At 44.7% G+C, this 72089-nt stretch overlaps 2 protein-coding genes across 3 annotated transcripts; one reads left to right on the top strand and one right to left on the bottom strand.

Moving 5' to 3' along the window:
• The first annotated feature begins 35721 nt into the window (after positions 1 to 35721).
• On the top strand, positions 35722 to 38328 carry LOC127295425 (uncharacterized). 2 transcript variants are annotated; one of them, XM_051325374.2, is made up of 12 exons: positions 35722 to 35877; positions 35956 to 36055; positions 36143 to 36251; positions 36397 to 36485; positions 36709 to 36765; positions 36869 to 36977; positions 37070 to 37171; positions 37268 to 37332; positions 37461 to 37567; positions 37666 to 37730; positions 37805 to 37859; positions 37946 to 38328. In XM_051325374.2, the coding sequence occupies exons 1-12, from the start codon at positions 35817 to 35819 to the stop codon at positions 38104 to 38106; spliced, it is 1080 nt and encodes a 359-aa protein (XP_051181334.1). In that variant the 5' UTR covers positions 35722 to 35816; the 3' UTR covers positions 38107 to 38328. The 2 variants fall into 2 exon arrangements, with proteins under 2 accessions (XP_051181334.1, XP_051181335.1); XM_051325375.2 differs by lacking the exon at positions 37070 to 37171.
• Positions 38329 to 56100: 17772 nt separating this feature from the next.
• On the bottom strand, positions 56101 to 68392 carry LOC127295426 (sister-chromatid cohesion protein 3). The gene is made up of 23 exons (XM_071818963.1): positions 68374 to 68392; positions 64274 to 64369; positions 63976 to 64150; positions 63070 to 63182; positions 62885 to 62977; positions 62543 to 62706; positions 62222 to 62458; positions 61884 to 62028; positions 61610 to 61788; positions 60875 to 61017; positions 60648 to 60775; positions 60373 to 60546; positions 59489 to 59650; positions 59208 to 59408; positions 58992 to 59129; positions 58691 to 58891; positions 58431 to 58575; positions 58186 to 58292; positions 57888 to 58028; positions 57067 to 57332; positions 56866 to 56990; positions 56495 to 56767; positions 56101 to 56395 (listed from the first exon to the last, which is right to left on the bottom strand). Exons 2-23 carry the CDS (start codon positions 64304 to 64306, stop codon positions 56382 to 56384), a joined length of 3357 nt encoding a protein of 1118 aa, XP_071675064.1. The 5' UTR covers positions 64307 to 64369; positions 68374 to 68392; the 3' UTR covers positions 56101 to 56381.
• Positions 68393 to 72089: the final 3697 nt, after the last annotated feature.

Raw genomic sequence — 72089 nt, 5'->3', positions numbered from 1 at the left:
GGAGGAGGTCCCACAGCGAGTCCAGACTCAGGGCTTCCCCCTGAGTTAGACCGCGACGGAACACAAAATCCCATCCCTCCAGTGCCACTTCGGCCACCAGGCTAGAAGGGTTAGCACAGATGGCGAAGAGGTCCGGAAAGACAAGGTTAAGGGGGCGATCGCCTAGCCATGTGTCGAGCCAGAACATGGTCCCTCTACCATCGCCTATGGAGAGGGAGAGCCTGGTTCTAATCTCGTGCTTGATGTCCTGGAGGGCTCTCCAAAACTGAGATCCCTCCCGACGGTCACAGGCAAGGAGTGGCCGACCCCGAAGGTATTTAGCCTTAATCAGCTTCAGCCACAAGCCCCCATCGTCCGACAAGATCCTCCAAACCCATTTCAGCATGAGGGCCACATTCATGTGGCGCGAGGATATGATCCCTATGCCCCCAAGGTCCTTGGGGGCGCACACATCGGCCCATCTGACCATGTGATACTTCTGGCGTCCTGTCCTGTCCTGCCAAAAGAAGCGGGATAGCTCCTTGTCGAAGGCAGCATGTACCCCTTCGGAAAGGATGTACAGCCCCATGATGTACATGGGAAGGCTAGACAGACAGGAGTCAATGAGGATCGACTTGCTACCTTTGGAGGTGAACCTCCCACACCAAGGCTCCGCCTTCGCTCTAACTCGCCCCAACAAGGGGGCGAGGTCCCTAATAAGGATCCTAGAGTCCCTAACCGGAACTCCCAGGTAATTCATAGGGAAAGATGACAGCCTGCAGTTGAGGTTGTCAGCTATCCGCTGCTGAACTTCCGGGGGGTACCCCAAGACCACCACCTCGCTTTTGTCAAAATTAATTTTGAGGCCCGACATGGCCTCAAAGCAGAGGAGAAGGAATTTGGTGTTCCGGATGCCCAAGTCCGAGCCCTCAAACATAATCATGGTATCATCCGCATACTGGAGGTGAGTCACCCCTCCGCCAGGGATAAGGTGGCCCACCACACCAGTAATATGGCCCGAGGTCCTAGCCCTCTCCAGGATCTCGGCCAGGGAAACCACCGCAGCGTTGAAGAGGATAGGGGACAGGGGGTCACCCTGACGCACTCCACACGCCGGCCTAAAATAGGGACCCACTTCCCCATTTATGTTAATGGCCGTGCTGCCAGACATCACGATCTGCATCACCCAACCAATCATCCGGTCGTCCACGCCCCTCCTCTGAAGAACCTGTCGGAGGAAGGACCAGTCCAAGCGGTCGTAGGCTTTCTGGAAGTCCAGTTTTAAGAAGACACCCCTCTGATGTCGACTCCTGACCTCGTGCACGATCTCATGTAGTGCAAGAATGCCATCGTGGATGTGGCGACCCTTGAGGAAGGCAAATTGATATTGGTGCGTAATCCGCTCCATAATCGGAGCCAACCTCATCGCACACACCTTGGAGAACAACCGTTGAACCACGTTGATGGCCGTAATAGGCCTGAACTGGCGAATATCCGTGGCCCCCACTATCTTGGGGATCAAGGTAATAACGCCGTAATTCAGGCGCCCCATATCAAGCGTCCCTACATAGAACTCCTGAAACATAGGCAGGATAGTCTCCTGGAGCTTCGCCCAGAATTTCTGGAAGAAGACAACCGGGAGTCCATCCGGACCAGGGGCCGAGTTAGCCTTCATGCCCTCGAGAGCGCTCCGGACTTCCGTTGAGAGGAACGGAAGGGTGAGAGCGGCATTCTCTTCGTCAGAGACCCAGGCCCTAGCTGGCCATAGGTCTGCCGCGAGGGCTACCCCAGTCCTGGGGCCAACCGCAAATAGACCTTTATAAAAGGTATAAATATGGGTGGTGATCTCTCCGGCCTCCTCCAGAAGGCGATCACCATCCCAAAGACAGGGGATGGAACACTTCCGTCGACGACCATTCTCGCATGGAAGTACGCAGTGTTCGCATCCCCTTTAAGAAGCCAATTCTGGCGGCTCCGCTGCCGCCAGAACGTCTCCTCCCCGCGGTAGATCTCCATAAGCGAGTGTTCAAGGGCATATCGCTGAAGCCACTCCTCAGCGACTAGCCCCACCTCGTCCGCGATGCGGTCTAACTCCTGAACCTGGCGGAGGAGAAGGTCCTTTTTCAGCCGTACCTCCGCCCCGAGGTTAGCCCCCCAGCCTCTCATGAACTGGCAGGCAATCTTCGTGCAGTGGTGCCACACATCAACTGCATTGAAGACCCTCGGAGGGGAGTCCGCTGCGCGCTCCCACTTGTGTCCAATCGCCTCCACAAACCCTGGTTGACCGAGCCAAAAGTTTTCAAAGTGGAAGCGGTTAAGCCTCGGGGGGGCATCCCCCCCGGAGCAAAGTAGGAGTGGGGAGTGGTCAGACCCAATCCTAGTAGCCGCCCTAAGCGAGCACAGTGGGAACGCCATTTCCCACTCAACCGACACAAACACCCGATCCAGCACACTCTGGATCGGGTCAATGCGGTTGTTACTCCAAGTGAACCGGGCGCCCACGCGCGTGATCTCTCTAAGGGCGAGATCCGCAAGGCAGTCATTGAACATCCGCATCCTAGGGGTGTCCACCCGGCTCGAGCTCTTGTCCTCCGGGGAGCGAATGAGATTAAAATCGCCGGCCACCACCACAGGGGTGGTACACCGGTCAATCTTAGCTCGCAGCTCCGCCAGGAAGGCCGGCGACCTCGAGTGGTCCGCCGGGCCATAGACGATAATAACCTCCCAGCTAAGGTTAGATCGTTTATGGATGACGGCCATACTGACAAAGAACTCGCCGTGTTCCATGTCCTCAACCTCGAAGGTATCCTCCTTGACACCTAGGAGGATGCCCCCCGAGTGCCCCGTCGCAGGCCGCCAATGCCAGGCGAACTTGTGTCTACTAAGGCCCCCCAGCTCGTGGAGGAGGAAGGACTCCTTGATCGTATCTTGAAGCCCCACAATATCCACATTCTCACGCCGAATGTACTCCTTCAGTTGTTGTTTGCGCCCCGGGGCCTTGAATCCCCTGATGTTCCAAATGAGTGAGAAGAAAGGGCTACTCATTGGATCACATCAGAATGGGGGGTTCCCCTACTGGGAACCGATCGAGCCCTACTACGTGTCGAGGGTCCGGACGGTGGTCTAGGAGGTCTCCCTCGCAGTCCCCCAACCTGGGGTGCCGCGTCAGAGCGCTCTGCCGGGATAGACCCATCGGAGTGCTCTGGACCAGACCCAGGTGCCAGCTGCACAGGGTCGGTCAGGGTCGCGGCGGTCGCCCTCTCGCGTTCCAACTGAGCGCGAGAAGCGGCGAGCACACCATCATAGACCTCCTTGGCCTGAAGCGCCGCCAGCTGTTCAGCCCGTGGGCCGCGTTCTCCCCTGAAAATCACACCGCAGTCCGACGCCACCTGACCCAGGTGGTCAAGCGACGCCGTAGCAAGAACAGAGAACCGAGAACCCGAGGGGGGAGATGGGGCAGAGGGTGGGGGGCGAGGAGTGGGATGGGTACCTGAGTCGAGGTTGCGGGCCGCCGCCCGCCTCTCCGCCTGCGCAGCAACAGTCGGCTCCATCGCCTCGGCCCCGAAGCGGGAACGAGCGAGCCTAGCGCTGTGACGGGACGGCTGGGTGGACTGGCGCTGACGCCGCGGAGCCCTCGCCTTGGCTCCAGCCACGGGAGTGTCGGGGAAGACCGAGGCAGGCTCCAGGGCGGTAGGGCCCGGGGTCGCAGGGCCCATGGGCGAGGTGGGAGTAGAGCCCGTGGAGCGCGTGTAGCAGACCAGGCCCGGCGACCTCGGCGACTGTGGGGGGCACACCTCCAACCCCACGCTCGCAGACGACGACTCCAGTGGGAAGTTGGAGCCATACTCCATGATGTGCAGCCCGCCGGACGCCACAGTGACAGCAGGGGTGGCGCGCGGGAAGGACGTCCCCAGTTTGGCCGGCGCGCTCCAGTGAGCCAACGCCGACCCCAGCAGTGCAGTCTGCGCCCCCGGCCTGGCGTCCAGGACTGCCGGAGACCCTGCCCCCACGCCAGCGTTAGGAGGCTGACGTGGAGAGGGGGCCACACCGTCGCCTCCCAAGTCATCCTCAGAGTCTCCATCGGAGGAAGCGTCGTCATCGTCAGCGTCATCGTCGTGGTGGGACTGAGAAGGGTCGAGGGGAGGAGACCGGGACCCCGCCTGGGCCTCGCCCCCCTCCACCTCAACCGTCAAGGCCCAGCCAACCTTCCCAAAGAAGACGTGGGGAAGAGTGCAGGCGAGCCTCGCGGGGTCTGGGCATAGAATTAGCATGCGCACCGGCCCGTCGCCTGGGAGAGAGAGAGGATCCACAGTGACAAGCTTGCCTATGGTTTGAGAAATGAGCTCCAGGATATGCTCACTCCTAGCCTCCTCAGGAATGCCGTGGATCCGGACCCAAACCTCCGCCAAAGTAGCCACAGTAACAGGATCCACACAGGACGGCCTGACTGAGACGCCGATGTTGTTGGCCGGGAGGATAGTCGAGTTGCTCCAGGACAAGGCACGGAGGAGCTCAGCCGAAGGAAACGCCACTGCAAACTCAGTAGGCAAGATCTCCCTCACGTTCCTGATGTCTACGTTCCCCCTCCTTTCCTGTAGACAGTGTTGGGCCTCCAAGAGCAGAGGTTTGTAGAACAGCAGCAAGTTTTCCCTTAAGTGGATACCCAAGGTTTATCGAACTCAGGGAGGAAGAGGTCAAAGATATCCCTCTCATGCAACCCTGCAACCACAAAGCAAGAAGTCTCTTGTGTCCCCAACACACCTAATAGGTGCACTAGTTCGGCGAAGAGATAGTGAAATACAGGTGGTATGAATATATATGAGCAGTAGCAACGGTGCCAGAAAATAGCTTGATGGTGTGTAGTTGATGGTGGTGGTATTGCAGCAGTAGTAACACAGTAAAACAGTAAACAAGCAGTAGTAACGCAGCAGTAGTAAACAAGTAGCGATAGCAGTATTTAAGAACAAGGCCTAAGGATTACACTTTCACTAGTGGACACTCTCAACATTGATCACATAACAGAATAGATAAATGCATACTCTACACTTTTGTTGGATGATGAACGCATTGCGTAGGATTACACGAACCCTCAATGCCGGAGTTAACAAGCTCCACAATTTGTTCATATTTAGTAACCTTATAGTGTAAGATAGATCAAAAGACTAAACCAAGTACTAACATAGCATGCACACTATCGCCTTCATGCATATGTAGGAGGAATAGATCACATCAATACCATCATAGTAATAATTAACTCCACAATCTACAAGAGATCATGATCATAGCCTACGACAAGAACCACACGGTGCACACACTAGTCACCTTTACACACGTGCAGGAGGAATAGAACTACTTTAATAACATCACTAGAGTAGCACATAGATAAATTGTGGTACAAAACTCATATGAATCTCAATCATGTAAAGCAGCTCATGAGATTATTGTATTGAGGTACATGGGAGAGAGATGAACCACATAGCTACAGCGAAGCCCTCAGCCTCAGGGGTGAATTACTCCCTCCTCATCATGGGGGCAGCGATGGCGGTGAAGATGGCGGTGAAGACGGCGGTGGAGATGGCTCCGGGGGCAATTCCCCGTCCGGCAGGGTGCCGGAACAGAGAGTTCTGTCCCCCCGAATTGGAGTTTCGCGATGGCGGCGGCGCCCCTGGAGTCTTTCTGGAGGTTCGTCAAGGGGTGTCGAGGTTTTAGGTCACGACGGCTTAAATAGGCGAAGAATCGGAGTCGGAGGGGCACAGGCTGGCCACACCATAGGGGGGCGCGCCCCCCCCTTGGGCCGCGCCACCCTAGGGTGTGGGGCCCCCCTGGCACTCCTCCGACTCTCCTTCGGTGTTCTGGAGCCTTCCGGGAAAAATAGGAGGTTTGGCGTTGATTTCGTCCAATTCCGAGAATATTGCCCGAACAGCCTTTCTGGAACCAAAAACAGCAGAAAACAGCAACTGGCCTCTCGGCATCTCGTCAATAGGTTAGTTCCGGAAAACGCATAAAAATGATATAAAGTGTGAACAAAACATGTTGGTATTGTCATAAAGCAAGCATGGAACATCGGAAATTATAGATACGTTGGAGACGTATCAGCATCCCCAAGCTTAGTTCCTACTCGTCCTCGAGTAGGTAAACGATAAAAGATAATTTCTGAGGTGACATGCTACCAACATAATCTTAATCATACCATTGTAAAGCATATGAGATGAATGCAGCGATTCGAAACAATGTAAATGCAATGAGTAAACAATTGAATCATATAGCAAAGACTTTTCATGAATAGTACTTTCGAGACAAGCATCAACAAGTCTTGCATAAGAATTACTCATAAAGCAATAAATTCTTAGTAAAGGTATTGAAGCAACACAATGGAAGATTAAGTTTCAGCGGTTGCTTTCAACTTGTAACATGTATATCTCATAGATAGTTGTCAATGCAGAGCAATATAACAAATGCAATAAGCAAGTATGTAAGAATCAATGCACAGTTCACACAAATGTTTGCTTCTTGAGGTGGAGAGAAATAGGTGAACTGACTCAACAATAAAAGTAAAAGAATGGTCCTTCAAAGAGGAAAGCATCGATTGCTATATTTGTGCTAGAGCTTTGGTTTTGAAAACATATAGAGAGCATAAAAAGTAAAGTTTTGAGAGGTGTTTGTTGTTGTCAACGAATGGTAATGGGTACACTAACTACCTCGCCAACCGGACTTCCAAGAGCGGCTCCCATGAAATATTTTATTTTTGGGTGGCACTCCTTCCAACCTTTCTTTCACAAACCATGGCTAACCGAATCCTCGGGTGCCTGCCAACAATCTCATACCATGAAGGAGTGCCTTTTTATTTTAGTTTTATTATGATGACACTCCTCCCAACCTTTGCTTACACAAGCCATGGCTAACCGAATCCTTCGGGTGCCGTCCAACAATCACATACCATGGAGGAGTGTCTATTTTTGTTAATTAATTTGGGACTGGGAATCCCATTGCCAGCTCTTTTTGCAAAATTATTGGATAAGCGGATGTGCCACTAGTCCATATGAGAGTCCGTCAAAAGTAAATGACAAGGTTGAAAGCTAAACACCACATACTTCCTCATGAGCTATAAAACATTGACACAAATCAGAGGTGATAAATTTTGAATTGTTTAAAGGTAGCACTCAAGCAATTTACTTTGGAATGGCAGGAAATACCACATAGTAGGTAGGTATGGTGGACACAAATGGCATAGTGTTGTTTGGCTCAGGATTTGGATGCATGAGAAGTATTCCCTCTCGATACAAGGTTTAGGCTAGCAAGGTTGTTTGAAGCAAACACAAGCACGAACTAGTACAGCAAAACTCACATAAAAGACATATTACAAGCATTATAAAACTATACATCGTCTTCCTTGTTGTTCAAACATCTTACTAGAAAATATCTAGACTCTAGAGAAACCACTCATGCAAACCAAATTTTAACAAGCTCTATGTATTTCTTCACTAATAAGTGTAAGGTATATGATGCAAGAGCTTAAACATGAGCACAACAATTGCCAAGTATCACATTACCCAAGACATTATAGCAATTACTCCATGTAGCATTTTCCAATTCCAACCATATAACAATTTAACGAAGAGGAAACTTCGCCATGAATATCATGAGCTAAGAACACATGTGTTCATATGCAACAGCGGAGCGTGTCTCTCTCCCACACAAGCATGATGTAATCCAATTTATTCAAACAAAAACAAAAACAAAAGCACACAGACGCTCCAAGTAAAGCACATAAGATGTGACCGAATAAAAATATAGTTTCAAGAGAAGGAACCTGATAATTTGTCGATGAAGAAGGGGATGCCTTGGGCATCCCCAAGCTTAGACGCTTGAGTCTTCTTGATATATGCAGGGGTGAACCACCGGGGCATCCCCAAGCTTAGAGCTTTCACTCTTCTTGATCATAGTATATCATCCTCCTCTCTTGACCCTTGAAAACTTCCTTCACACCAAACTTCTCATAAACTTCATTAGAGGGGTTAGTACATAATCAAAAACTCACATGTTCAGAGGTGACACAATCATTCTTAACACTTCTGAACATTGCTCAAAGCTACTGGAGTTTAATGGAACAAAGAAATCCATCCCACATAGCAAAAGAGGCAATGCGAAATAAAAGGCAGAATCTGTCAAAACAGAACAGTCCGTAAAGACGAATTTCTAATAAATACTTCCGTTGCTCAGATCAGAAAACTCAAAACTAATGAAAGTTGCGTACATATCTGAGGAACACGCACGTAAATTGGCATATTTTTCTGATTTTTCTACAGAGAGAAAATCCCAGATTCGTGACAGATAGAAATCTGTTTCTGTGCAGAAATCCAAATCTAGTATCAACCTTCGATTAGAGGCTTCACTTGGCACAACAAAACACAAAACTAAGATAAGGAGAGGTTGCTACAGTATTAAACAACTTCCAAGACACAAATATAAAACAAAGTACTGTAGCAAAATAACACATGGGTTATCTCCCAAGAAGTTCTTTCTTTATAGCCATTAAGATGGGCTCAGCAGTTTTAATAATCCATTCGCGGGAAATAGTATTTGAAGCAAAAGAGAGCTTCAAGAGGCAAATTCAAAACAAATTTAAGTCTAACATGCTTCCTATGAAGAGGAATCTTGTACACAAATGAATTCATGAAGAACAAAGTGACAAGCATAAGAGGATAAAACACGAGTAACTTCAAGATTCTCAACATAAAGAGGGGAAACTTAATATCATTAAGATGCATATAACCATATTTCCCTCTCTCATAATAACTTTCAGTAGCATCATTGATGAAATCCACAATATACCCATCACTTAAAACATTCTTATCATGGTTCATATGCATAGAAGTATCATTAAATTTGGCATAAGAAGAGTTATTCTCATTAATAGTAATTGGAGCAGGATTATTATCAAGAATTTGAACATGGTAAACAAGTTGCCTATTAAGGGAATTGTTTTTGGTAATCCAATCATGACTATGACAAGTTTCATAAGGATAATTAGAACCTACATCATAGCATTCTTTATAATAATCATTAGAGATCGGAGGCATAGTGTCATCATAAGAAATAGAATCAATTTCCCAGAGATTTGTAATATCAAAAGTGGTGTGCTCATTCAAATCATGATTGCTAATGTATGTAAAGGGCATAGGAAGATCATCATATTCAGATTCATTATCACAATAATCATTAGGAGCAACATACTTACGGTTACCTATTGTTATCTCATATACGCGGGGATATGATGTTACCTCTTTCTTTTTATTCCCCTTCTTCTTCTTCTTCTTCTTCGTTCCCTTCTTCTTCTTCTCTTCCTTCTCCTCGTTCCCTCCTTTAGGTGGAAGAGGCTTGAAGGGTGGCTTGTCCGCATAACCTGATTTACTTTCAGAAACAATAGAAGAAACTTGGGGGAATCCCTCCTTTTCATTAATTAGTTGAAAACACACAGCAGTCCTATCATATTTTGGCAAGGTGTCATCTTCTAAAATATTTTGTATGTAAGTATTTGTATGGCTATTATCAATGCAATAAGAAAAACACCCATGCAGGACATCATCAATATCAAGATCACTCATATGTAACAAAGAGATTTTTCTCGACAATTCTTCACACCCCAAAAATAAAGTAAGTTCATCATGCTGATTAGGAGTAATTTCATCATCACAATACAAATTTGCAGCACTCATTGGGTTCAATATATCACCTGGAGGAGCATTGAAAATTAAAATGACCCACTTCATGGCAAACTTCACAAATAAAAGGATAGAGGGCACAAACTTTTTTACCAAGATCATCTAGAGCCCTAAACCACTTTCTAGTTTTTTCATTAGCATGATGGATACAATATTCATCTTTGATTTGATTAATTCCACAAGGTCTATGTATTCCACAAAAATTAACATGCTTATAGGAAATAGCATTCTTAGGAGTTTGAGCATGCTTATTGCAATAATTAACAACAATTTCATTCTTCATGCAAGCCTCTTTAAAAGGTTCATGATACTTATCAAAATTATTTTTAGGTAATTCAAAATGAGAAGCAAAGGCTTTATAAAGATTCGCAAAGAACCCGAGAGTCAAGACCATAAGTAGCACTCATATTTCGAAATTTATCGGTATCCATAAAAGCTTCAATGCATTCATAATCATAATTTATACCTGACTCTTTACCTTCATTGTTCTCCCATCCTTCAGCGTTGTCCTCAATCCGATCGAGGAGGTCCCACCTAGCTTCAACCTCCTTGCTTGTGAAAGATCCTTCCGAACACGCGTCCAGATAGTCCTTGTGTTGTCCTGAAAGTCTCGCATAAAAATTGTTAACAATAACATTACGGGGGAGCTCATGAATGGGACATTTGAGCATTAGTGATTTCAATCTCCCCCACGCTTGAGAAATACTCTCTCCATCACGAGGATAAAAGTTATAAATATAATTCCTATCAATATGCACTTCATGCGGAGGATAAAATTTAGAATAAAAGAGAGATGCAATTTCCTCCCAACCAAGAGAATGCCTATTCTCCAACAATTTATACCAATGCGCTGCTTTACTGCACAATGAAACAGAGAATAGCTTCTTCCTCACTTCATCCATAGAGATACCCTGCACACTTGAATAACCCACATAATTCGTGCAAAAACATTAGAATGATCTCTAGGATGGACAGTTCCATCCCCTTTATAGTGGTTGTCCATAACACGTTCAATAATTTTCATGGGTATTTTATACGGAATACTTTCAGCAGGTGGATTTAAAATATCAGAAGCATTATTAGAGTTATCGCATATGGGAGATAAAGCATTATCAGAACAAATTTTCTCCCCAAAAGATGGGAAGCTAAAAAGACCACAAAAACTAGCTTCCCCAAGCTTAGACTTCTTCATAGCATTAGCAGTAATTGCATTCATACTAATAACATCGCTACTAGCATGCAAATAAGGTTCCATAGGTTTTTTAATTTTCGCATCAAACAATTCTAAATCAGGAAAAAGATTAAAAAGCTCACTAATTTTTTTGTTGTTTTCCATTATGCCTAACTAGTGTAAACAAGAAACAAAAAGTTGCAATTGCAGGATCTAAAGGAAATAGCTTCGAGCACAAACACAATGGCGCCGTAAAAGTACTTTACCTGAACCGGAGTATGAGTGCCTTTTACCTTTCCTCCCCGGCAACGGCGCCAGAAAAGTGCTTGATGTCTACGTTCCCCCTCCTTTCCTGTAGACAGTGTTGGGCCTCCAAGAGCAGAGGTTTGTAGAACAGCAGCAAGTTTTCCCTTAAGTGGATACCCAAGGTTTATCGAACTCAGGGAGGAAGAGGTCAAAGATATCCCTCTCATGCAACCCTGCAACCACAAAGCAAGAAGTCTCTTGTGTCCCCAACACACCTAATAGGTGCACTAGTTCGGCGAAGAGATAGTGAAATACAGGTGGTATGAATATATATGAGCAGTAGCAACGGTGCCAGAAAATAGCTTGATGGTGTGTAGTTGATGGTGGTGGTATTGCAGCAGTAGTAACACAGTAAAACAGTAAACAAGCAGTAGTAACGCAGCAGTAGTAAACAAGTAGCGATAGCAGTATTTAAGAACAAGGCCTAAGGATTACACTTTCACTAGTGGACACTCTCAACATTGATCACATAACAGAATAGATAAATGCATACTCTACACTTTTGTTGGATGATGAACGCATTGCGTAGGATTACACGAACCCTCAATGCCGGAGTTAACAAGCTCCACAATTTGTTCATATTTAGTAACCTTATAGTGTAAGATAGATCAAAAGACTAAACCAAGTACTAACATAGCATGCACACTATCGCCTTCATGCATATGTAGGAGGAATAGATCACATCAATACCATCATAGTAATGATTAACTCCACAATCTACAAGAGATCATGATCATAGCCTACGACAAGTGTAACATCCCAAGTTTCAATAAAATGAACCAGAGAGAGATTTCAAGAATCCAAAAATCAGGGTTAACAAAAACTTTTTCTCACCATATAGGTTTATGCATATTAGATCACCCTCTTAATTATTTTGAGTGTGCAATTGCCATGATGCTTGTTTGTGTGTTATTATCATCCTAAAACCTTAGCCATGACCACTTGATCACCCCTAGCCAAATAAAATGGAAATATAAAAGAATTTCCAAAAATCCATTTTACTCTCACATAAGGCCTATGCCATTTTTGCAAATACTTAACCTAGCCCACTTTGGCTTGCACCATTGTGTGTAAATGGTTACTAAACACTTTTAAACACTTTTGGAAGTGAAGAAACTCAACTCAAACCAAAATCAAACTCAAATTCCAAGTCACATGAAATATGGTCACTTGTGCCATTTTTAGTCTGATGCTCACTTTGAGCCCCTGACTTTTGAGTTTTCACTTCTACCCTGGACCTTTTCTTTACACCTCATCCAAGACAACATCAAGCACTACAACCTTGCCCAAAACCACCACCCCAAATTCTTCACCAATTTCAAATGGCAAGCAAGCAAAGTTGGAACTTTCTCACAGATTTAAGATCATATGCAAAATGTGATTTTGCATATCAAAACCATTTTGACCACCACCACCACCAAAATGCTCCTTTTCATTTATGTTTTCAACCCACCAAAAAGAATTTCAAAATTCGAAAATATTTTTCTTGCGGGCATTTACACAAACACTTGGCAGGCAGGGTAAAAATCTGAGCCCATACTTCATTTTATACTTGGACTTGGTCCAACTTTGACCTCTCTGCAGCCCTGGAGCTTCATCTCACATCCCAGCATCAGTGTCACCACTTGCCATCGCCTCCACTTGCCCAAAGTGACAAGGGCATGACCATGCCGTGGCATGGCATGGCCATCCCATGCCCTATCTCTCACCTCTCACCTCCGACTCGCTCCACCATGTCCTGGACGTCCTCCGTACTCCCCTGAGCCAGCTCGTGCACTTCCTTGACCAAACCAACGTCTACACACGCCGGCATCGACGTGGCCAGACTCGCCCAGGCGTGCACACGCACGCGCCAGAGCGCGCATGGCGCCAGCCCTGGACGCCCGTAGCGTGGACGAAGCCCCACGTCCTCGCATCACCTCCGCCCTCCCTCTCAGCGCCAGTAGACGCGCGACGGCACACTGCACCACCTGGACATGGCCCCTGGCCCGCGGGAACGCCGCAGGTGACGAACGCGTCGACGTCCATCCGCCACTGCCCGCGAGCTCCCGTCAAGCTCCCCGCCGCTGTAGCGCCTCGTTTTCCTCACAATCAAGCACGTCAGCACCGCATGGACGTCGCCAACACTCCGCGCCCACGCCTTGGCTCTTCGCGCCCCGGACCGACGGCGACCATGGCGAACCTAGCCGGGCGCCACAACCTCCTCTCGCCGCTATAAAAGGAGCACTCCGCGCCCCAAACTAAGCACGCCAATCTCTTCCCCACCTCACCAGAGTTCTCCTCGCCGCCCCAATTTTATCCATTAGCCACCGCACCGCCGCAATTGCTAGCTCGTTGCCGCCGCCCGAAGCCGAAGCTCGCCGGAGAAGGAGGTCGCCCCAGGACGCGCCGCTGCTTCCAGGCGCCTTCCCATCATCGACAACGACGCGGCGCACCCCTCCGACGACCGCCGGAGCTCCGACGACGGCTCCGACCCCCTGCTGCCGCCGCGCTCGCCACTGCCTCTCGCCGTCGATGACGACAACCCTGGGCCGTTAGATCATCGCCTGATCCAACGCCTCTCTTTCCCCCGTACCGGTTCGGTAAGTAACCCCCGCTGACGTGTGGGTCCCGCCGTCAGACGGCCTGCTCGCGCTGGACGCGAAGTGGGCCGGCCCAACTCTTTTTCCCGCGCGAGCCCACCAATTCAAATTCGAATTTCCAGAGTATATGAAATTTACAATCTGATGCAAACTTTGATTTTCAATTGTGACAAATCTACTCAGCCAAATTTTACAAACTTTATATTTCTGGAAACCTTATGAAATTGTCTACACAATGCCACTGACTAGAACCCTAGATCTTTTGTAGAAATGAAATGACAAAATAAACAAGGCAGGGACTTTTCTGCCTTATAATAATTCTTAAAAATCAACCATAAATGCTTTTCAGTAAATTCCACCTCCAATAATTCACTTTTCACTTATACTAATTGTTTCTACAAGAATATGCCATGCTCACTTTGTATGATCATGGTTTAGTTGATTTAAATGCCATTATGGCTATTTTCTAGTCAAAGATATTGTCCAAAACTATTAATAAATTTTATGTGGGAGTTTCCCTCATTTAAATCTTGTCACCACCAATTCCAAGTAAAGTGGAGACTCTGGTTATTTAGGTCCCATAGGAATTGTTGGTGATATTAAATCTTTGTGATGTTAGAATTAAATGGTATGAGGTGCTCACCTCATTTAAATCTTTTTCTCCAAATGCTAAGTGTGAAGAGGTTGACTTGGGTCAACCTAGGTCACATATTATGCATAAGAGAAATTAAATCTTAATAAGATAATGAGAGGAAATTATTTTTCTGAATAATACAAAGTAACAATTAAGTTTAGTATGAGAGGAATTTATTTTTCTTAAGTAATAAGAAGAACCCATCCACCAACTTAATAGTAATATGTGATGCTAGTCTAGGTGTGTGAACCATGTTTGTGCAGAGTTTAGTAGATTAGTTTGGTGTGATGATTGTGTACCCCGTATTCGTATTTTAGACGCTAGTACCGAGGAGTACCAGGAGGAGGAGGAGGTCTACTTCCAGGAAGAAGAAGACCACTTTGACCAGTTTCCCAACCAAGGCAAGATAATACTCTTGCAAAGTGCAAAGCTCACCATGAGCAAGGCATTACCCCATTTACTTTATGCTTATGATCCTATTTCCCAGTTTTACTTTACAAGCTTTATTTACCTCTGTTTTATCAAAGTACTTTTGATTTATGTTTTACTAGGTTAGTACGGAGTTAGTACAAGAGTATCAAACTTAGCCTAGAAGCAAAGCAAATACTTAGCACCCCTCACACATAGTGGCTAGTGCTAAATTTAAAATGACTACTCTAGATGGGAACTTGTGTGATGAGTTGATGATGGTGAAAACCTTGGAATGATTAGTCATTTCCATTGAAAGTTTTTGAAGGTGAATATGACACTGAAGTTGACTTGGTGACTTGGGCTAAAAACTGATGATTGATTGGATGCGATACCATTCCAATTCTTGAGTACCCCCACAATACCTGATTATGGGTAGGGCTTAGCTGGAAATTTATGTGTCTTAGTATGGGTTCCCTCTGAACACACATCATAGGGGTTATGCTTGAGGCTGCCTCCGTTCTTTGAGAAATGATGTGAATTGAAGGTGAATTGTACGGCCAAGCCCTGTGCGCTCCCGGGTTAACGAGTTGGTTTTCACCGGGAGGCCAAGCTCATGGGGAGAGGTGCCTATACTAGGGTGTGTAAATGAAAGGTTAACGGTTGATGATCCGCGTACTGAGTTACGATTATTCAGGGTTTTACCCCTGACGGATGTAATCAAATGTTGTGGCACAAGTGTGCGACCTCTGCAGAGTGTAGAACTATTCGAATAGCCGCGTCCGCGGATATGGACAATTGGAAAGGCCATTCTGTTTCCATCATCAGAATTTATATCTTTGTGACTGGTGTTTTTGAACTTGAACTGGAAAGGTGACTTTGACTTTGAATCACAACTGAGTTGTGGGAATGACACTAATGTTCCCACTTGAGTTAGTTAGCACTTGAGGAGTTGTTTACAAAAGTGTTTATGAAATAAAATTGGCTTTATGCAAATAAACTTAGAGCTTAGAACACCTTTATGACAATGCTAGTACTTACTTTAGTATTAGTTTGCGAGTACTTAAAGTACTCACGGCTTTGTCCCTGGCTATTCAAATGGCCAGAATATGAAGCCGAGCAGCAGTACGAGGAGGACGATCAGCAGGACGTCTACCACAACTAGGAGCTTCTAACGTCAAGCGTTGGCCTGTGGACTAGAGAGTCCTTGTATCTTACGCTTCCGCTATGAACTTGTGTTTGTTCGTTGATCAATAGATCAACTATTTGTGTAATATGGATCATGTGATTCCAAGTTGTAAGACATTATGGTTTGTAATGAATGATGACTGTGATACTTAACTATTATGCCTCGCAACAACAATTTCCTGGGATTGCGATGTATGACATAATAGGCATCCGGACTTAAAAATCCGGGTGTTGACAAGTTGGTATCAGAGCCATTGTTTGACCTTAGGAGACCCTAGTTAGAAATGGACGTTCTGAAAAATTGAGTTTCAAAAAAAATGAAGTATTTCTAAAAATTTTAATCTTTGTCTTCTCCTTGAGCTCTTTGGAAAAACAAGAAGTCATGCTCTTCCTTAGAAATATAACTAAAATTTTGCCACACTTGTTCACTTCTCTAACTTAATCCTTTACTTCACTTTCAGATGGAGCCCGTGAACACGAAGTTTTACCAGCTTGGGAATGGGGGAAGCTTGATCTTCGAGCACGACCTCAACGCCCTGTCCGACCACCTTGGTCGCCCGCACCCGGAGTTCCACGGATCGCAGATCGCGAACCAGCCAGGAGGCGAGTTGCAGTGGATCATCACCGCTGACTTGAGGGGCAAGATGGAGCCTCCCACTTCTGAGAGGATCCTCTTCTCCTTCATGGAGAGCAACTGGCTGGACGGACTTGCTCGCGGCCTTCAGGAGGGACTCGCACGCTTGTGCGGGATGAGCGGGGAGGCACTCCAGCACCCTCGCTTTTCTCACCTTGCGAGGCGTAACTCCGCTGGAGAACCCATGGACATGACATCGCACCCGCAGCTGAAGCACCACGTGGAGCATCTCGACTTCATGCTGTACCACACTCAGCAGGATCTCGACCACTCCCGTGAGTACGCCAACCAGACTCACGCCCGCATCATCGAGCAAGGCGACTGCATCAAGATGCTCGCCAAGGACCGCAGGACTCTCCGCCAGCAGCGCGCGAAGAAGGATGCCACTATCGACCGCCTCCGCGCGAAGATCGCAGCACTTGAGGCCACTGTCAAGGCCCAAGAAGAGCAGATGAAGAAGATGGAGGAAGATGGAGAAGACATTCAGGGAGGAAGCAACTACCTGAGTGACGACGACGACTTCGAGGAGGATGAGAACACCGAGGGGGAAGACTACGACTTCCTGGATGACGAGGATGATGAACACACCCCCATCGATGTTGATGAGGAGGAGGAGTAGTTCACTTGTGCACTATCGTAGGTGTGAGTTGTATCCCGCCCCATGTATCGTAGCTTGGAGAAGAAGGGTTCTTAAAACCCTTAGTGTGCTAGCTTGTAATGTGTGTTGTTTGCTATGAATGAATGTATGTTTGTGTCATCATGAAAAGACTTCAAGTTTTAAACTTGTGAACTCAACCACAAAACAAGCCATAGAATTTTCCCTCTTTTCTCATGATCAATCTCAATACTCAGATGGCCCCTCCAACTCGCAACACGAACCAAGACGCTATGATGCAGATGTTGCAAGTTATGCTGGAAGATAGAGAAGCAGAAAGAGCTGAAAGGCAAGCCAACATTGCAGCACTCCAACAGCTTGTCAACAACAATCAAGGCCACCATGATCATCCAGGATCTAAGCTCAAGAACTTCCAGAATACCAACCCGCCAGTTTTCAGCAAGACTGAGGAACCACTTGATGCAGATGATTGGCTCCAAACTATGGAGAACAATCTAGAAGTAGCTGGAGTGGAAGAGAATGAGAAAGTGCTGTTTGCCACGCACTACTTAGCAGGACCAGCAAGAGCTTGGTGGACAAGCACCCGTGCCATGAACGCAGGACAGTTCATGACTTGGACTGATTTCAAGCTCAAGTTCAGCAAGTACCATGTGCCCCCGGGTCTGATAAAGAAGATGAGAGATGAGTTCCGTGAACTGAAGCAAGGCCGGATGTCCGTGGTGGAATACCGCGACAAGTTTCTCACACTGTCAAGGTACGCCCCGGATGAGACCGACACTACTGAGAAGAGGAAGGAAAGGTTCCTGAATGGACTGCATGATGAGATGCAGACTGTGTTGATCAACATCCCCTTTGCCGACCTCGAAGCCCTTGTGGACTCCGCCATCCAGATGGAAGGCAAACTGCACCAAGCCAGCGAGAACCGCAAGCGCCGCATGATGAATCAGAGTGGGCCCAGCAATGCCCCAAGGTACCGCCCCCCCTCAGGCGGCGGTTTCAGACCCAACAAGCCCAAGGCACAGAGGGCCCGTCCGGTTTATCAGAACCGGAGTGGAGGAAACCCCAGGCCAGGAGGCCATCACAACAACAGCAACTACAACACCAACAACAACTTCAACCGCGCTCCGCCAAGAGCCCCCAACAACAACAATAGCAACAACAACTCCAACACCGCACCAAGGACCGGGAGCAATGCAATCCCCGTCGCAAACAAGCAGGACAAGACCACCATCACTTGCTATGAGTGTGGTGTAGTGGGGCATTACTCCAATGAGTGTCCCAAGAGGCTCGCCAAGCTCGCAGGCAACCCCGCACCACCAGCTCAGCAGCAACGCCGTGTCTCCACCGGCAAGAAGTTCGCCCCCAACAACCCGAACAACCGCGGAGGTCGCCTCTACCACATGAATGCTGAGGAAGCCCAGGAAGCACCTGACGTGGTGCTGGGTATGTTCTCTGTTAACTCAATACCAGCAAGAGTGTTGTTTGATTCTGGAGCATCGCATTCGTTCGTTACAGAAGATTTTGTGTGCACTAGTAAGATTCAACCAATCAGCTTGAAACATGTCATGGTAGTTCAAATACCTGGGTCAACCACTAAAGCTAGAAAATTTTGCAAAGATGTACCCATCAGAATCCATGAAATAGACTTTTATGCAAACTTGATTGTTCTGGGAACAAAAGGATTGGAAGTAGTCCTGGGTATGGACTGGATGGCGAAACATCATGGATTGATAGACTGCGCCAAGAAGGCCATCACCATGACAAGTAGCACCGGAATAATAATAGAACACTTATCTGAAAAACTACCCAGAAAATTCACCTGCAATCAAAGTGTAGCAAAGCCAACTCTGGATCAAATCAGGGTCGTTTGTCGATACCCTGATGTGTTTCCGGATGATCTACCCGGTATGCTCCCCGGACCGGGATATCGAGTTTATCATCGAGTTAATCCACAGAACAGACCTATAGCCCAGAGAGCCTATAGCATGAACCCGAGAACTGATGGGAATCGAAGAAGCAACTGGATGATATGCTGTACAAAGGTCTGATTCGACCAAGTGCGTCGCCTTGGAGATCACCAGTTTTGTTTGTGGATAAAAAGGACGGTGCCACTCGCTTGGTTACGGATTATCGTAAGCTTAACGATGTCACCATCAAGAACAAATATCCCTTGCCAAAGATAGAAGACCTGTTTGACCAGCTGACCGGTGCCCAAGTTTTCTCAAAGATTGATCTGAGGACAGGTTACCATCAACTGAAGATCCGAGCAACAGATATTCCAAAGACTGCCTTTACCACCAGATATGGACTGTATGAGTACAATGTCATGTCCTTTGGACTGACCAATGCCCCCGCTTATTTCATGAACCTCATGAATAAGATCTTTATGGAATTCCTGGATAAGTTTGTCGTTGTCTTCATCGACGACATCCTTATCTACTCCAAATCAGAAGAAGAACATGAGCAACATTTGGAAGTGGTTCTAGAAACCCTTAGGCAACATCAGTTGTACGCCAAGTTTAGCAAATGTGAGTTTTGGTTAAGAGAAGTGGGATTCCTGGGACACATCTTGTCTGCAGGAGGAATTGCTGTAGATCCCGCAAAAATCAAAACTGTTGAGGAATGGAAGGCCCCAACCACCCAGACGGAAGTCCGAGCATTTCTAGGATTGGCGGGATATTACCGCCGATTCGTTGAAGGATTTTCAAGCATCGCGAGACCAATGACTCAACTGCTGAAGAAGGACCGGAAATTTGATTGGAATGACAAATGTGAAGAAAGTTTTCAGCTACTCAAGCTCAGATTAACCACAGCCCCAATATTGATCATGCCCGATGTCACCAAGCCATTTGATGTCTATTGTGATGCATCCAAGACTGGACTTGGATGTGTGTTGATGCAAGAAGGCAAAGTGATATCTTACCTATCAAGGCAACTGAAGCAACATGAACAGAATTATCCAACCCATGACTTGGAGTTAGCCGCCGTAGTGTTAGCCCTGAAGGTTTGGCGTCATTACCTCATGGGTAATCGATGCGAGATATATTCAGATCACAAGAGCCTGAAGTACATTTTCACCCAGAAGGAGCTGAACATGAGACAGCGCAGATGGATTGAATTAATCAAGGATTACGACATGGAAATTCACTACCACCCCGGCAAGGCCAATGTGGTAGCGGATGCCTTGAGCAGACTGCCGTGTCAGTTAAACTCCATGATCGCAATAGAGCAACCAAGCCTGTACCAAGAGTTTGAACAATTCAGACTAGAGCTAGTGAGCGAAGGATTCCTCGCCAGCATTGAACTCCAACCCACTTTGATGAGCCAGATAAAGGAAGCCCAGAAGGGAAATGCCAGCATTGACGGAATAAAGAGTCAAATGGCGGCAGGAAAGGCACCAGGATTCACCGTAGATGAAGAAGGAGTTCTTTGGTACAATGAACGCCTGTGTGTACCATCAGATTCAGAGTTGAAACAAGTCATTCTGAAAGAAGCTCATGATACCCTGTATTCCATTCACCCCGGAGGAACCAAGATGTACCAAGACCTGAAGGAACAATTCTGGTGGCACGGAATGAAGCGAGAGATAGGAAGCTACATCGCCAAGTGTGATATCTGTCAGCGAGTCAAAGCAGAACATCAACGACCCGCAGGACTGTTGCAACCTTTACAGATTCCGGAGTGGAAATGGGATTCTGTCGGTATGGACTTTATCACAGGATTGCCCAAATCTAGCCGAGGAAATGACTCCATTTGGGTAGTCATCGATAGGTTAACCAAGGTTGCACATTTCATCCCTGTCAAGACCACATACCAAGGCCCAAAGCTAGCTGAGTTATACATATCCAGAATAGTCAGCCTGCATGGAACCCCGAAGTCAATTGTGTCAGATAGAGGATCACAATTCACCTCAAGATTTTGGCAGAAAGTACATGAAGGACTAGGAACCCGTCTGAATTTCAGCACAGCATACCACCCACAGACTGACGGACAGACTGAGAGAGTCAACCAGATCCTAGAAGATATGTTGAGAGCCTGTGTGCTAGAGTACGGATCCAAATGGGAAGACTGCCTACCATATGCAGAATTCTCCTACAACAATAGCTATCAAGCCAGCTTACAGATGGCCCCCTTTGAAGCCCTGTACGGAAGGAAATGCCGTACCCCTCTGAACTGGTCGGAAGTCGGAGATAGTCAAGTCTTCGGCCCCGATGTTCTCCGCGAAGCCGAAGAGAAGGTGCACAAGATCCGCGAGTACCTCAAGACCGCCCAATCCAGACAGAAGAGCTACGCCGACAAGAGACGCCGAGAGATGACGTTCGAGATCGGAGATTTTGTGTATCTCAAAGTCTCACCCCTCAAAGGAATGCAGAGATTCCAACTCAAAGGAAAGCTAGCCCCCAGATATGTCGGACCTTTCAAGATTCTAGATCGCCGAGGAGAAGTCTCATATCAGTTGGAACTGCCAGAAGAGATGTCCGCCGTACACAATGTGTTTCACATCTCACTGCTTCGGAAGTGTCTAGAAGTACCTGAGAAGACCGAAGTATTCAAGAACATCGACCACAGAGCCATTGATATCAACAAGGACCTAACCTACCGCGAAGTGCCTATTCGCATCCTGGAAGAAGCATTCAGGACCACCCGCACCAGAAGTATCAAGTTCCTGAAGATACAATGGAGTAACCACACTGAAGAAGAAGCAACTTGGGAACGCGAGGAAGATATGAAGAAGGAATACCCAAATCTCTTTAGTACCTAGTTTTCTCTAGATCTCGGGACGAGATCTTTTGTAAGGGGGAAGGGTTTGTAACATCCCAAGTTTCAATAAAATGAACCAGAGAGAGATTTCAAGAATCCAAAAATCAGGGTTAACAAAAACTTTTTCTCACCATATAGGTTTATGCATATTAGATCACCCTCTTAATTATTTTGAGTGTGCAATTGCCATGATGCTTGTTTGTGTGTTATTATCATCCTAAAACCTTAGCCATGACCACTTGATCACCCCTAGCCAAATAAAATGGAAATATAAAAGAATTTCCAAAAATCCATTTTACTCTCACATAAGGCCTATGCCATTTTTGCAAATACTTAACCTAGCCCACTTTGGCTTGCACCATTGTGTGTAAATGGTTACTAAACACTTTTAAACACTTTTGGAAGTGAAGAAACTCAACTCAAACCAAAATCAAACTCAAATTCCAAGTCACATGAAATATGGTCACTTGTGCCATTTTTAGTCTGATGCTCACTTTGAGCCCCTGACTTTTGAGTTTTCACTTCTACCCTGGACCTTTTCTTTACACCTCATCCAAGACAACATCAAGCACTACAACCTTGCCCAAAACCACCACCCCAAATTCTTCACCAATTTCAAATGGCAAGCAAGCAAAGTTGGAACTTTCTCACAGATTTAAGATCATATGCAAAATGTGATTTTGCATATCAAAACCATTTTGACCACCACCACCACCAAAATGCTCCTTTTCATTTATGTTTTCAACCCACCAAAAAGAATTTCAAAATTCGAAAATATTTTTCTTGCGGGCATTTACACAAACACTTGGCAGGCAGGGTAAAAATCTGAGCCCATACTTCATTTTATACTTGGACTTGGTCCAACTTTGACCTCTCTGCAGCCCTGGAGCTTCATCTCACATCCCAGCATCAGTGTCACCACTTGCCATCGCCTCCACTTGCCCAAAGTGACAAGGGCATGACCATGCCGTGGCATGGCATGGCCATCCCATGCCCTATCTCTCACCTCTCACCTCCGACTCGCTCCACCATGTCCTGGACGTCCTCCGTACTCCCCTGAGCCAGCTCGTGCACTTCCTTGACCAAACCAACGTCTACACACGCCGGCATCGACGTGGCCAGACTCGCCCAGGCGTGCACACGCACGCGCCAGAGCGCGCATGGCGCCAGCCCTGGACGCCCAGAGCGTGACGAAGCCCCACGTCCTCGCATCACCTCCGCCCTCCCTCTCAGCGCCAGTAGACGCGCGACGGCACACTGCACCACCTGGACATGGCCCCTGGCCCGCGGGAACGCCGCAGGTGACGAACGCGTCGACGTCCATCCGCCACTGCCCGCGAGCTCCCGTCAAGCTCCCCGCCGCTGTAGCGCCTCGTTTTCCTCACAATCAAGCACGTCAGCACCGCATGGACGTCGCCAACACTCCGCGCCCACGCCTTGGCTCTTCGCGCCCCTGGACCGACGGCGACCATGGCGAACCTAGCCGGGCGCCACAACCTCCTCTCGCCGCTATAAAAGGAGCACTCCGCGCCCCAAACTAAGCACGCCAATCTCTTCCCCACCTCACCAGAGTTCTCCTCGCCGCCCCAATTTTATCCATTAGCCACCGCACCGCCGCAATTGCTAGCTCGTTGCCGCCGCCCGAAGCCGAAGCTCGCCGGAGAAGGAGGTCGCCCCAGGACGCGCCGCTGCTTCCAGGCGCCTTCCCATCATCGACAACGACGCGGCGCACCCCTCCGACGACCGCCGGAGCTCCGACGACGGCTCCGACCCCCTGCTGCCGCCGCGCTCGCCACTGCCTCTCGCCGTCGACGACGACAACCCTGGGCCGTTAGATCATCGCCTGATCCAACGCCTCTCTTTCCCCCGTACCGGTTCGGTAAGTAACCCCCGCTGACGTGTGGGTCCCGCCGTCAGACGGCCTGCTCGCGCTGGACGCGAAGTGGGCCGGCCCAACTCTTTTTCCCGCGCGAGCCCACCAATTCAAATTCGAATTTCCAGAGTATATGAAATTTACAATCTGATGCAAACTTTGATTTTCAATTGTGACAAATCTACTCAGCCAAATTTTACAAACTTTATATTTCTGGAAACCTTATGAAATTGTCTACACAATGCCACTGACTAGAACCCTAGATCTTTTGTAGAAATGAAATGACAAAATAAACAAGGCAGGGACTTTTCTGCCTTATAATAATTCTTAAAAATCAACCATAAATGCTTTTCAGTAAATTCCACCTCCAATAATTCACTTTTCACTTATACTAATTGTTTCTACAAGAATATGCCATGCTCACTTTGTATGATCATGGTTTAGTTGATTTAAATGCCATTATGGCTATTTTCTAGTCAAAGATATTGTCCAAAACTATTAATAAATTTTATGTGGGAGTTTCCCTCATTTAAATCTTGTCACCACCAATTCCAAGTAAAGTGGAGACTCTGGTTATTTAGGTCCCATAGGAATTGTTGGTGATATTAAATCTTTGTGATGTTAGAATTAAATGGTATGAGGTGCTCACCTCATTTAAATCTTTTTCTCCAAATGCTAAGTGTGAAGAGGTTGACTTGGGTCAACCTAGGTCACATATTATGCATAAGAGAAATTAAATCTTAATAAGATAATGAGAGGAAATTATTTTTCTGAATAATACAAAGTAACAATTAAGTTTAGTATGAGAGGAATTTATTTTTCTTAAGTAATAAGAAGAACCCATCCACCAACTTAATAGTAATATGTGATGCTAGTCTAGGTGTGTGAACCATGTTTGTGCAGAGTTTAGTAGATTAGTTTGGTGTGATGATTGTGTACCCCGTATTCGTATTTTAGACGCTAGTACCGAGGAGTACCAGGAGGAGGAGGAGGTCTACTTCCAGGAAGAAGAAGACCACTTTGACCAGTTTCCCAACCAAGGCAAGATAATACTCTTGCAAAGTGCAAAGCTCACCATGAGCAAGGCATTACCCCATTTACTTTATGCTTATGATCCTATTTCCCAGTTTTACTTTACAAGCTTTATTTACCTCTGTTTTATCAAAGTACTTTTGATTTATGTTTTACTAGGTTAGTACGGAGTTAGTACAAGAGTATCAAACTTAGCCTAGAAGCAAAGCAAATACTTAGCACCCCTCACACATAGTGGCTAGTGCTAAATTTAAAATGACTACTCTAGATGGGAACTTGTGTGATGAGTTGATGATGGTGAAAACCTTGGAATGATTAGTCATTTCCATTGAAAGTTTTTGAAGGTGAATATGACACTGAAGTTGACTTGGTGACTTGGGCTAAAAACTGATGATTGATTGGATGCGATACCATTCCAATTCTTGAGTACCCCCACAATACCTGATTATGGGTAGGGCTTAGCTGGAAATTTATGTGTCTTAGTATGGGTTCCCTCTGAACACACATCATAGGGGTTATGCTTGAGGCTGCCTCCGTTGCTGAGAAATGATGTGAATTGAAGGTGAATTGTACGGCCAAGCCCTGTGCAGTTCCCGGGTTAACAGTTGGTTTTCACCGGGAGGCCAAGCTCATGGGGAGAGGTGCCTATACTAGGGTGTGTAAATGAAAGGTTAACGGTTGATGATCCGCGTACTGAGTTACGATTATTCAGGGTTTTACCCCTGACGGATGTAATCAAATGTTGTGGCACAAGTGTGCGACCTCTGCAGAGTGTAGAACTATTCGAATAGCCGCGTCCGCGGATATGGACAATTGGAAAGGCCATTCTGTTTCCATCATCAGAATTTATATCTTTGTGACTGGTGTTTTTGAACTTGAACTGGAAAGGTGACTTTGACTTTGAATCACAACTGAGTTGTGGGAATGACACTAATGTTCCCACTTGAGTTAGTTAGCACTTGAGGAGTTGTTTACAAAAGTGTTTATGAAATAAAATTGGCTTTATGCAAATAAACTTAGAGCTTAGAACACCTTTATGACAATGCTAGTACTTACTTTAGTATTAGTTTGCGAGTACTTAAAGTACTCACGGCTTTGTCCCTGGCTATTCAAATGGCCAGAATATGAAGCCGAGCAGCAGTACGAGGAGGACGATCAGCAGGACGTCTACCACAACTAGGAGCTTCTAACGTCAAGCGTTGGCCTGTGGACTAGAGAGTCCTTGTATCTTACGCTTCCGCTATGAACTTGTGTTTGTTCGTTGATCAATAGATCAACTATTTGTGTAATATGGATCATGTGATTCCAAGTTGTAAGACATTATGGTTTGTAATGAATGATGACTGTGATACTTAACTATTATGCCTCGCAACAACAATTTCCTGGGATTGCGATGTATGACATAATAGGCATCCGGACTTAAAAATCCGGGTGTTGACAACAAGAACCACACGGTGCACACACTAGTCACCTTTACACACGTGCAGGAGGAATAGAACTACTTTAATAACATCACTAGAGTAGCACATAGATAAATTGTGATACAAAACTCATATGAATCTCAATCATGTAAAGCAGCTCATGAGATTATTGTATTGAGGTACATGGGAGAGAGATGAACCACATAGCTACAGCGAAGCCCTCAGCCTCAGGGGTGAATTACTCCCTCCTCATCATGGGGGCAGCGATGGCGGTGAAGATGGCGGTGAAGACGGCGGTGGAGATGGCTCCGGGGGCAATTCCCCGTCCGGCAGGGTGCCGGAACAGAGAGTTCTGTCCCCCGAATTGGAGTTTCGCGATGGCGGCGGCGCCCCTGGAGTCTTTCTGGAGTTTCGTCAATTGGTGTCGAGGTTTTAGGTCACGACGGCTTAAATAGGCGAAGAATCGGAGTCGGAGGGGCACAGGCTGGCCACTCCATCGGGGGGCGCGCCCCCCCGGGGCCCGCGCCACCCTAGGGTGTGGGGCCCCCCTGGCACTCCTCCGACTCTCCTTCGGTGTTCTGGAGCCTTCCGGGAAAAATAGGAGGTTTGGCGTTGATTTCGTCCAATTCCGAGAATATTGCCCGAACAGCCTTTCTGGAACCAAAAACAGCAGAAAACAGCAACTGGCCTCTCGGCATCTCGTCAATAGGTTAGTTCCGGAAAACGCATAAAAATGATATAAAGTGTGAACAAAACATGTTGGTATTGTCATAAAGCAAGCATGGAACATCGGAAATTATAGATACGTTGGAGACGTATCAGTTCCACACCCAAGTCGACTCCAGCTGAGTGAGCTCGGCGCGGATCGTGTCAACTGTCACCTCAATCTGAAGCGAAGGGTCCTGCTCCGGCAGCACGGTGATCACTGCCAGGTGTTGGGGGGTGCTAAGCTCCGCCCCCCCAAGGTCGATGTAGTAGAAGCCCCCATCGATCCCGTGTCCGAGGTACTCGATGACCTCCCGACGCCTGCGGCGGTCGAAGCGTTCCGTGCAGGCCGCAGCTTGATGGCCAGGGTCACCGCAGAAGAGGCACTGTTCCGGCCTCGTGCACGTGGACCGAAAGTGCCCCATCACCCCACAGTTGAAACAAATGTTGGATGTGGGGGACTTCTCCGCCGGCGCCGCCACCCCCAGCTGGGTATCAGCGCGGCCATCGTGCGATTGTCCCTGCGGAAGGACCATAGGCGGGTGCCCAAGCTGACCCCCACCCGCGGCCCCTCCCGCAGCGACGCCCGCAACGTTCTTCCTCTTCTTAGCCTTCTTCTTCTTCTTCGCAACTGTCGGTCCACCATGTTGCGCAGCTTGCGTCTCCGACGCCTCCCCCCGCTGCTCGTGACGAGGCGGTGTCCGGCCGTGGCCCTCCCGCCAGGAGGCATCGCGGCCATGATCCCTGCCCGGCCTCGGAGCGCGCAGCTCCAACTCGGCCCGCAGCGCGGCCTCTCTGCGCGACGCGGAAGGGGACGGGGCGCGTCGGCCCAGCCGAGCCGCCGCGGGCGGCATGGGCAGCGCCTCCCTGGTGACGCGCGGAGGAGACCCGCTCCCGGCCACCCTCAACCAGGCCCACCGCACGGCCATCCCGGCCGTGTCTGCGAGGCGACGGCGACCGCCGTCGGGGGAAGACCGGCGTGGAGGGGAGCGGCGCGGCGGAGAACGCCTCGCCGGGGGCCGGTGCGGCTCGGGAGCCGCGGGGGCGGCGGGCGCGGGGAGGCAGGGCGAACGCGGCGGTGGTGCTGTGGCGGGGATCTGCTCGAGGAAGGGCTCCTTGGCCGCTTGAGGACCATGTCGCGAAAGCTGGAGGTGAGCGGCGGCGGCGGCGGGTGGAGGCGGATGGCGCGGGCAGAGGCGGCGTGGCGACGGACCTGGTCGGGGCGAGCCGAATGGGCAAACCCTAAGTGGTTTGACCCCTTTCGGAGCCAGAACCACGAGGGCGCCGACGTGGGCCGCGCAGGCCCAACGCGAGGCTCAGCCTGGCGCCTCCAGGCCAACACAGGCCCAGGCCCATGCCTCCACCATCCATAGTGAACTGGGCGGCGCAGGAGCCGAGCGCGAGGCCTCCTTAAAGTCTTCGTCGCGAATACCCCAGTACCTAGAGCCACGATACGGAAAATCTTCCAGAGACGCCGCCGCCGCCAATCCCATCTCGGGGGATTCAGGAGATCGCCTCCGGCACCCTGCCGGAGAGGAGAATCATCTCCCGGAGGACTCTTCACCGCCATGGTCGCCTCCGGAGTGATGTGTGAGTAGTTCACCCCTGGACTATGGGTCCATAGCAGTAGCTAGATGGTCGTCTTCTCCTAATTGTGCTATCATTGTTGGATCTTGTGAGCTGCCTAACATGATCAAGATCATCTATTTGTAATGCTACATGTTGCGTTTGTTGGGATCCGATGAATATGGAATACTATGCTATGTTGATTATCAATCTATCTATGTGTTGTTTATGATCTTGCATGCTCTCCGTTGCTAGTAGAGGCTCTGGCCAAGTTGATACTTGTAACTCCAAGAGGGAGCATTTATGCTCGATAGTGGGTTCATGTCTCCATTAAATCTGGGGGAGTGACAGCAACCCCTAAGGTTGTGGATGTGCTGTTGCCACTAGGGATAAAACATCAATGCTATGTCTAAGGATGTATTTGTTGATTACATTACGCACCATACTTAATGCAATTGTCTGTTGTTTGCAACTTAATACTGGAGGGGGTTCGGATGATAACCTGAAGGTGGACTTTTTAGGCATAGATGCATGCTGGATAGCGGTCTATGTACTTTGTCGTCATGCCCAATTAAATTTCACAATACTCATCATAACATGTATGTGCATGGTCATGCCCTCTTTATTTGTCAATTGCCCAACTGTAATTTGTTCACCCAACATGCTATTTATCTTATGGGAGAGACACCACTAGTGAACTGTGGACCCCGGTCCATTCTTTTACATCGAATACAATCTACTGCAATACTCGTTCTACTGTTCTCTGCAAACATCATCATCCACACTATACATCTAATCCGTTGTTACAGCAAGCCGGTGAGATTGACAACCTCACTGTCACGTTGGGGCAAAGTAATTTGGTTGTGTTGTGCAGGTTCCATGTTGGCGCCGGAATCCCTGGTGTTGCGCCGCACTACACTCCGCCGCCATCAACCTTCGACGTGCTCCTTGGCTCCTACTGGTTCGATAAACCTTGGTTTCTTACTGAGGGGAAACTTACTGTTGTACGCATCACACCTTCCTCTTGGGGTTCCCAACGGACGTGTGTTGAACGGAAAGACATACGTCGACTACGCGCAGCATCTCCCACATCCAATCTCTTTACTTTGTTTATTGTCTTGCTTTACTTTATTTTATTTTCTATTTTGTTTGTTTTCTTTATATCAAAAACACAAAAAAAGTTACTTGCATTTACTTTATTAACCTTTTGTTTATTTCATCATGTTTCCCCCTAAGTTCACTTTGAAAGATATATCAGTAGGGCATGGGTCTATCATTGGAAGAGATAATATAGAAGAATTTTTCACTCATGTTAGTACAGTTAAAGATTTTGAAGATAGACACTTGGTAGAACTTGCTCCTACTTATGAAATTGCTACTGCCTCTTTAGTACACATGTTGGAAGCTAGATTTGTTAATCTTAACCCTATAATGCAACATATGTTTCTTACACTCTCTTATATGGAAGTAGGAGAAAAGAGAGATTTTGTTTTACAAACCCTTCTTAAAGAATTTGGTGATGTAGCTAGAGAAGCTAGAAAAGTCTTTATTCAACATAAGATGCTTGGCTTTTATTCCAATTTTGCAAATACCTTTGAAAAAATGGAAAAAGCTAGACTAAAGTACACTAATAAAGTCAATTGTGAGGGGGATATTAAAGTACCAATACCTTATAAACTCTTAGGAATGCATGAGGCACTAGAAAAGAATTTCGATTGGATTGTTCCTGAAAATTTGTTTGAGGAGGACAGTAAGCCTAAAAGTAATGAAAGAGGAGCCTCTGAAACTTACATAGATAAGATACAATGAATTGTTGAGAAAACTCCCAACTCCTATGTTGATGCTTCATCTCTTGATAATACTTGATTTACACTTTCTGCGCCTAGCTGAAAGGCGTTAAAAAAAGCGCTTATGGGAGACAACCATTATTTTACTTCTGCAATTTTTGTTTTATATTTGTGTCTTGGAAGTTGTTACTACAGTAGCAACCTCTCCTTATCTTTACTTTATTGCATTGTTGTGCCAAGTAAAGCCTTTGATAGTAAGGTTGATACTAGATTTGGATTTCTGCGCAGAAATAGATTTCTAGCTGTCACTAATTTTAGTAGGTCTCTCTGTAGGAAACTCAGAAAAATCTGCGAAAATTCATGAGTGATCCGCAGATATGTACGCAACTTTCATTCAATTTGAGCTTCTTCATCTGAGCATGTTAAGTGCATCGAAAAAAAATCGTCTTTACGGACTGTTCTGTTTTGACAGATTCTGCCTTTTATTTCGCATTGCCTCTTTTACTGTGTTGAGTGGATTTCTTTGCTCCATTAACTTTCAGTAGCTTTGGGTAATGTCCAGAAGTGTTAGAAATTATTGTGTACTCTCTGAACATGTGAATTTTTGATTATGCACTAACCCTCTAATGAGATTGTTTTGAGTTTGGTGTGGAGAAAGTTTTTCAAGAGTCAAGAGAGGATGATGATATAATACGATCAAGAAGAGTGAAAAGTCTAAGCTTGGGGATGCCCCCGTGGTTCATCCCTGCATATTTCAAGAAGACTCAAGCATCTAAGCTTGGGGATGCTCAAGGCATCCCCTTCTTCATCAACAACTTATCAGGTCACCTCTAGTGAAACTATATTTTTATTCCGTCACATCTTATGTGCTTTACTTGGAGCGTCTGTATGTTTTTATTTTTGTTTGTGTTTGAATAAATTCGGACCCTAGCATTCATTGTGTGGGAGAGAGACACGCTCCGCTTGTTCATATGAACACTGGTGTTCTTAGCTTTAATTTTAATGTTCATGGCGAAGGTTGAAAACTGCTTCGTTTATCGCTATTTGGTTGGAAACAGAAAATGCTTCATGTGGTAATTGGTATATGGTCTTGAATAATTTGATACTTGGCAATTGTTTGAGCTCTCAAACAGATCATGTTTAAGCTCTTACATCATGTAGTTTGAACCTATTAGTGGAGAATTGATGTAGAGCTTGTTGAAATTTGGTTTGCATGATTGGTCTCTCTAAAGTCTAGATATTTTCTGGTAAAAGTGTTTGAACAACAAGGAAGACAGTGTAGAGTCTTATAATGCTTGCAATATGTTCTTATGTAAGTTTTGTTGTACCGGTTCATACTTCTGTTTGCTTCAAACAACCTTGCTAGCCAAAGCCTTGTACTGAGAGGGAATGCTTCTCGTGCATCCAAAACCTTGAGCCAAAACTTATGCCATTTGTGTCCACCATAACTACCTACTATGTGGTATTTCTCTGCCATTCCAAAGTAAATTGCTTGCGTGCTACCTTTAAAATTTCATTCCTTGTCTTTGCAATATATAGCTCATGGGAAAGTAGCTTAAAAACTATTATGGTAAAGAATATGTCGCTTATGTATCTTATTTCCTATAAGTTGCTTGTTGAGCGGTAACCATGTTTCTGGGGACGCCATCAACTATTACACTTTTGTTGAATATCATGTGAGTTTCTATGCATGTTCGTCTTGTCTGAAGTAAGGGTGATTTGCCATGAGTTGAATGGTTTGAGTATGCATATTGTTAGAGAAGAACATTGGGCCGCCAACAAAAGCCATGTATCATGGTGGAAGTTTCAGCTTGGACATTAATCCTCAATCTCTTATGAGAATATTATGTGTTGTTGAATGCTTAAGCATTAAAGAGGAGTCCATTATCTGTTTTCTATGTTGTCCCGGTATGGATGTCCTCAAGTTGAGATTTATCAAAAACGGGAAATAAAATGCGATCTATCTCCTTGGACCTTTGTACAGGTGGCATGGAGGTACCCCTTTGTGACACTTGGTTGAAACATATGTAATGCAATGATAATCCATGGAAATCCGAGCTAATTAGGACAAGGTGCGAGCACTATTGGTATTCGATGCATGAGGCTTGCAACTTATAGGATGTCTTATGCATAACACATATGAATTATTACTACCGTTGACAAAATTGTTTCCACGTTTTCAAAATAAAAAGCTCTAGCACATAAGTAATCCCTGCTTCACTCTGCGAAGGGCCTTTCTTTTACTTTATGTTGAGTCAGTTTACCTACTTCTTTCCATCTTAGAACCAAACACTGGTGTCAACTGTGTGCATTGATTCCTACATACTTGCTTATTTGCACTCATCATATTACTTTGTGTTGACAATTATCCATGAAATATACATGTTGAAGTTGAAAGCAACTGCTGAAACTTATATCTTCCTTTGTGTTGCTTCAAAACCTTCTATTAAGAATTTATTGCTTTATGAGTTAACTCTTATGCAAGACTTATTGATGCTTGTCTTGAAATTACTATTCATGAAAAGTCTTTGCTATATGATTCAGTTGTTTAGTCATTATCTTTACCATTGCTTTGAATCACTTCATTCATCTCATATGCCTTACAATAGTATTGATCAAGATTATGATAGTAGCATGGCACTTCAGAAATTATCCTTGTTATCGTTTACCTACTCGAGGGCGAGTAGGAACTAAGCTTGGGGATGCTTGATACGTCTCAAACGTATATATAATTTCTTGTGTTCCATGCTAGTTTTATGATAATACTCACATGTTTTATATACACTTTATATCATTTTGATGCATTTTCCGGCACTAACCTATTAACAAGATGCCGAAGCGCCAGTTCCTGTTTTCTGCTGTTTTTGGTTTCAGAAATCCTACACAGGAAATATTCTCGGAATTGGACGAAACAAAAGCCCACGGTCTTATTTTCCACGGAGCCTTTCAGAAGTCCGAAGAGGAGACGAAGAGGGGCGTCGAGGCGGACAGACCCTAGGGGGGCGCGGCCCCACCCCTGGCCGTGCCGCCCTATGGGGTGGGCCCCTCGAGCGTCCCCCGACTCTGCCCCTTCGCATATATATTCTCTCCGTCGCGAAAACCCTAGTACCGAGAGCCACGATACGAGAAAAGTTCCAGAGACGCCGCCGCCGCCAATCCCATATCGGGGGATTCAGGAGATCGCCTCCGGCACCCTGCCGGAGAGGGGAATCATCACCGGAGGGCTCTATATCACCATGCCCGCCTCCGGACTGATGCGTGAGTAGTTCATCCTTGGACTATGGGTCCATAGCAGTAGCTAGATGGTTGTCTTCTCCTCTTGTGCTATCATGTTTAGATCTTGTGAGCTTCCTATCATGATCAAGATCATCTATTTGTAATGCTACATGTTGTGTTTGTTGGGATCCGATGAATATGGAATACTATGTCAAGTTGATTATTGATCTATCATATATGTGTTGTTTATGATCTTGCATGCTCTCCGTTGCTAGTAGAGGCTCTGGCCAAGTTGATACTTGTGACTCCAAGAGGGAGTATTTATGCTCGATAGTGGGTTCATGCCTCCATTGAATGCAGGACGATGTGAGAAAGTTCTAAGGTTATGGATGTGTTGTTGCCACTAGGGATAAAACAACGATGCTTTGTCTAAGGATATTTGTATTGTTTACATTACGCACAGTACTTAATGCAATTTTCTGTTGTTTGCAACTTAATACTGGAAGGGGTGCGGATGCTAACCCGAAGGTGGACTTTTTAGGCATAGATGCATGCTGGATAGCGATCTATGTAATTTGTCGTAATGCCCTAAGTAAATCTCATATTAGTCATCATGATATGTATGTGCAATTCTATGCCCTCTCTGTTTGTCAATTTTCCAACTGTAATTTGTTCACCCAACATGCTATTTATCTTATTGGAGAGACACCACTAGTGAACTGTAGACCCCGGTCCATTCTTTTACATCTGAAATACAATCTACTGCAATCATTGTTCTCTGTTGTTCTTTGCAAGCAAACATCATTCTCCACACCATACGTTTAATCCTTTTTTAGAGCAAGCCGGTGAGATTGACAACCTCACTGTTAAGTTGGGGCAAAGTATTTTGATTGTGTTGTGCAGGTTTCACGTTGGCGCCGGAATCCCTGGTGTTGCGCCGCACTACACTCCTTCACCAACAACCTTCACGTGACCTTCATCTCCTACTAGTTCGATAACCTTGGCTTCTTTCTGATGGAAAACTTGATGTTGTGCGCATCACACCTTCCTCTTGGAGTTCCCAACGGACGTGTGCATCACGCGCCATCAACCTTATAAAGGCTGGGAGCACGCGCGGGGCACGATGCAATTGATTGTAGTGCGGAAGTCCAACCGCCGCCTGCCATTGCGTGTCCAGAAGAGAAAACGGCGTCATTGATGGCGAAGGCTACGGTGCAGACGCGAAAGCGAATACCGCCTAAGGAGGCAGGAGAAACAACAATGTCTCGGAGAGACGCAACAACGCGCGGGCACTTAGCTAGTACTTATTACCTCTGCAGGGAAGTACATGGGCTTCCCACTAACCCGGCGGACGACGAGGTTTCTTGGGCCTTGGAACCATCAGGCATTTCCTAGGGGCGGTAACCGCATCGTTCAAGGACGTTTGGCGGACCAGAGTTCCACCAAAGATAAAGGTGTTCCTCTGGCAACTGATTCGGGGTCGGCTGCCCTCGGGGGACCAGCTTCTTATGCGACATGGTCCATCTAACGGGATGTGTGCGCTCTGCGGTGCTTGGGAGGACTGCAACCACATTTTCTTCACCTGCCTAACCGCGAGATTGATGTGGGCGGGGTGAGGGATGGGTCGGGGAGTTCATTGCACTTACCCAGGGCTTGAATAACCCCCTCTAGGCTAGCTTGATTCACGTTTGCGGTGCAATGCTAGACGCTATGGAACATTCGAAATAAGCTAGCAATAGAGGGAAAGCTGATCAGCAACCCGGCTGACGTTTTCTATCAAATATCTATACATATGCAGTGTTGGAGGGTTCTGGTCAGACAGAGCGACAGGAACTTGCTGGACTTGGCGGTGGGCGACGTCAGGAGGCTCTACGCGCGGACGCAGTCTGAGCAGGCATGAAGACAACACCTCGATCTTGATCATCTACGGCGGAGCTTTGGTGTTGTCCGGAGGTCCATGGTGTGTGTGCTAGGTCATGCCTTGAGGAGCTGGGAGCTTTGTATGAACTTGTATGTGAACCTATGTTGATATATGTGTGTGGGTGGAGTTGTATGGAACCTTGATTTCCATGTGTGGCTTTATATATAAAGCTGGACCGGAGGGCCTCTATTTAAAAAAAATTAAGATAAGAGCGCTTGCCATCATTTCTGAAGGCAAAGAGATAGGGGACAGCCAGCAACAGAGATTCTCGGCGAGAGAGAGAAGAGGGCGGCCATGGCGATGCCCACTTTTCATCTCGCCCCTGACCTGCCGCCCGTCTCACGCCTCTGCTTTGGTTCGCCCCCACATGCCACATCCATCATGTATCTCCTCCTTCGACCAATGGTTCTGTGCTGACTAGATTTCGTCGCAGGGACCATGACGATGGGGGAGCAGAGCGGGCCGCCGGAATCGCTCCGCCTCCTCGACGCCGCCTTCGACGCCGGCGTCAACTTCTTCGACTCCGCCGAGATGTGCGCCTCGTTCTTTTATCATCCCACGCCCCTCCCAGAAACACCTCAACCGCTCAAGTAAAACCCCATTGCGAAATTGCAAAGCAGGTACCCAGTGCCGCAGCGCAGGGAGACGCACGGGCGCAGCGAGGAGCTCGTCGGCCGTTGGCTGCGAGCCCGGAGGGTCCCCCGCGACAGCGTGGTGCTCGCCACCAAGGTCACCTTTTCGTCAACAGTCAATATGCCCCCTTGTAGAAAGTAACTAGCACGACCACTGAGATTTTTTCATTATGAAGCAAGAACACCACTGAACTGAATTTCAATTTATCGCTATGTTGAGATGCTGCATTGGTAGGTGACAGGTTGCTGGGCCATCTGGTCAGATGACGTGGATCCGTGGAGGGCCGGCGGCTCTTGATTCCCGGAACATCACTGAGGCAATCGATAGCAGGTTGGTCAGTTGGTATAAACTGTTTCTTGTTGCAAACTCTGTTGGATTGGCTTGCAGCATGCTTTTATCATTTTGTGCTAATTACAGCAGTTAGTCCTTTCTTCTGAATGATTATCTAACACAATGCAGGTTCTCGAGTATGTTTGCTTAGTTAAACAAGTGGTATTTTAGCTCATGCTGTCTGAATGCATCTTATGCTCTCATTTTGTCATCTTTGTTGCAGTTTGTGCAGGCTGGGTGTAGATTACATCGACCTTTACCAGATACATTGGCCTGACCGGTCTGTAAAATAACACCATTTTATACATGTAGTAGTAATGCCATGTTTCTTTCTTGTATCATGTGCACCTCGAGTCTGAAAACAAGGCATGCTGAACTTGCAGTTATGTTCCGATGTTTGGAGAGACAGATTACGACCCAAGCCGCCAGTACGCATATGTACCGATGGAAGAACAGCTAGAGGCTCTTGGAAAAGGCATAGATGCTGGCAAGGTACTATGCGGGGTTGTTGTTAGTGTGACATTTTTCCTATTCATCCGAGATGTTGTATTTTCTTCTTGGCAACTCATTCCTTGATGGTATAGATCAGATACATTGGCCTTAGCAATGAAACACCATATGGATTGATGAAGTTCCTTGAACTGAGTAGGGATTTCCAGTTGCGCTCAAAGATAATAACAGTTCAAGTAAAGCAGTCGATTCTTGTTATAATTATCTCGATCTATATTCTTCCAGATTTCCAGTACCAGATAACACTTCATACTTCTCCTACGCTTTCGCAGAACTCATACAACTTGATGTGTCGAAATTTTGATGCTGGATTGTCAGAATGCTGCCATCAGGAGAGGTATCTAGATTAGAGCCCTGTAATCTTCAGTTAGATACATTTCTGGGTGAAAACTATTGCGATCTCAGTCTGTAGTTCCTTTATACAAGCTGTCACTGAACTGCCTTTTTAAACCATCATATTTGCAGAATCAATTTGCTGGCCTACAGCCCAATGGCAATGGGTATACTTTCAGGGAAGTATCACTCACCCGATGATAACGGTCCGCCAGATGCACGAATGAATCTTTTCAAAGGTGCAAGCTGTACATTTTAAATGGGTTCATAGTCAGGTTCCGCAGTCCCTTCTATTTGATTCTGTCCCTGCATCATTGCTGTTTCTCCTGATTTATAGGGAGGTACTCTGAAGGTGAATCCCGATACAATCTTCAAAATCCCAAACTGGAATCAGCAGTGAAGGTGTGCTAATAATACATACATTGTGTGAAACCTCATCGTTAGTTCTTATACATAGTTGTTATAAATTGCTTCAGGAATACAAAAGAATTTCTGCGAAGTATGACATTTCTCCAGCAATGCTAGCTATTGGTATGTTACCTCTCTTTTTTTGTTCTACATAAATTTGCACTCTTACTGTGTAATCGATCCCATGCTTCTCATGTTCATACTTTCAGCATTTGTACTGAGACACCCCCTTGTTGGATCAGCTGTTTTTGGTGCAACTAAATTATGGCAGCTTGATGAAGTTCTCCAGTCAACGAAGATTCATCTTTGTGAGGAAATTGTTGTAGAGATCAATGATGTCCATGCAAGATTTCCCAATCCTTGCCCATAACTTTCTTAACATTGACCTTTATTGTTTCCTAATTGACATGTGCATATGATCAGTAGGGACTAGCAATTTTTCAGCGCTGAGTTAGTCATCTACTTGTCTGAGAGCTTCATTCTAGCCTTCATAATCTTGCCAAGAAGTATCAAAGCAATCTGAAATTAAATTGTTTACCCGCAACTCTTCAAGATTACTTATATATCTTCTTATAATCCATTTGTTTGCAAACTCCGAATGTCGAGTTCCAACATTTGTCTCATTTGAGGATATGAGTGTGAGCTCATTAGGTACAGGAATGCAATGCCAGTAGTTCTGATATGAAACAAGGCTCTAATTTTTCGTGGGAAAAGACATGCGACTGCATTTCAGTTTGGTCAGTTCATCTCAACCAAAATGCAACACTCTCTGATTTTCTCGCAGAGAATATGGCTATGCAAAGTAGTTCATACCGTTATGATGATCACATTTACATATCAGCTTCGTCAGCTGTTTCATCTGGAGAAAATGCAACCAGCATACATATGATTAGCATATCTCAATCTATGTAGTCATTGATCAATCGTGTCGTAATTCAGTCAAAATAATAAAGAAGAACTAAATCTTGTAAGCATACATAACCTAGTGGAAGGCAGGAAGCTAAGGTCAGAACAGAATTAGTATCCAGGAAACACAATTTTACAAAGCCAAAAGCATGGCCGGAAGTGACACCACTTGTTGGATCGTGTGAAAAGTTTGGATGATAAACAAAGAGGGGCCAAGGTAAGAGCTATAATCTAAAGCTTATCTTGTGTCAAGGAACATACATGTAAAATGGTGTAGTATTTGGTTTGGTTTGCTCTAACATCTCAAATACACTAGTCCAGTTTTTCTTCTGGGCTTTCATCTGCTTCTGATTGCACATTGCAGGAACCACAGTGAACTTATAAGAATATATAGAGAGAAGGCATACATAATAATAGGTAAAATCCAGTCATATGTATGATGTGCTCTAGTTCCTTCATTCCAGACTATAGTATCAATTCATCCTGATCCTAATGACCATCATGATTAACTGGTGTTCGATCTTGGTCATGCTATAAGTATGTTTGGTGATTCAGCGACGTGCTCATGCTTGAATCATGAGAAGCATTAACCAGTGTAGTAGATCATGCTTGTTCTATCTACAAATGACAACACAGCTCCGTAACAAAAATTGGTAACAACTTTTACGAAATGGAGTAATTAGGATAGAAATTTGCTTATGGGGTAATTAACGTCAAAATTATCGAACTAGGGGGTAAAAGCTGGAATTTTCAGTTAAGAAATACTAGTAGATGGAATAATTGTTGCAATCAGGGTTAGCAAAAAAATAGATACTACTAGATGGAATTATTGTTGCAATCAGGGTTAGCAAAAATATATATACTAGTAGATGGAATTATTGTTGGTGAATCAACAATACACCGATTCTTGAATCATGAGAGGCATTATTTAGTGTCGTAGGTCATGCTTATTGTGTTATCTACACACACCACCATGGCACCATAGCTCAAGAAATGGAGGAATAGTAGATCCAGGAGTACCATATATATGGAGAGGATAACAACAAATAGATTTGCAGTGTAAGATTTTTGTGGAGAAAAAAAAAAAAGAAACAGATTTGCTATTGGAATCAGTCATGTACTGACAATTTTACATATAGAGATAGTACATCATATAGACCTCCGCATCTCACCAGCGTAAAAGACAAGACATGACTCAGGTAACAAACATTGTTTGCGTAGCGCTGGCATGATGCTAACACTCTTCACGCATGTCATGTAGAATCTTGCGCTACTACGTGTATTTGAGTTGATCTCTCTTTGGTCTTAAGGATTTTCATTCGTACTTTATGAATTTGTTTCTTCAGAGCTCTATGAAAATTATGAGGTATGTAAGATTTGAACCTTAGGATTTTTCCTACTATCTGTGTTACATGTAATTCTGTAGGAAAATCTAGTTGAATCCAGCCTCATGGTATGTCATACAGCTAACCCTTCAAAAAAAGCATAAGCTTTTTTGTGGCGCACCCATGCAACATGTGTTACACATAATTATGTTGGCATAGGATTTAACATACCATGACATGTAATTGCTATGTTTTTACTATGCTTGCGTTTTTTAAATCTTGTGAACTAAAAAGGCCTAGATCTGATTGTACTAACCATTGTATATGTGGTTCTTTAGAAAACCAAACTATTTTGATCGTTAGAGTATTCCTTTTGGAGATGTAATTTTCTGGCATGCCTGAGATAGACTGGTTCCTATCGATGAAAGAAGTTCCGTCAGCAATATGGTTGATTTTCTTGTAGGTTAAGAGCTTTTTTAGATTCATCTACTTCCCAGGGCAGGAACCGAAGTGAACTTAGGACATCATACAGAGCATTAAAAAAACAGTGGTAGCTTGAATTAAAAAATAATAATCCTTCGGTGTGTTTCCAACCCAAGTTGTAGCAAATTAATATAGGTTTTGATTGCCTCAGTCAAATCTCATTTCCCTTGGACGGATAGAAGTGACACATGAGCGAGGACACACCGCTAATAAGTTTGTTGATGAACTGGTCAGCATCAATATCACCGAACGCATCACGGGCTCTATTTTTGTCTACAAATTGGGTCAACTAAAATCTGTGATTTGTTTCGGTTGACTCTAGTATCTCAGAAACAAACAAGAGTATGTTTCCACCAGAAAAGGACCTCCTTGGCTCCACTCATTGTGAGTGATGAAAATACTTGAAAATATCTATAGTAAGTATCGACTCCCTTACTGCCAAAGAACTCATCACGTCATCATTTTACTATGATCATTTGCGTCAGTAGTGCATGGTAGGTCACGCCATTGTTCCTCGTATCAGTTTGTTTTCTTCTGCCAAGAGGTTACAGCATGACACATCTCCTCATTGGACGCCTCTTTTCCACACTTTAGTATATGGCATCAATCAGTTGCCCTGTCTTTTGGTTATCAGGGAAGGCTTTGTGTGGATTGTGGCCATCCATCCCAAATCACTCACGAAAAGAGGGTGGATTTGGAATGCGAAACATCCCTAGTGCATTGAGAAGCCACGGTTGTGCGTTTTCTAGAGAGAAAAAAGAGCCGCATTTTCTGCAGAGTAACGTGTGGATGTTCACATATCTCAATCTGCCCGCATGCAGCGTCGCTGCAGTAACACTGGGACCATACACGACGGATGAGGCAGGAGCATATCATATAAGCACATGTCAGACCATTCTGAATCAGACATCATATGTTTTCTGTTATCCCATTTTCGAGAAAGGGCACTTTGTTAAAGAATCAAGATGATGCTTAGAACACCTTACCTCTGCAACAACATATCATCGAATAGACATTGAGGATGCAGATAACTAAAAACTATCGTGTCATGGTGCTACCATCAATCGTCAACTTCAACTTCCTACCCTAGTTGCCGGGTACGGCCACTGAAGGCCAGATAAAGGATTTTCAAATAGAGAGGAAGTTCAAACAAACTTCAAGCAATGTCTTCAACAAGGAGACAACATGCATGCGCCACCATTGTCAGATCCGATCCAGCCAATTAATTAAGTTATGAATTTTGGGATATTCACTTTGGCTCATAGGAGCATTTGCTCCTACTATGTGAATCTATATTTTGAAGTGTCAAAAAATTCTAAAGTAAAAAAATTCATGTACATCTACACATTTTATGTTCGTGCACAAGTTTTCAAAAGAAACTAAAAAAATGTGTGGCTCCTGTAAAAAAGATAAATTTTGATGCTATAACACGACTACATACAGGACATTTTTTTGTCTGTTTTGTACACGCCACATAAAATGTTTTTTCTCCATGAAAACTTGTGCACTAACAAAGAATGTCACGATGTACCCCAAAAAATTATGTCAAATTTTTTTGACATTTTTTAAATTATCTTTTAATTATTTTGTATAATGGGAGCATTTGCTCCTATGAGCCAAAACGCCACCTCCATGAATTTTTCACTACAGAGCTCGAGAACCAGCACTCATAGAGCACTACCAAACTGAAATCTCCCGATGTGGACAATCTGCCATACCTCTTTCCATTGACAAATTGCAACAACACACAATCCTCGGAGATGCTCAACAAACCCAAGAGAATCCTAATCCTAAGGTAGTACGCCTTTGCCGATCCCTCTGCCAATTCTTGAGTTGACGAAATCCAGCAAACTATGGAGACCTACTACATGCAATTTTATTAGCCATCATATGTCATGTGGCTCTTTGTAAAATAAAGCAAATTATGATTATTCGGCTATTCTTGGCAGGTTCGTCCGAAACTGTTCCTATCCATGAAAGAAGTTCCGTTAGGAATATGACGTACGTTAGCCCGCGCGTCTACCCCCGGTAGTGGCAATCCATCACAGAGCGGGATGCATATGGAATATGCATATCCATCCCTTCAGCAAGGACACGGACACCACGTCCAGAAAGTCGTCGTGTGAAGTCCAGAGACAACCCCATTCAACCAGTCGTCCTCGACAATGGGTGGTATGGCCTTGCTGATTTCCTTGGCTTGAAGGTGGGTGACTACGTGATGTTCAAGATCATCCTAAACGGGTTCAAGATGACAATGTACGACTGCATCAACTCCTGTGAGAGAGAGGTCTCCTGCAATGATCACCCCTAATTACCCAACAGTTCTAATTTAACCTTTTCTCGTCGGTCGGCCTTTTTTGAACTTTTGGTGACGTTTGACGGCTGTGGAATAGTAGCTCTGTGCTAGCTATGTGATGTGTGCTGAACTGCTGCTCTGCCTTTTGTAGCCATTACTGATGATGTAACTAAAAACGCATTATAATATGATGCAGTGTCAGGCTAAGCTCTGCATTTTTTGTACGTTAGCTCTACATATTTTCTTGTGTGCGTCTATGGAAATAAGGTGGGTAAGATCACCAGGTGCAAGAAGAGGTGACAACATCTCACGCCTTCTAATATGATGCATATTTTCTTGTTTGTGTGTGTGAAAATGAGGTGGGTAACATCACCAGCTGCAAGAAGAGGTGACAACATCTCTCACATGCTCCACAACCTCCACAAGCCTTCTTCTCTTCCACTCACTCCTTGGAGTTCGAAACAATGTCAATGTCTGAAAGGAGCACGGGAAGCTCGTACTTGGAGGACGACCCGTACTACACCACTCGGCGACGGTGCTTGGGGCCTCCGATTCGTAGCAGGGAGGCGCCGAGCGACTACGCTCAAGGTCGTCAATGTACCTTCTGCGGCAGGAAGACACCGTGCAAGATCTCATGGAGTAACCCTAATCTTGGAAGGAGGTACGACAGCTGCTCCAGGCCAAAGGTAAATCACCATATATTAGGAGCTTCGAAATCCCCTTTTCTCGGTGTTAAATTTGCTCTGCTTCTTGTTCCATTGTGCTAGGGTGAAAAAAATGCAAGTTTTTCCGGTGGTATGACGAGGAAGGTGAGGTGCTGAGCCCCTTCATGAAGCAACTCATCATTGACCTGCGCGATGTCATCTGGGATAAGATGGAAGAGATTTCGTGCTTAGAGCTTGAACTGTTGCAGCAGAAGGGGAAGAAAGAAGGCAGCTGTATGAGAGTGATTTTAAAGGTGTTGGTTTCAGTAGGTTCAGCAATGTCTCTTGGTATGATTACGTCTGCACGGTGAGCGCAGCCGCGTGTCTTCATCCTTGACTGGGCTAGCTATGTGTCTTTCCGCTATCTTTCTCCCCCTTCTCGCTTGAGAGTCGCCCCGTCCTCACTGGGCTGCTCTCCCCATTTCATCGGCCGGCCTCACCGACCGAAGTGGACGGGTGAGCCGAGTACCGTCTACTCTAGATACTTATCTGGCAGGTTGTAGGTCTAGTTTTAGATCTCGCTGGGTTCTGGTTGTAAAATACAAGTACGTGGTTACATTTTATTTTTTTGAGGGGCCTTGTATTTTAGAAAGTTGTAATGCAACATTAATGTTGATCTACAGCAGTATAATCTTCTTTTTATTAGATTATCAGGTTGTACACTCTATATAGCGCAGTTTCATACAATAGTTATTTATCACTTGGAAACAATGAGTTTGAGACCGGAGGAGGTTATTTGCTCGAGATGCAAATGGCCATGATGTAGGAACGAAATCCTCTGTACACACCAATTTGGAAATTGAGGTGGATGTATGTAGTTGCAAGTACAACTTTTTTTACAAAGTGTTGCAGTACAGATGCTGAAATATTTTCAGCTTCGCATAATTAAACAAAAAAATAATACACTCATTCAACATTAATGCACCTATCATAAGTTTGAGACATGGCCAGAATGCAAGTTATGCGATTACAACACGATGATAATTTCTTGCTGGGAATCTATTCCTGATCACTATCTACATTCATTTCGCAATAACTATAATTTCCATTGTAGTACTCACCATTGGTAGTGCCGGAAAAAGGGAACACCTTTTTAGCATGCATAGCTAGAACTAAAGTATCATCCTTGGTCCATCGACTTCTTGCAGGTGTGTTTTTCGAAGATCTGTTATTTTTTAGAGCAGTTTTCTCCTCCGGTGTAAGCCAGGCACATCTAAAAAAACACAGACCTATCACCATGGTACTGTAACATAATAATCTCTTTCAGGGTTCCATGGCAAGCAATCAGGTCTTCATCTTCGCCATATGTGCTTGCTATCATGATTCCACCATTCTCTCGCTTCTTATTTGCACCCCTTACAGCCGTGCAAAATTGAACCCCATTCACTATACATGCTGAGTATTTCGTGATTCTGTGATCAGGACCACATGCCAAGACGAAGATATTATCATCTACCAGATTGCCATTCTTAATCTTCAGTATCTTCCAAAACACAAGAAAAGAAATATATCACCATCTGCTGATAAAACCTTTGTTCCAAGAGTTTTTACAACGTGAGAATGAAAACTAACATAGCATCTGAACCATGATGCAAACTCTGTAGCCATCATTTTTTGAATGTCTGGCACCCCTCCTTGCTCCAACTCTTGTCTGAACATTCTTCCAAAATTGGAAAATAAGTCAATAGCTAGGTAGATAAGCATGTTCGAAGGTACGCAAGTAATAGATGTGAATAACATACTCTCTGTATTGCTCAACTTCATCACAGCTATTCAACATAAACCACACTATTTCATCAATTTCACCTTTAAAATATCCATAATCGTATCCAGAAGTACAACTAACTCCATGCCCAAAAAGGTCTATACTTTTTCTCACACCATACTTTATAGCATACAACCACTTCTCGGCTGGGAACTTCCACCTATATTGGAAAGGAGCTTGGAGCATCGCCTCTTCTTCCGGTAAATGTAGATCTAACTCGATTATTGCTGCAATTTGGTCTTTTGGATGATTTGAAACACCATTTTTGTCACAGTGAACAAAAGCATCATATCCTCTTGTATCATATCCTCTTGTTGTACGTCCTGAATGATTACTCAGAGCTGGGTAAGCGTTAATGCAGTAGAGATTATGTCCCTGATAGACAGTTGCAGTTTGTAGATCTACAAAAAATGCATCAGACCGATCAACATCATTGACAGGCACCTCGGCAGTATGTTCCATAACATCTGCAAGAAATTCCTCTGCATGATTCACCCCTCCACTATTAGCATCATTGTCAGGCACGTAGAGAGGATGTTCAATGACATTAGCAGCAAATCCCTTTGTATGATTCACCTCTCCATGATAAACATCATTGTTGACAGGCACCTCGGCAGGATGCTCAATCGCATTTGCATCAAAGTCCTCTGCATGATTCACCAATCCATGATCAGGACTATTGTCAGGACGCTCGACAGGATATTCAATACTTTCCGTATCAAATTCCAGTGCATGATTTACACTTCCATCATCAGGCACCACAGGATGTTCTATAACCCCTGCATCAAAGTCCTCTAAAATATTCACTGCTTCATGATTTTTAGACAACTCATTACCATGTACAATAACAACTGCATCAGAGGGATCTCTGTGATGTACACACCTATGGTAAGTAGGATCCATGCCCCTTACGAACAAGTGACACTGCACAGGAATTTGAGTACTATACTTGAGATTCAAACACTCCGTACATGGGCATAGTATTTTATCATTCTCACGGAATCTATCTCGAACAAAGTTCATAAATCCAGTCAGACCTTCCACGTATTGTTTCTAAAAACACGAACCATGCCTCACCCATGTTCTATACATCAAGTGACACTGATCTGCACAATATTCGGAGGCTTCAAATTTCAGAAAATTGTCCAAAAAATACTTCCAGAGCGTTCTAAAATTGCACATTACTCGGAGAAAATTATTTTAGGACGGATGTACTAGTAATATATGGATGGTACTTTTATAGATTTTTTTCTATAAAGGGAATATATTAAAATCAGAAGATACCAATTACACCCAGCCTCTCCAACAATGCAACATCCTAATGGCAGTACGGATGCACACAACCAAAAAATAGAAAGAGGCCAGAGCCTTACCATGGCTGCAACCTGTCGGCCTGAAGTGGTGGTTATTCGGAGCAGGCTGGACGTTGGAGATGTTGTGAGGTGCAAGCAATGGTGGACGACGGTGATGGATCCACTCGGGTGCCGGCGGCGGAAATATACGGGACGGAGGGGATACCCGCAGACGTCATGGAGGATTACGACAAAGTTGTACGGGGCACAGGTGGCAATGGATCTACCTTTGCGTCGCCGTGCTAGCTAGCTAGTTGTGGGCAGCACTGCAGGTCGCACAACCCCGGCCCTGGCTCGCCTGAATTTGGTAATTCAAAAATTTGGGGGGAAGCCCTCCCGCCGAATACAGTTTGCAGGGCGCGAACACTGTTTTATTTTTAGACAAGACCAAAGCATGCCGAGTCATTATGAGAAGAACCTGAATCTAGCTGAATAGATCTGGGACGGGATATAACTTTCCACGAATAGGCCTTGGGCCCATTATTCGGCTTCGAATATATTCTGGGCTCTTCTGTGTATTGTTTCAACAAGAATAAATTGGAATTGGGCCAAGTAATTTCCTCTGCGTGTCTTGTTTCGACCTGAATAAATTGGCCTTGGGCCTTTAGTCAGCCAATCTGGCCAAAGGACACCACAACGTGTAGCTGACAGGTGGGACACCTAGTGAATCCATTTGGTCCCACGGCTACATGTGGGCCCGACGGTAATGGGACCAGGGACCTACCAAGCTCTAACATACAGGCCCCACAAGTTTTGACATAATGAGTCCACACTCTGATAGGTTGGGCCCACCAAGCTCGGGCATGCTGAGACCCACTAGGCTCTGACATGCGGACCCCATAGATCTCTAGCATACCGAACCCACTAAAACTGTCATACGTGGGTCCCACCAGGCACTGACATGCGGCCCCACAGATCTCTGGCATGTCGGACCCACCAAAACTCTCAGAGAAGGGTCCCAGCAGGCTCTGACCTGCGGGGCCATGCGTCCAGAATTGACGGCAGGCAGACACTTGTGCTGGCACGTGCACAAATTTTTTTGGCATGGCAAGTGACATGTGGAACCCATGTTGGTGGTACTGATAGTTCTGGTCCACTTCGCATGCTGGGAGGCTGTCGGAACGAGCGGTCCCACATAGGTGGGTCGTGTCGGTACCTGACATGCGGGCCCAAGTGCTGCAGGCCAGGTACATGTATGCACATAGTGGTTGTCTCCCCTTAAAAATATGGGTCCCAGTGTTGCAGGCCTTGGACTGTTGTGCGGGCAGACAGAAAAGTACGTGAACAGAAGCGTGCAGAGTGTGGGTCAGGTGTGTCCACCGGACCGAAGCCCAGTTGTTGTGACGCCCCCTGCTGACTCCGCAGTTCGGGCCGCCCACCACCCGTGACGCTCATTTCTGCACAATCGTTGACGTTTAGACCTCGCCCGTCACTAATTTTTCGGGCCGAGCGGCCCTAAACGGCATATGTGACGCGAAAATGCCGTATCGTCATAGAAAAAGACAATCGCTGACGGATTTCTCAATCATCAGTATCAAACCATCATTGAAGACCCATATGTTACTAGTGTACTCCCGTCCTAATCCTCCTACTGGATTTACTGTCATGTTTGCTGCTTTCTTGTTCCGAGGATTATCCTTGCCAGCACATGAATTCCTCCGGTGCCTTTTGCTTTCGTACGGGATCCAACTTTGGCAGTTGACCCCGAATTCCATTCTCCATCTTGCAATCTTCATTGCTACTTGTGAGGCATTCCTCGGTATTGATCCCCATTGGGGCATATGGAAGAAGATCTTCTTCGTCAAGCGCTATAGCGACAGCAACGGACCTTATATTACTAGTGGGGTTGGCTTTGTTGTCCGAAAACAAGTCAACTACTTTAACTTCCCGATGAGATAATCTGTCCAAGGCTGGAGGTCGAAGTGGTTCTATCTTAGGAATCAATCGACATCAGGACGCAACACTAGCCTGCCGAAATTTGTTTATGTGCTTGAAGCTACGCCAATGAAATCTTGGAGGAACATACTGACTGCCGAAGAAAAAGTAACAACCGACGAATTATATGAAAGAGTCTTGGAAGTGAAAGACGCGGATGGTCAAACAATGATCGGCACTGAGGTTGTTATTGTATTTTTGAGGCGCCGCATTCAGCCAGTTATGTCTAGAGCTCATCAGATGTAGCTATATTCGATTCCCAAGGATGAGGCTCGAGTCAATGCCGCAGAACTGTCAGTTACGGAGTTGCTAGACGAAGCCAGGCGCTTGACTTATTTTAGCCAAGAGGATTATATCCCCTTGCTAGCCCTCCAAGATCCATATGAACTTACTCATCAACCAGGTGAGGTAATATTCGACTTTCCTTTGCTTGTGTCGATACTTGCATCTAGCATCTTTGTTTTATCTTACTAGGCTATCGCTTGCTTCGATAGGTCCCCGCAATTGCTAAATATTACCCTGTTGTATCCGAAATTGAGGTTTAACCCAAAGATGGCGATTCCACTGGCAATGTAGGATCCCATGTTGAAGTAGTCGAAGACAGTGAGGCCTCCAAAGAGGAGGACAACAGCCCTTTCAACCCCTAAGCTCCTTCTGTCGAATATCATAACACCCTCGACGATGAATTAACCGATATAGCAGAGTTGGGTCAACATGGCAATGATGCTGATCGCGTTCTTTTTGTTGGTGCAGCTTCGGAGACGTCTGTTGCCCAGCCGCTGAAGAGGCCACCAGGTGGCTTTGCCGAAGAGGATGAGCTGCTCTTCGACTCGTATGTGTTTTTCTCTTACTTTCAAGGTTGATCTATGTCCTTTTATCCGTATTGCTGATATAACCACACACACACTTTTATGCAGTGACGAAGGATATGTAGAACCTTCTCCGAAGAAGGCAAAAACCATCTCCAGCAAGAAAGCTCCAGCCACGGTCGAAGCGCTAGCTGCTCCTTATTTCCTGAAGAAAAAAAGAAATACCTTCGACAACTGCATCTTCCCCTTCAACTCCTGAAGGGCACGTAAGTACCGTAACATTTTCCATACTTGATGATGATTCTTCCTCTTCCAGCCCCCGAGTTTATATTCGGCTGCTTAAGGTCGAATGTAAGCTCAAGGACAGTTCAATATATCCATAATGACTTTGTCTTGTGTCACATCATAGTCAATCCAAGCCGCTGTATCAATAATAAAGTACTTTTCCTCCCGGTTCACTCTCCTTGAAGCTGAGAACTTTTGACTTCAGCAAGTCGTCCAATCGAAGTCTGCCCAACTTGACGAGGCAGTCAAAATGGCAGCTAGTGCTCGGCAAGAGGTTGATACGCTGAAGAAAGAACTAGGCCAGCTGAAGAAGAAACTAGAGGAGGAGGAGAAGGAAAAGGTGGAGGCCCAGATTTAGGCGAAGGAGAAGGAAGACAATGGCCGCAACTCTATCAATCCCTACTGGGTAATTTATTGCAATAACTTCAATTTCTCTTTCTCGTTTAGCTTTATTGATTTCATGTTCATGTCTCTAGGCAAGCCCTCAGCTGACTCTACAGCCGATGCTATTTCCTTTGCGGTCGACTCCAGCGAGCTTGTCCGAGTTCTTCTTCAGAAGAATAAGGCAGCATTGTCAAAGCTCTTTGCTATGATCTTCCCGACGGCAGATCAGGATAAAACTTTGGAGCAGCTGGTGGATGCTTTTTCTGTCGACATCGAGGGCACCATCGAGGTATTCAAACGTACCTCGCGTACCTACGGTGCACTTCTTGCATTCTAACTTCAGATGTGGTATGGTTTCAAAGCCGATATGGAATCACTAACAAAAGAGCTTCAGAAAGATCAAGATGGCCTGGCTATTGACCTTAGCCCTTTTAGTGTGCCAGCGCGCAAGTGTGTGCGGCAACTTCTTGATTTAGTATAAGCTAATAAGCCAGCTGCTGGTGGAGCCACCCCAAGCATGTCGACTCAAACCCAGGCTCCGTAAAGGAACTTTTGTCAAGTTGTAACTGATACTTGTCTTAAACAATGGCTTTTCAAAAGCATCGTTTTGTAATGAATTTGATCTGGCAATGTTGCTAGTTCTTTCCTTTGTAACTGTGTTGTCTAGCTTTGATTGTGCTCTAGCGATGGGAGTAATTCGGGTTCTTGATACTGCATATATTTTTGATCTGAATATGCGCATTCGATGTTGTATTGTAGGTGACACCAGTGGCTCCTTTTGTCGAAAGTGCTTCGTCTGCTGGCCCTGAATCCAGCCTTGTGCAACAAATGAGGACCCGGATATCTCGGATGGAAAAAAGACTTGCTAGATATCCACGTCATGGCGGCTGTGATAAAGAAGAAGGGTGAACTGGCCATGGAAGCAGAGCAGTATGCATTAAGCGAACTGCAGAAGGCCACCTAGAGTTTAAACTGTGAGTATTCGATAATCCCTCGTCTTCTTCACTTTTGAGAGTGCATCTTCTTAACTACTGAACTTTTCCTCCTCATTTGTATTAGTTATTGCTCTAAACTTGTCTGAGGAGAACAAGCGAGTTCATGAAGGAGTCAAAGTCTTGACTAATATGTCGCAAGCACATGGCGTCTTCTGGACCAATAAGCCAAAAGTTGTGATCGTTGCAAAATTCCAGGATCGGGTGCAACAGGTGCACCGATTTTTTGATAAATGTTATGCAGGTTTGAGGATGATATGGAAGGCCATGTTTCCTCTTAACCCGGCTCCTCAAACATTGCTGGCCTTGATGTCAAAGTTTAGAACGCCGCAAGGGTCCACACTTCGGTGTGTAGTCAACTTTTGCTGGAGCAGAAACAACTTTTGCCTTTATGTTGGCTCAGCATCCTTTACTAGATTTGGAGGCGATTGCTAAAGCCGATGCCGACGTGAACCAATATTTCCCTATCGTCAGACACCCTGCCTCCATTATAGTTGATAGATTGGAGGTGAGTTTCGAAGCAAACTATGGAGCTGAAGCGCCCAATGAGTAGTTTGATACTTTGCTTGACTGTGTAAGCGATACAATTATTATAAATTACTTTGTCAATTATACTTCTCTTTATCCCGATGTAACTTGTTTGCCCAATCTATGACTTCTCTTCATATTTATGTTGATGCTCATGGATATGAGCAAATCTTTGAAGTCGACGACTTTTTCATTGTGATAAAGCATTGCTTCTTTGTATGAGTGTCTTCAGGTGCCGATGGCAACTTTTTGAGTATTGTTAGTTGTTGTGCTAGCTCTTCAGCATCGGTATTATGATGCTTGTAATTTGTGAAGTCGGCAGCAAATTGAGTGATCAGCTCATGTTGGAGGCCCAAGGGACCCGTAGTAATCGCAACTTTGTTAGAACCGTAAGTGTATTTTTGTAATTTATCGGTAGCAGCCCCCGAGTCGATCAAGGAAACCATGTGCACTGTCGGCTTCGTAGCTCGGGTACTTTAAGCTTGATGTACCGGCATGGGCCTTTTGGCTTGTATTGTTTTCATCAATTGCAGCACTCGCATGTTCCATGAGGCTTTTGTGGAAATCGTTTGTGTTTTGTCGTATTTAAGAAGATCCTTTGATTGTCATCCATTGCAGCACTCAAATGTTCCATGAGGCTTAGATGAAATCATTATACACAGCTCCCCAGTTTCTATCGGGTTCGCTTACTATATTATGAATTTTCTATGGTCACGGTGCGTGACGTTATGTGAGGATCTTGAGAATTTGTCTGGGATCCCAAATCAATAAAATACTTCATATGGAATAGCACTTGCATAGACGAAACTTGAACCTTATTAATAAGTTTGCAATGAAAAGTAAGCTAAATTGCTATGGCTTAAAGAGCATTATTGGAAATAAAACCGTTGTGAAAGGTAAAGATATATGCCTCCGCTCGTCTTCTTAAGTAAGAGGAGGGTCTTCTTGGATTTGACCGACGTCTGCTGACGTGCCGATAGCTTCCAGTGCGGTGCCGATAGCTTCTATTGAGGCATTGGTAACTGCTACCGAAGTATTAGTGGCTTATGTCGAGGCACTAACAACTTCCACCGAAGTTTTGATGACTGGTTCTGATGTAGCAGGGTCATCGGGCTGTGATATGAATGGTTGACCTTAACCTTATCAAGCAGGAAGAAGGGTATTTGTAGCTAGGGGTGAAACTAGCCGTTTTGCAAAGTCCTAACCAGCAGTAAGTTGGCAGCGCCGGGCCACAGGCCGGTCAAACTGGTGGCCAGGCTGGCAGACCGGGTCGTGCATCGGATGAACCGGCGTGCCGGGCGAAGTGGCTTGAAGTAACCCGTTTGCTGTCGATTTCGCTGAGGGATTTCAAAATAACATTTTTCTCCTCCGAGCCATTTCCTCTCATTTTGTGTGATGGTATATGTTTGGTAGTATGTGTTTAGGATAAGAAGAACAAACCCATCAAGCTCATCGAGACCATCCCTCTTAATAATGGGTGTTTCGTATGACTGAAAAATAAATAAAGAGAAAAACAAGCGTAACACCAACACTTCTCTTGAACTACGATGAACTACGATTGGGGGGTCTCAAACCATCTTCCGTCGTCACATGTGAACTAAAGCCTATGAAATCACTTAGAGTTAAATATTAGTTCACACACTAGCTAGGATGTCATCATTAGCCAAAACAATGGATAAATATATATATTTTAGCATAGTCCAATATAATATTATACTGACTATACTTTATTTCTTAGTAGGTGCAGGAAGATCTAACTAAGAACCAAGAAGGAAAAGGTAGAAACCTAAGCGACACTTACTAGAGAAAAAGAAAACTCTACTAATAGAAAAGGAAATGAAAAAATACTCCTCCCATCCCAAAATGTAAAGCATACTTTTTTTAGTATGGTTATTTATACATAACTTTTATCACTATTATATAGTACTCCCTCCGATATAGTGGTACCTCGGCGGTAAATAGGTGCAAAAATTGCACCCCCTCCTCCGTGGATCGCTTTTTCAGTATTGAAAAAAAAAGGATAGAAACTTAAAAATTTAAATCCTTTGGGATATACATATGTTATGTAATCTAGCTGTAAGGGGAAATAAGAAACATGAATTTTGATATATTTTACAAAATGGCACGATGTTTCAGTAAAATAGCTATGGATTTTTTCATACGACCTCCAATAAAAAAAAATGTATCGACATAAAATGTTACATCCACGATTTACCAATTTTTTTAGATTCCTTAAAGTCAAAAGGGGAAGTAGAGTTTTCTCACTATTCAGATTTCAATGCAAAAAAAATCGTGGATTTTCCCTAACCGGGAAACCACCCCGTGTCTTTTCTCCCTCTATACTTTCTCACTTTCTCCTCCTCCTCTCCACCTTCTTCACCTTCTTTCCCTCCTCCTCTTCCAGTTCTCCACCTTCTCCCCTCCTTCTCTTTCCCTTCTCCCTTCTCCCTCCTCTTCCACTTGACCATCTTCTTCCCCTTCCTCCTTCGGTCCTTCCTCTCCCTCCCTCCGGGGCCACAACCTCCTCATGCTACTCCCTCCGGCCACCACCTTCTCGAGCTATTCCCTCCAACCACCAACTCCGGTGACCACCTCCTCAACCTCCCTCCGGTGAGTTGCTCCCTCCAGCGATGGATACCTCCTGTGAGCTACTCCACGGCCACGGCGACGACGACAACCATGGTGGAGCATCTCGCACGGCCACGGCGACAGCCAAATCTCCATCTAGATCTAAATCTAGATCTAGATCGAGGGTTTTTTAATTTGGAAAAATATTATCATCAGCGACCTGGCTGGTGCGCCGGTGGTAACGCGTTACCGCCTGCGTGTTACCGCCAGCATGTGCTGGTGCGCCGGCGATAGCTTTTTTTGCTCCGACGGTGATAAACATTTTCCTAGTAGTGAAAATAAGCCCAAAAGGTTTGGCCAAGCCATCTGAGGACCATAGTCTAAATATCTGATATGTAGCATTGATCAATAAAAAATTAGGAGCAAACTAATTTTCACTGAGGATCTAATGGTACCAATCTAAGATATTTCTTTATTAAATATTATCCCAAATGTGGTAAATTCGACTCCATGCTTTGCAAAGCATATGTTGTTCAGCAACAGGTGTTACATTAGTAAATATGTTGTTAACTTGCGATTTGTCAAGGAGATAGGAAATAACGCGCCAATAACATCATCCAGCAACCATATCTTTCTGATTAGTGAACAAAAACTGCACATATAGAAAATAAAACATAAGCAGACCTGCATAATATAGAGAGCATTTTTTTGGGAAGAGTTTCCCGCTACAATCAGCTAGACAATCAAACATGGCAATAGTTTACTTCAAGTATTTTCTATTCTGTCCCGAATTGTATCCGAGGAACCATTTGTGTTGATGTGAATTAATCAATAAAGCGTTGTTCTCTCAAAAAAATAACATGGCAAACATATTAGCGCAGCACCCTGGTTATTGCGGGGCCCAGAAACTCTAGGCAGCTGGTTGCATCGCCTTTGCTCTCTGCGGGATGGGAAGTGTATTTCGGTAATCCTAAAAAAGTCGACCATTTCAAATGTACGACTCGCGCTTCTGTCTGACCAAGTGTCGTCTTTTCTTTTCACGCGTGTTTTTGTCTCGCCAAGTGTTGTCTTCTCCTTGAGTGCAAATCATGTTAGTTGACTGCATGTTATACAAGTATCATAGACAAAAAAGTAGGATGAGATTGGCTGATTGAGAAATGGACATGGAAGAAACGGTGGCTAGAAACCAGACTACACCCTCATGGATCTGTCACTTGTCTGTAATAATGTTTATTACCATAAATCACTTGTCTATCGAAGCTGGTATGTCTCATCCGGTGCTCTCAAATGATACATAAGAAGGGTTGCAACATGATTTTGGTCTTCTCTAATATCTCAGTGAACAAGACTTCGATGTATTTTTCTAGCAGAAAAGTATTCATCCCTACGGAGTCTGATCAAACGGAAGCTCTGGCTTATATAGAGATGGACGCATGATCACATTTTTATAGCCAGCTAGTCATCTGCATGCATTTTGTGTGTGCAGTTTGAAGGTTATAGTCCACCAAGGAAAGATGGGAACATACAGCTGCCGTTGCAGCAAAGTGAAACGGGGGATTACTGTGGATGTGATCATGCATTTTGCATGTATTGACTAAGAGGGTGATCACTTCCATTAGTAGCACTCCCAAGGCCGCTTGCCGCGTGTTGTTCCAGGGACAATGTCTGGACTAGCTTCCTCCTGTTTTGAATACCAAGGATCTGTTCCCTCCCTTTATCCAGGATATTTGCCATTTCTGTCATATCCATAGCTCAAATTGCTGGCGCTTACTTCATTCTTTCCTGCTTAGCATCATCCAAACGATTTAGCTCCCAGAAGACAAAGGATAACATACTCCTCTACATCATCCGCACAAAAGAGAAGCTTCCACATCACCCGCTGCTATGAAGATCCTAAGCCTCCTGTAGATACGGAGATTTAATGCAGGGAGGCCATGTTGACTTAGTTGTAACACTTGTTTGAAATATTAGGTTCCACGAACCACTTGTGTATCCACGATTTCCATATGCATTCCATGCCATGTAAGCCATGTAAAGGAAAACACGCCCCTTGCATATATTACTACACAAGATGATATACATGGGGAAGGAACAGAAACGACCATAAGGAGTGCCTACCACAAGGTTTACACTAGTGTTGGGCATCTAAGTACAATCATCTACAACGCCTACACACAAAAATAAACAGCATCTTAAGGCTGTCCTTCAGTGCAAGTAACAGAGCTGGCCACAGCATCCCTCGTCTGTTAAATTGTTTGAGCCCGAATATCCATCACTGAGTCACAGACGGAACCAAATTAATGCATCCCCTCATCATCCACTGCTTCCTGAAATAACATGCTACGTTCAGGAAAGGGAAAGACAGAGACATATCCTAATTCCAGGGCACGATAATTAACTGGTAAAAGCAAGATCTTGATCCTTACCTGAAGCCATAGGGGCCTTTTTCTGGCTTCCTTGTTGAGAAACCTTCAGCGATCTTAGCTTAGACGCAGAAGGCCTAAACGTGTTGATCAAGGGCTGGTCAAAAGCATCGTCATCGTCGTCATCATCATCTCCACCATGCCCCCGTTGGTCAGAGCCACTTGCAGACTCTTCATCACTAGAGTTGTTTCCATCGAAAAGGTTCCTCGCAGGAGGTTCATCTCTAACCTTCCTTGGGCGGCCCCTGCGCTTTACAGGCTTTTCCTCCTTTTCCTCTGGATCAGAAACAGTACTCAGCAACAATTTCTAGAAGAAAGTTTTGTGCGGTGCTGGAACAGAAGAACGCACAGCTCAAAGAGAGAGCCCAACATACCGTGCAAAACCTCATTCTTTGCATGTTTCTCACGTAGGTGTTCTACAAATGTGAAGTATGGGCGCCAAGCACTTGGATCTTCGTTCATATTGATTTCTTGTGCCCTCTTCTGTACATCGGACAGGCTACATGCAAGGAAGATAGCTCTGGATTAAGCACAATCAAGGGAGGCACCAAGAATGATAAGAGTTGATATCATACATGTCTGGTATATCTGACGAGGCAAGTTTAGAAACAAATGGCATCAGTGCAGCCTCAAGGAAAGACAATTGCTTTGGAGGATCCGCGAAGGCATATGGAATACCACATTGGATAATCTTCAAGATCTCAGATTTGTTTTTATTCCGAGCAGCGCCAACATAATTTCCAGCAAGCCGATTAGCAAGATCTTGACATTCTGAATAACACTTGCCTATCAGGTTTTGGTTCTCTCCATCGTGTACATGGGCCATATACCGCTCATACGCCTAATCAGATGAAAAAGAAAATTATGATTTACCATACTTCATAAACTTAAGCTAATTGTAAGATAAATTAACAGAATCAAATGCAAAAGTTAATAAAATCAAGGGCACATATAAAAAGTATTTTTCTCAAATTCCTGTCAGCACATATATCCAAGACAGTGCACATATTCTGTACAAGCTTCTTCAAAACAGTAACAGAAACAATAACAATAGCAAAAGCAAACCACTCTGGACCAATTGCTGAGTGCTGTATATATGGACAGAGAGTAATGTTGACAGGAAAAAAATTAAAATAGCAAACCACTTGACCAACAGGAGGCTGATAGCTCCTGGCTTTAATTTTTATCACTAATGGCATCATCAATATTGCAGGATGGGTCTAATTTCCTTGTAGAACTTCAAGTTATGATATCTTTTGAGATTTGTTATAACCTAATAATAGTAGTATAGTACAAGAAAACAATATAGATTCATAAGACACCATATTAATATGGCCCACTTGTTCTGTCGTGAATAAATATTATGTGCATTCATTAATAAAAGCAGAGCATCTACCCGTCTCAATGCCTCAAAGAACAGAGCAGCTATATCGACGTTTTCATTTTTCTTTAGCACAGTAATGAGATGCTTGATGATCTCTGTTGTACTTGCTCCATGAGATACATAGTGTGAAACAATCTCGGGGCCAAGATAATCCTGCAAACATAAAATTATCACTTTATCAGAACTTATTAATCTGTCAACAGGAAGCTATCAATGCGATCCAACTTTAATGTAATAGAAAGTAGTACAGCAATCTATCTGGAAGAATGTTGTTCAAGAACATGTCACCGGCAGAAAATGCAGCACAGACCTTTGAAACTGTATCAGCAAGCAATAGCTTTGCAGCCGCAATCATGACGGCATCCCTATTCGTGTCTTCAATATATTCTTCATTTGCATCTTCATCTTCTGTTTCATCTGGGGATAAATATGTTCAATTTCAGTCATTAGCAAGAAGCTACAAAAAAAATTAAAAGACAACATAACAAGAAAGGTTCATTTAGGACTGGTATTTTAAATCTAGACTAGAGAAGAAAGTGGGTGCAACAAGAATACCTGATATATTCAGCTGTTGTTCACATAGTTTCCAGAACTTCTGAACAACGTCCAATTGTGGGAGATAGCCCAAACTTTCTAGCCTTGTTGCAGAATACTTTGACTTCTTAAACAAGCACCACATTTCTGCAGTAATGATGCAGACCTGAAAAAAAAGGTGTTGAACATGTCAAAGGGTCAATACACTTAGATGAAGGCATAACAATGCCATGAAAATAATATATTTCTCTGTTTGTTGATGTTCAATTCAGAAGACTTACTCTGCAGGAAAGTACAGTAGTGCTCCTTCCCTCTTTCTGACAAGTAGGCAGAACCACCAGGAAATAATATAGTTGTTCAAAGAGAGAGCTTTGCTTGGATAAAAGTCCATCAATAGATGTTTCAGATGGATTTTCAACACCAATTGCATGCAGACTCCATGCTACTTCAAGGTACATATTGATGAGGAGAAAGCTCTTTACCTAATATAAAGCATGAAAGTATTAGCTCAATATATTACTTAAAGCTGACTCTACAAGTAAGATTAAAATGCTGATAACTCAGAAATGTAATGGTTCATACCTCATTATCCATCTCTCTTAGATGACTGAGGATTCGGTACATATCTTCAAATAAACCATCATTTTTAACAGGTTTGGACAGCTGGAGTTCATGAAGTCGCTTCAAATTAACCAAGAGGGAGTATTCATCATCACCTGCCTGCAAGGTCAATTGTATCGAATTATCTTCATGGCTTAGGTACAGAGTACAGAAACAGACAACATGAACAAGACATACCTCTACTTCCTTGATTGCAGTTTTGACTTTCAAAACCAACTCATCTTCAAGATTCTTAAGTTTATTTTCAGCATAATCTAGAAGATCAGCCTGACACTTGTTGCAACAGAATGCTATTGCCTTTATGCAAGACCTTAAGGTATCCTTGTCACCATGTTTGAAGAAAGCATCAACAATACAATCTATGGCAGCCTTGAAATTCTAAACCAAAAGTACACAAGATTGTTAATAAAAAGGAATAAAATAAATGAGAAGACCAAGTGATAGCTTTTGCAACCTACCTGCTCTTGCCTTTTTAGTGAGTACATCTCAAGTTTCAGAAGCATCATCATATCAATTAGAGGGGATATCTTAGCTCTGTCAGGTATGTATTTTCTTAAAAGCTGAGGGTACCTCTTCATCAAGGCATTGGTTATTTCGCTCTTGCTATTTTCTAATATCTCCTGTAAAACTCTTATTTATTTAGTAATGAAACAAGATACAATTGAACAAAGTAGTATCAGTTTTACAAGAAAAATAAATAGTAGCGATAAGCAGAAGATATAACCTAGAGTTGAACAGGAAGGATTTGAAATAACAGCACAAAATATAAAGCTGAAGTAGACAAAGGAACAACCAAAAAAGGGTTGAAGGGGGTGAATTTAAGGTGAATGTGTAGGATCAAGATGCTTCCCATGAGTAAATCATTAGACTTTCCAGACAGAAAAGGTAAGCTCTTAATCAACACATCAGGTAATGTGTTTAACAAAGGGTGAGATCATATTCAACAAGTATTGTTTTCATTATATAAAATGTTCAGTATCCTGGCCAGTTGACCTATTTATTCACTGAGCTAATGTCCAAAAGTTGATTTAATAATGCAACTTACATAAGTCGGGATTGTTTCCGGTACAAATTTACAAGGATAAAACTGATCTGAATATTAAGTGTAACTGTTGAAGGAACTCAGCATTCTGCATCAGGAACTACATTTGAAATTGGATGTATCCACTGGAGACAAACCTAATTTATGTACTTAAGAGGCACAACCAAACTGGAACTGTGGAAAATAAGTAGTCTAAAGTACGCTGATTAGACAATGCTACAAATTTTAATGGTCAAAAGAAATATCCATGAGGCGATCAATCATTGAAACTTTGAACCAGTAATATATGATGCCAGATACCTTTTGGGATTTAGTATATGACAGCTTCTTGTTGTCTGTCGCAGGAACTATTTTTTCGCCAACAGCCTTCCTAGCAGAGGCTCGCAGCATCCGAACAAGATTGGTTCCATCCATGTCAGTTAGCTCATACAATGGAGTTTCGTCAAGAAGCATGGAGATTATACACTTCCAGTCCTAAGAACACAAATATTGAAATTGTGACTGTAATATCAACATTAATTTACCTATAGTAACTCTTTATCAAAATAGTTACAAAAATTGAGGAATAAGTATACTTTCATGGCCTTCATGTCATCCCAAATATCATCAATGACATAAGAACTCAGTACTGGATCATCCGAAAACTCCCTCAAGATTTGCAGCATTCGACCAATGTGAACCTCGGAGGATTCATTGTCCACATCTGGAATTCACTAGAATAATCAATATGACTGAACTAACAAAAGTAGTTCGGTAACAAGACATGGTAGCATAAAAATGCAATCCTTCAAGAGGCAAGTACCTCTAGCTCCTGAAGAGGTCTTGATGTTTTGTGCTATTAGGTGATCATAAACTAACTCCCCTATTGCACGCCTGATCATAGGAGGCTCATCAATAAGCAAATCGTATAGCGGACCCAAATCATCATCGCTCAAAAGTTGATGCCTGCAAAACAAACAAAATATAATGTAATATGATACATTAAGAGAAAATGAATATGAAAAGCTCGTGTGCTTCTTGTGCTCACTTGACAAGACAATTGCTGGACTTTTTTAGCAAACAGAAAGGGTGACTGAATGATTTTTAGCAAGGTCTAGCTTGACCAAGCCAGTTAGATCTGATCCATACAGGCAAGGCAAATATTTACAGAGAATCATTCCTCTCTGTAAACGTTTGCCTTGCCTGTATGGACCAGATCGTTTCTTGATGTCTCATTTCAACAGCTAGACCCACATCTGAGGAGATGATAGTTCATAATTTTTGCTATGTATCATGCAACAGCATTACATCAAGTTTTACAGCTAGTTCTTAAGTATTTTCCAGTGTGATCTTCCTACTTGAAAGTTAGTTTTATTAGCACATACAGTAACCTTGTTAATAAGCCTTCAACATCAAAGGCTAGACATACCAAATGCTTAGACTGTCTTAAGAAAACTATGGCAGAATAAGTAAGCTTGCTCAGTAGCCATCTAGACTGGACAGGCAAAAGATCTGGCTGTCAAACCCCAGTAAAAAGACAATGAGACAGTAAGCTCACCGGAGCAGTTGCTTGATTAGTCCTATAGCTGAAACAGCTACTGAAATATCAATATCATCAGCGAGCTGGATCATTCTGCTGTAAAACCTCTCAGTGAAGAGACCAAGAGAAGGTATGTTGGCATCTACGTCATACAGGCTTTGCAAGGCGAGAATAGAAGTTCTTCTAACTCCAGCATTCTATAAAAAGAAGTGAACTAATAAAGACTGCAAGCCTCGTGATCACAGACGTACTGATAGGCACAATAAATAAAAGAATGAAACCGATTGTTTACCTTGTCGTTCAGTGTCCACCCAAGATACTTTAAATATATATCTTGTAAGAAAAGTGATGGATACGAGACAACCCAAATACCAAGAGATTTTATGCATGACATCCGGATATCAGGGTCAACATCACGATAACGGTGCATGAATAACCTACACGTGGCAAAAAATAATATATTTAACAACCAGGTAGACACAAATAAATGCACATTAGACAACACATGCGAAGTCTCTGGCACTCAGGGTACAAATGCACGAGTTGACTCAAACGTCAGAAAATAAATTAAACCGTAATGAAGTATGCATTAAAAGACTAGTGCTGCTGGTTTCTAACAGAAAATCTCACCCGCTGAATATTTTACGCATCAATTCCTCCAAGTATGTAATATTTTCATGAGTAACAGATAGTCTTTTGTTAAGAGATTCAACAGCTGGTCCATCACTCTGCTTCTTCTTCTCTGCATTCAACTGCCTTTGAGTGGTCTCACGCTGTGCACTGAGAGTTTTAGCAACAGATATGAAGGACGTCACAAGCTGGAGCCCAATCAATGAAGCTACTTGACGATAAACCCTTGGAGGAGTACTGAAGCAGAAGGAATCAGCCAATTAAATACATGCATACAATATCGGGAAGAAAACAAGGATGCTACTGCTGAGACTTAATTACCATGACAAAGCAATCACGTAATCCTTGATCTTTTGTAATAAGATATCATCAAACAATGGACCATTCTGACACTCAAGGACCAAAGTATCCCAAAAAGAAACCAGATTTTCTTTGAAGTTCTTAAGGTCCTTCCTTTTTGAGTTATAATTATCTTCCACCAGACCCTATATTCAAGTTAAGGTTGCAAAATTCAAACAAAAGGGAGAGCATACACACAAGTACAACAGTATATCAATTTTGTAGAACTATAGGATAGATAAATAGATCATGCTCATTGATTAGTCTAAATGGCTCGAAATATTGATTCTCCATTCACGGTTTGAACAGATCATATTAGGATACATTTTTTGATAGATCAACAAGTTTGAATACAATGTCATCCACATCCGCCATATCAAGGTCTTTTGCAGCAATATCATGCCTGGCGCCACAAGCCTGTTATCATAAGATTTACAGGTTTATAAGATAAGATTGCAGCAATAAAATAAAATAAGCAAAAAAAAACGAGCATATTAAGTTAGTATTACCTCAAATAGCATTGTTAATATCTGAAATATCACAGACTTTGGGTCTGATTCATAATCCTCCACTAATCTTTTGACAGCATGACTGATCAGCCTGCCATTATGTTTGACGATATCTGCAAGTCGCAAGTTTGTAAGGATACCTCCAGACCTCTCAAAAGATGGAATATTATTCGTTTAAATAAAGTATAGTTTTAATTCTAGAGATATTTCAGCATATTTTTCTGATGAAGCATTATTCCCACAAGATTCTGACATCATGTGCTGGGAACTGTTTTGTTTTGGAACTTGAGTAGTTTCCGTAGGTTTGCATTGAATTATATGGTTTTGTGCTTGGCAATGGAACCATGGAGGGTTCCTCCCTGAGAATCTAAAGAAATGCTGGCATCATGTTGATTTAAGCGGTGGAACTAAGGTGAGGGACATGCATAATGAGGACTTTGCAGTTCTAACTAATATTGCTAATAAAACAAGATTAATTCGATTAGCATGATTCATTTCATATTAAAATGGGTGGTAGAACTAATGGGTAGTCAAGTAGCCCCAGCTGATGCCGCCAATGTCAATTATAAATCATAACTCCCATGCAGTTCATGGAATTTACTGGCTAAAGAGCATCTCCCTCGCAACAGCAGCTACGTGTTCTGCAACTCACAAGGTGAGGAAGCAGAAAATTCGCCAATTCACCAAGCAGGCCACTGAGATTATTAACCTATCCTAGTTACAGTAGAAGCAGCACTGGGTATCGTAAATCCCAACTAAACTCACATCGGCTGTACAGGTTCAATTCCTTGTACACCGCAGCTGAACGGCCAAACCCTAGCGGCAGGTTCCCAGACACGGCACGCACCAAAAAACCCCGCTCCAGCGAAACCAAGGCGACAGAAGCAGAGAGCAGCAGACCCTTACCGATGAGGGTCAAGTCCTCGGCCGCAGCAGCCGCGGCGGCGGAGGCCTCGCGCTTGCGCTTGGCCCGCTGGGGCGCGAGCCGCTCCGCCTCCGCGTAGCCTTCCTCCTCGTCGTCCTCCAACTCCTCGCCGGTGACGAAGTCGCTCTCCCGGGGACGCGGCGGGCGGCCACGCTTCTGCAAGGAGAAATCACCCCACACGCGCACACAAACACAAAATCAGAATCAGAAAAACTCGGCAAGATTGGCGGGATCCAGCTGCTGAGCGAGCGGGCGGGCGGGCGGAGGGAGTGGGGTTACCGGGCGGCGCATGGAGGCTAGCGTCTCCGCCATTTGGGATCTGGTGGCGCAGGTGAGAGCAAACCCTAGAGATTTGGGGGTGTTTGGGAGGGAAATTATTTACAACATATAATCCTGTTGAGTACCCAGCCTGCTGAAGCCTCCTCCGACTGGTGCATTTGTACCCGTTAGATCTCCACGTTACATGATCTAGGTCGTTCGTTCAGTCTGGTCGGTGAGAGTTTTGACACTTTGGTCTTTGTCTTTTTTCCGGCTGACATTGGGTCTTAGTTACTACTACTAGGCCACAATTCACAGCAACGGGTAATCTTCTTAGTGTAAAAAGAAAAGGAAGTTGTCACCGCTTTCACAGCCGCACCCCCCAACCCCGTGTGCCGCAACCCACGCCAACTCTCTTTCTCCTCTCTGCTCTCTCCCGACCCCTAGGGTTCGCTCACAGGTATAACCACCACGCCCGCCGCGGTCAATCGCGGACCGCCTGCCCCACCCTAGAGCGGCGCTGGACAGGATCCTCCGCCATGGCCGCTCGCTCCCGGCTCGGCTGCCGCACCTTGCAGCGCCGTTGAACAGGACCCTCCGTCGCCGGCCGTTCCCGGAACGGCTGCCACACCCTGCAGAGGCGCTGAACAGAGCCGCCGCGGCGAGGAGGAGGTCGACCTATCGTTCTCTAACGTCTCTCGACTCCCCTGAATGAGCCCCCCATGATCCGCCGCTTATCGCCCGAGACACCGTCCGTCTTCCGGCTCGAGTCGATGTCCCGGCCTACTCCACCCGCTCTCCCTCTCTCTCGTTCGCTATCTCGCGTCGGACATGTCGCTGCGGCAAATTCCCCAAGCCACTGGTGGTGGCGGCGGCCAACTCCTTTGGCCCAAAGACTAATCACTAAGCAAACTGTGGTATCCCCCAACCTCGGCTCGACGTCGTCACGTGAGGAACCCTCCCAATTATACTCACATTGATTCAGCGGGTGATTGGACAATTTCGAGTTCGATTACAAGGTTGGTTGTTCTACTGATCAATATTGTTTCCCTTTAATCGGGTTTGATTTAACTCTTATTGATAAGTATAGATTTCGTCGCTCTGGTTGTTGCTGATATATTCGCTGCTAAGCAATTCCATACAAACATCGATGTGCTCTGAAACCATGTCCTCTAGGGTTTAATCAAGAAAGGAGGGCGTTGTTGGTGGGAGAGATGCTAGGGCGTGGCTTGCTTTGGACCTTCATTTGCAGAATCGCAGCTCATATGAACCGACGTATGTGGAGCTTCACCTACCCAACTCCCACACAAGATCTGTTGGTTGATATTCCAGAAGGACTTTCCAACAGTTTGGTTTCTGCACCCTGGGGATTGGTTGTGCACTACGATTTTGACAAGTTATAAGAGAAAGATAACACAAAGGGGAGAAGGAGCACAAGCGTGCTATCGATGGTCACCACCTTCCAGGTCCATGCGACGAGTCGTGGGGGAGGAGAGTCGGGTGCCGCTCGTCGTCCGCGGCTGGTAGCTACGACGCCGCTGCAGTTTGTCAAGATCGAAACACACGGCGCTGGTCACTGGTGCCGGTGAAGTTGCTCCTGGTAGGTGCTTTTACATGTGTATTACGAGTCACGCATGACACCGCCGGCGCCAAGCGCTGCTTGAGAGACAAAGAAGGGCAAGGTCGTTCTTGGGAGGGTAAGCAAGTAATTTGCATATTAATCCCAAGGTGTGCATGACTTGAGTACTGAAATTCTTAGCTACTTTCAGTTAGAAAAACTGCCAACATAACATTTACATATCTGCAGATAGTTTTATAATATTAGGCTGCCCATGTAGGATACTTACATCCATTTGCTCAAGTCCACTCTCTTGGATCATATATGTCATTCAATCACAATGACCCTAATAGAGATGAATTAGTTTGATTGTTTCTTGAGTCACCTGTTTAATGTACAATTGCCATTTGTATATGCAAAATTATTTACAAGTTACCAAGTGATGATCTGTGGGATATTTAATCTATTCATGTTGTAGGAATTTTTGTGCGCTTTGTTGAATCTGGTGCAATTGGTAATGCAGATATGTACAACTTACTATATTCACCCTATCGAAATGGAGTTTTGGCCATGATTATAGTTCATGGCTAGCTATCCTTTGCTTTTATATGTAATATGACATCAATGCAACAATTCAGGCACAGCGATGTCGCAAACTCTGTCTGATAGAGGCAGATACTAGGTCGACTGCAGCATCTCTAGCCGGACAGGGTCGCGACATGGCATTGACCACGGCTACAAGCCTACAAGGTCGGGTTTCCGCCAAAGAAGCGCCTACTCGGGTAGTGCTCCAACAGGATGAAGGAGATGTTCTTCGCCAATGACCCTCTACAGAACCGCACAGACCAGCCGTGGTACAAGAAGTTGTTGCTCAGCCTCTGAGCTCCGACACATCTTCCTGGTGCTGAAATGGGGGCAGACACTACACCTTCGGCATGTTGAAGCGGGACTTCTGTGCCGATCTCACCATTGCTAGCCTCTGCATACCTCGGGTATTTAGCGAGCTGTGTGTGCATGTACACACATGAACCGATCATGCGCGAATCCTTGGTTCGTTTGTCAACCTCTCTGATATGTGTCAAGGTAGCACATAATTCCAGGACATCGGTTATGCTAAAATTGGTTCTTTATGTTCATGTGGTTATGTTATAATTCAGGTAACCATGTTATAGTGAAATTATGAATAAAAAATCCCTACTATTATAATGGTTCAGATTCCTACAAGGCTTCACGAAGAGCAATTATGTCAGGTGAAGTTGCTGTACCCAGTTGAGTTGCAGAACAAGTATAGCCTATAACTCTATGGATGGCTTTGTCGCGCCATCACAATGATGATGCCGAGGTAAAACTTGAGGTGAGTGAGTTTTAAGGAATGTCGAGTGTGAACTAAAATCAGTGACATGACAAGCATCCTGACAAACTCAAGCGGGAGCAGGAAGTTCAGTGGACATGCTGATTGGTCCTGAGCAGAAAGAGTAGAGTGTTTTTTGCGTCAGCGATTTGAATGATGAACTCATGATAGTGCATGTAGCAGCAGTATATGGAAGAGTGCTACGAAACATCATGAGGCAAAAGAATCAAGGCGGGAGACAATTCAGGTGATCCTAATGAAAGAAGTTCCCTAGGACTATTGGCCATATCAGGTTACTGAAGTAAAGAGTCGCATGTGACCACATCAGTAGTGTTTACTATCATGGCTTACGGGCCAAAATTTCTATTTTTCTCTGTAGAATATGGACAAGGCATCTTATGTTGGCTGCAATAAGCTTTTGGTTTTCAGACTGAAAGCGAGATACTGCAGTGCTTGGACCCTTTTTTCTTCTAACTTTGCATCCTCACTCTAAGCAAGAAACAACTTGAGATGGCTAAGTTATCACGCAAACGCAATAATGCTTAGTGATGAAGTTTTTCCATGAAGGAGACCCATGAAAAAGTAACACCTGCAGTACTTACATAGTTACATGAAGAAACTTTACATATAACATGTTGCGTTCATTGGACAATTTAATGATAAAGAATTAGCTTTGGTTTGGGAGTTCGGGATTTTCAACTGCTGTCTCCCTACTCTTTCTTTAAATTTCAAGCATTTCTATTTGAGATGACAATGTACCGCTAAAATCTAAAAAGTAAGCCAGGACCTATCTTACTATCTATAATTGAGAAAATTATTGTATTTCTTGCTTTGATTACATTGCTTACAAACAATAAGATTATTAGGAATAAGTAATGTCTCTAACGCTAGAGAACTACTACTTGAATTTGGTTATGCAGCACGATACGATTGGTGTTTGGGCAGTTCACGTTTCTATTTGTCTCAAGTCTCAACTTGTCTGGACCGTGGATGACAAGATGTAGCTTTGTTTGTAAGGGAGTATTTTAGTAACGGACGGTTATAGATGTGGCACCTTGCAAAGGAGGGATGAAGAATTTGCAGTAACAGAATATGGCTCTTTTTCTCCGCAAAATGTAAAACATATGTGTTATAGCCGGCAAAACGGCGGCTACTCACGCTATACCAAGATGCCATGCAGGCGGCGAGGCGAAGCTCGCCTTTCCACCTAGTGGAAAAGGGAAGACGAGGGCCTCGGAAGGGAAGGTACAAGGCGGAAACAGGAAACTGATGGAAGTATGGAACCCGACTCTTTTTCTTTTTCTTTTCCTTTTCCGCAAACACCGATTTCGGAGATTTTGAATACCCGGTACGGTTGGTTTTACAGAGCCATCACCAGTTTAAGATAAACTTATTTAATTTACATATCCATAAAATTTGTACTCGAAAAAAGCTTTAGTAATGTATTTTATGATATATAATTCATGTTTTATTGAGTCAATGTATTTTCTTGAACTATGTTGGATGATCCCATGGAGTAACCAATGTTTGACCATTTTGTTGGTTATATCGGCAAAAGTGGCAATGCTTAGGGCATCTCCACCGGCCGCACTCTATATTGTCAGCGGGCAGCGGCAATGCTGTCGGCTAGGCGGATGCAGCTTGATCTTCGGTTTTCACCGTATCATGTGTGTCATCGCCAACACGTCACCCTAAGGTGAACCTTCTCCTTTACGCGTGCCTACAGTTGTCTCCCATGACTGGTATGCTACTTCATCCTCCGTCATATGACCATGATAGGAATACATCGCCACGTACAGAGGAAGTGGAGGATGCCGTGTATGCTCGAGAACTCAAGGCCGAGGTTGTGGAAGCATGAAAGAGGAGATGGAAGAAACTCCAAGTGCAGCTTCACCGGAGTCTTCGGCCTCATCGACTCACACCAGAGTCTCAGGCCCATGAAGATCAAGACCGGAGTCTCCGGCCTACATACACCAAAGTCGCTGAACTAAGTGAGGCGTCTTCTACAAGTCAACTAGGGCCAAGTCCCATATAACCCCTTGTATGCATAAGCTACTCCTCCTTTAGTGGCTCCCTATATATAGTCTCTCACCTCTCCCGTCATTAAAAAGAGTTGAATTGATAACTAGGCGCATGCCTCCACCATCCATAGTGAATTAGGAAAACCCCCTCCTCTTTTAGACACAAATCTATGAATTGTATACAAGACCCTCTTTATATGATCGATCTCTCACTTGTGTGATTCTACTCTGGTCCCTCATATGAGTGATTATATCGATTGCATACCAATCTCTTGCTCGGGATTCTAACTCGTTTCTTTCCCTTGAGTGATTCTATCGGGATGGTGGTTCGGGTTGTTGAGAGCAAACCGGATTGTATCGGGTTGTGTTCTGTGTGTTCTTCGTTGTTCTTCGTGTTCATCTCTCACCCCCTCCTTTTCTAGGTCAATTCGTGAGACCGGGCCATACAATCAAGAATTAGCCCTCATCACGGGCTTTATAAGAAACATCGACACACATTCCCTCCAAATAGGGAGCATCTACCCACACAAGCGACCCCAATAAAAAATTCCTAAAAAGCCAACAGCCGATTTTCATGAAATTTAAAGAATTACATATAACAATAATTAAACTTTGCATTCATTGTCGAAGTCGCGGTTGGCGATGCCTCTGTATCCAATCGAATGAAGGCTACATGGCGGCATTCTCGACGGTATCCTTGACAGTACGGTAAAGCATTGACCAGAATGTGATTCGCTCGGCCATGTTCTTCTCGGGTGTTAGGTGCTCATCGTCGAAGCAGTTCAACGGCACCTCTCGCTCCTCTTGAAATACCGCCGACCAACAGCCGCTATCCGCGTCGTACTTTGGGTTGAGTCACATCACTAGCTTTTGCCTGCAGCGGAATACCTCGTAGCCGAAGTCCTTCCCTTTGGGAAGTGAAGGCACGGACACCCCGTCCAAGCTCATGGCGAAGCCCCTCGATGCAATCGCGTTAGGTGACGTGGGGATGCCATACTTGGCGAGCTCGGTGGTCTCATGCTAGTACACCCAAGGTCTATCCATGGCAACGGTGGGAGAAAGAGAGGGAAGGGAGATGGCGGGATAGAGTCGATGTTGTACGATCAGGGGATAAATAGATAGCCAACCGCGGTAGGTGGGCGTGCGTTGGATCCATTAACTCCGACGTCTCGGAAGCCAACCTGGCAGGCGTCTCGAAAGTCGATTCGCCCGTCGTTGGCGTTGAGCAGTCACAACTGAAAGGATCGTATGCTGCACCTAGAGGGGGTGAATAGGTGCTACCCAATTTTTAGTTCTTTTTTAATTAAGGCTTGACACAAAGGTAAATTCTCTAGATATGCAACTATGTGAATTTACCTAGATGGCAAGATACACAACTAATCAAGATATCACTAAGCAAGATATAACAATGCAATAAAGGATAGAGGTAACCGAGAGTGGAGCACGTAGAGACACAAGGGATGATTACTGTAGTTCCTTCCTTTTGAGGGGAAGTACGTCTACGTTGGAGGGGTGTGGTTGCCACGAAGGCCTAACCAACGCCACAAAGGCCTCGCCCTATTCTCTGGTGAGCAACGCCACGAAGGCCTAGCTCACTTGTCCACTAAGTTATTTCCTCGAAGCGGAAACCGGGCCTTTACAAGATTCTTGGGGCACACATCCACAACTGAATTTGAGGCTCCCAAGGCTGTTACAACACAACAACAAGTTATCAATGAAGTAAACAACAACTAGGGTTTCCAAAATAAACATTAGAAAGGGTCCCTCAAGTGAATGAGGGGGGAATGCAAATCGCTTTGGCGAAGATGTAGATCGGAGTCTTCTCTTTCGATTCTCCAAAGATCAAGAGATTTGGGTGGTTGAGAGAGGAGATCAAGTGATTGTAGTGGCTCAGCTAGAGGTGGTGTTTTTGAGCAAATCGAGAAACTTGAGCCTGGGGAAGAACAGGGGTATTTATACCCCCTCACATAATTGAGCCGTTGGTGAAATGCCAGACCGAATTATCCGACCTAAGTGAGGGCCAGATTATCCCCCCACCTCCCCAGAATATCCGGTCAACCATGAAATATCCGGACAAATATCCGGGGGGCGGGGGTCCAGTAGCTCTTTTTCTTAAGTCCTTAGGCGATTTTTTGGGGCCGGATATTTGCAAATAATCCAGCCCCGGAATATCCGGCCTAGAGCAATTTTGTCTCTTCTTTCTTTTCAGCATATATTCAATATAGATCAAACATGTGAGATATACACCCTGCACCACTTAACATACAATAAGAGATCACAAATGTTGTCACCAAACACGGAATACCATAAATGGTAGAGAGATGTTCTTTCAACAACGGGTGCCAAGCAGGCCCAAGGAGTTCGTCCAACGTGGCTCAGAGCATCGGTGCGCCCTTATCACACCATGTGTGTAGGGTCGACACATGAGTGTCGAGAATTTACTAGGCTCAAGATTGCATCGGCTACTTATGGGGTGCGCCGGTGTGAGCCAAAAAAATGCGGGGCCATAAGAGGCCTATTGGGGTAGCTACTTCTCCTAACACATCATATGGTATCCCGTAGCCGGATGCACACCTTGATCTCCATCCTCCTCATCTCTAAAAATAGCCAATGCATGATCATCTCCTCCTTCAAAGAGCCATCCTTGAGCTTTGGATGCATCAATGCTTAGAAGAGAATCGACCTTCTTCTTATCCTCCAGTTGGACAACATCCTTGTATGAAATTGTATGTAGACCATATTTTTGGTATATTTATTCTCTTGATGTGAATATACAAGTGCAAGAAATAATTAGACTTCATATTGAGAGTATGAATAATGTAAATTGAGAGAGTGTAGTTAAGTAGTTGACCATTTCATAGATGCTCCAATTTATTTCATAGTTGGAAGAGCTAGAACTCAACGACA

Source organism: Lolium perenne, chromosome 4, assembly GCF_019359855.2.
Source record: "Lolium perenne isolate Kyuss_39 chromosome 4, Kyuss_2.0, whole genome shotgun sequence".
Taxonomy (NCBI): domain Eukaryota; kingdom Viridiplantae; phylum Streptophyta; class Magnoliopsida; order Poales; family Poaceae; genus Lolium; species Lolium perenne.
The sequence above is the reverse complement of the archived record's forward strand: the minus strand, read 5'-3'. Positions and strand labels throughout refer to the sequence as shown.

Excerpts from the sequence above, each read along its gene's own strand:
- LOC127295425 (XM_051325374.2), top strand. The coding sequence starts at position 35,817 with ATGGCGATGCCCACTTTTCATCTCGCCCCTGACCTGCCGCCCGTCTCA. Across the intron at positions 35,878-35,955 it reads CGTCTCACGCCTCTGCTTTG|GGACCATGACGATGGGGGAG; the intron begins GTTCGCCCCCAC and ends ATTTCGTCGCAG. Across the intron at positions 36,486-36,708 it reads ACTGAGGCAATCGATAGCAG|TTTGTGCAGGCTGGGTGTAG; the intron begins GTTGGTCAGTTG and ends TCTTTGTTGCAG.
- LOC127295426 (XM_071818963.1), bottom strand. The coding sequence starts at position 64,306 with ATGGCGGAGACGCTAGCCTCCATGCGCCGCCCG. Across the intron at positions 63,183-63,975 it reads CGAGGACTTGACCCTCATCG|ATATCGTCAAACATAATGGC; the intron begins GTAAGGGTCTGC and ends TGCGACTTGCAG. Across the intron at positions 62,707-62,884 it reads TTGTTGATCTATCAAAAAAT|GGTCTGGTGGAAGATAATTA; the intron begins GTATCCTAATAT and ends ACTTGAATATAG.